This window comes from Parasteatoda tepidariorum, chromosome 10, assembly GCF_982258835.1.
Source record: "Parasteatoda tepidariorum strain Cologne lab strain chromosome 10, Ptep-v5.0, whole genome shotgun sequence".
Taxonomy (NCBI): Eukaryota; Metazoa; Arthropoda; class Arachnida; order Araneae; family Theridiidae; genus Parasteatoda; species Parasteatoda tepidariorum.
The window spans coordinates 36050768-36122856 of NC_141764.1; the positions used below are offsets into that span (position 1 = coordinate 36050768).

At 29.9% G+C, this 72089-nt stretch overlaps 3 protein-coding genes across 5 annotated transcripts in view; 1 reads left to right on the forward strand and 2 right to left on the reverse strand.

Annotated features, from left to right (window-relative positions):
* The window catches only part of LOC107449055 (pantetheinase-like), a 10804-nt gene extending 9060 nt beyond the window's left edge, over positions 1-1744 (reverse strand). The window contains exon 1 of the mRNA XM_087153578.1: positions 1587-1744. Coding sequence (XP_087009704.1) covers positions 1587-1611 — 25 coding nt within the window. The 5' untranslated portion in view covers positions 1612-1744. The remainder of the gene's footprint in view (positions 1-1586) is intronic.
* Positions 1745-9439: 7695 nt separating this feature from the next.
* On the reverse strand, positions 9440-26921 carry LOC110283127 (caspase-1-like). 2 transcript variants are annotated; one of them, XM_087153010.1, is made up of 9 exons: positions 26770-26921; positions 26525-26601; positions 24997-25073; positions 21341-21395; positions 19074-19212; positions 14814-14964; positions 12739-12926; positions 11268-11451; positions 9440-9787 (listed from the first exon to the last, which is right to left on the reverse strand). In XM_087153010.1, the coding sequence occupies exons 4-9, from the start codon at positions 21388-21390 to the stop codon at positions 9546-9548; spliced, it is 954 nt and encodes a 317-aa protein (XP_087009136.1). In that variant the 5' UTR covers positions 21391-21395; positions 24997-25073; positions 26525-26601; positions 26770-26921; the 3' UTR covers positions 9440-9545. The 2 variants fall into 2 exon arrangements, with proteins under 2 accessions (XP_087009136.1, XP_087009135.1); XM_087153009.1 differs by lacking the exons at positions 26525-26601; positions 26770-26921 and adding an exon at positions 25242-25516.
* A 4516-nt stretch (positions 26922-31437) lies between these two features.
* LOC107449060 (caspase drICE) lies at positions 31438-53402 on the forward strand. 2 transcript variants are annotated; one of them, XM_043040709.3, is made up of 8 exons: positions 31438-31550; positions 32046-32109; positions 43731-43845; positions 44804-44951; positions 47289-47464; positions 48300-48429; positions 50024-50271; positions 51092-53402. In XM_043040709.3, exons 1-7 carry the CDS (start codon positions 31547-31549, stop codon positions 50251-50253), a joined length of 867 nt encoding a protein of 288 aa, XP_042896643.1. In that variant the 5' UTR covers positions 31438-31546; the 3' UTR covers positions 50254-50271; positions 51092-53402. The 2 variants fall into 2 exon arrangements, with proteins under 2 accessions (XP_042896643.1, XP_042896644.1); XM_043040710.3 differs by having other exon boundaries at positions 31502-31593.
* The last annotated feature ends 18687 nt before the right edge of the window (positions 53403-72089 follow it).

Sequence of the window (72089 nt, forward strand, 5' to 3'; positions counted from 1 at the left end):
GGCATTCAGTAGAATGACATATAGATAAAATATGAAATACAACAAACTTTTTAAAAAGATATCTATGTATTATATATAGAATGCCGAACTTTTATACATTGCCAGTGACACTTATAATAGGCCTCCTTGCCATCAAGCTTTTATCATTTTTGAACAATAACGTTTCAATTTTTTAGTAATGAACGTCTTTTAGTAATAGTCTTATAATGACCTTTTATTCCTACTTAACTGCAAAAGCATTCGTCATCAATATAATGCCTTTATTTTATACTTTGCATTAATCAGAATAAAAGGCATTTGCTCAGTTATCAACTTTTACAAAATTTGAATAAGATTTTATTTTAATATTTAAAGCGGCAGAAAAAAAAAATTTCGATTTAATTCTCGGATTTATTAATTTAATTTAAAATGATTCACACCACCGCTACATGTAAATAAATTAACAATGTAGAGAAACGCATGGCTTTGATACAATGGTGTGCATGCTCTGGAAAAATAAAAAATAAAATATTTTTGCTTAGAATTGCAACTTAATTGTTACGTCCATACCAATTGGAGAAAAAATACCCTCGGATAAAGTCAAAGTTAGCAGGTACGCATTTGTTCTTCTATAAATTGCCGATATATTGTATATGTTACCGACAAAGTATGAAACGCCTGCAATGTATAGAATGCCTAGGCATGGTATATAATGCCGGATGTTTTTAGGCAAAGCATGAAATGTCAGAAGTATTACATACTTTCCCTAGGCATTGAGTAAAATACCTAGGCATTCTATAGAATGACAAATGCTATTTATGCAAAGTATGAAAAAAACATACTGATGGGGTTATTATGTAAATAATGTTCATTTCTCAAAAATAAAAATGTTATTCCGAAAAAATAATGAGAGTGCCATTGAAAAAAATTTATTCAAAATGCGTAAAGAAAAATGAAAGTTGTACAAAACATAATTTATGTCTTTCTTCACATTCAGTTTAGAAACAAATATTGCAGAAAATATCCATTTCATCACCTTTACTTACATGGCCACAGAAGATCTTATATTTTGCCTGTTTCTCATTTGGCATTCTAAGGAATGCCTAGGAAATGTGTGAAATATAAATAGTTTCGAACATTGCCGGCTAGTTTTAGCCATTCTATACAATGCCGGCTAGTTTTAGCCATTCTATACAATGCCGGCTAGTTTTAGCCATTCTATACAATGCCGGCGTTTCAAACTTTGCCGGTAACATATACACCGCCTAGGCAAAGGGAAGAATAATTTTCACATTTCATACTTTGCAATAAATATCAGGTATCCAATAGGATGCCAGTGTTTTATACATTAAAGGTAGGAAATATACTCTAATCCACACGTAAAATATTTTTATTCATATTTTTGATTCATATAATTTTTCCAATTCACTAAGTTTATAATTTTTTTTAGAGTTGAAAGACAATATAAGTATCTAATCACAAAATATACAGGCACGAAAATGGCAGAATTTTGTCCCACAAACTTAACTAATGCATTTTAATGTTTAATTTTTTTATCATATAATAATCATTTAAGTTTATTAAAAAGAAAATTCCCTTTTACTTACTTACTATCACGCATTTTGTCGACATTTTTACTTTTGCAACTAAATACGATTCACTATTTTATTTTTCCTAAAAATTGTCTTGTGAGAAAATGACGAAAAGAATAACCATAAACAATGCTTAAACTTGTCAGTCATTGTATATAGCAGCTCCATAAAAAGAACTAGTCAAGAAACCGCTTATTGTGTAAACGTTCGAACTTCGATGAGAAACGTTCTGGGGAAATTTAGACCTTGAGAAATAAATTACGACATTATTTTGAGTCCCTTTAAAAGATGACATTTGGTTGGAAGACGTATTTTATATTCGCTGAAAAGCTACAGTTTTGAAGTTGAGTGATAAAAATAGTGATGGATTTTTGCTTAATTCTTGATTAATGACAACTATGTCTTCTATTTTCTAATAAAATATTGATTGAACTGTTTATTATGATATATCTATTAAATATTTCCTTTCTGCGAGATTTCCAATACCTCTTTCAGTTACATTGTTATATAAAAATTTATCAGAATTGGTCTATTTAAAAAAATGTTGGCCACCAATCATTATATATATTTTTAAATTTCTTCAAATGAACGTAATAAAATGCACAGTGGGCAAAACACACAAAAAAAGAAGAAGAAAAAACGAATAACTTAATAATAACTTTTGGTCCAATAACTGGATTTCACGTAATGCCTAAAAGATTATCAATGACTGGCTTTCACATACTATCTATTGTAGGACTTAACTTTGGCTTGACAAATTAATGGTTCCATCTTTAACGGAATTTCGGCTAATTTGGATGGCTCAGGCGATAGAGTGTACTTCTCCCAATGAGGTGAACCGGGTTCAAATCCCGGCGATGACCGGTCAATACGAATTCCACACCCAGCTCACACAGACCACAGTGCTGCCGTAAAATATCTTCCGTGGTAGACGGATCATGAGTTAGAGTTCCCTTGCCGTCGAGCTGTCCGTGAGAGGTTTTCATGATTTTTTGCTTTATGCAACGCAAATAAAAGTTAGTTAAATCAAAAACAAACCACAAAGACAAATTTCTCCCGATGCTTGCTCCGTGAGTTCTCTTGTCTTCTGGATTGGGTTCAAAATCATAAGGCTATAGAGTTGAACATTGGTAGTCGTACACTCAAAATTGGGTCGGCTGTTCATCGACGGTTAAAAGATTAAACAAATTATTCATACCAGTTTTTATCGCTTAAGTACTGATTTTATCTCAAAGTGGTGTTATTAAACAACTAAAGTATTGAACAGAATTGAAACAGCTAAATGCACATTTTTAACATGAAACTAGTTTCAAATTTATCTGGAGTTGGAAAAAAGTTCGCAAATTTTGCGAATTGTCCATCCTTATGTTATTTCTTATGTACGCTTTGGTCTTCAAGCGATTTGGGCTAATAATGAGTTTTTAAAAATGTTCGAAAAATATTTCTAGACTTATATGGATATTTTCGAAAAGGATATGCTACACATTAATTGCAATTAATTCGAATGTAAACCGTGTTGCATGCTTCTGAAACTGGTACAGTTGCAAAAGTTTAAAAAAAAAATTCTTTGTGTATCTACCTTTACATTAACACTATATATAATCTGGATTTGCTTGAAAATATATCCCCCTTGTTTTAATATTAAACCAGTTTCCAATAAATCATGTGGTGCAAAGAATTACACAAAAATTTTAATGACAATATAAGAAATACGAAAGTCTAAAAATGTAAAATTAAAAAAAAAAAGAATTTTTTTTAAAGCGAAAAATTAAAACCTTTAAATGAAATCAATTCCCCTAATTTAACATTTATTTAATAAATGCTCTAAGAAACTCATACTTTGGGGAAAGCTAATAAAGAAGTATAGGTCAGAAGCGGAACTCGATCAGTGTTCCGCTATCATTCAATCAATTTCTTTCTGCACTATTCCTATTCGACGATTCTTATTGCTATCCCAATAGAAACGTATTTCTATTGGTTGAATCTGTAACTGTTTGATCATTGATGGATTTCCAGTGGTTTGGTAAATGATGTGATGTCTGCTTAGACATCTCTACTGATTTGTTTATTTTGAAATGTTGTTACCTTTTGCTTGAATAATTAATAGGTTAACATAGGCAAATTAATTTGGAAAAACTATTACTTTTGAAGGAACTTAAACTAATTGTAAACAGAAAACAGATTGAACAGCTTCAAATTTTCCATTTTTATAACCAGCAGATAAAATATCAGCTTAGCTTCTAATTTAGTAAGTTAACTTTTACCATAATCATATAAGTCTGATACTTTATTCATACAACTCGAATAGTTGCTTTATAAAACCGGCAATAAAAAGTCTAATTTAGATCATTTATGCTATACAGAAAAGATATTAGTGGTTAAAAAATATATTTTTGTTACATTTCAACGCTCCATATTCTCAAAATTAAATGGCTACTTCTAAATCAATTAGCAATAAAGTATCTGTATCATCTTCACCTATAAATGGCTTTAAACCAAAATTATTATCGCTAAATAATATTTCTCAAATAAAGCATATAAATCGTATTCGTAAATGTGCGAAAAACAATATTCAGAACCATCAAGATAACAATGTTAGGAATCGCTGTAACCAAAGTTGTTTAAAAGTATATGATCACTATCATCTAAGTAATTCGCCTGTAAATTTGGAAAAAGAAAACGTCACTAACAGAAAAAATGCAAACAGCGAATGTAAACATAAATTTCTCGAATGTGATCATGAAATAAAAAATTATCCATTGAAATCGTTAAAAACACAACGAAGCAGTTGTGGTAGTGATTGTAATCAAAATTCATCAATGAATCAACAAAGCATCAATAGCCAAGTCTTATATGATATTCCTCAAATGAAGCACATTAGTCGAATTCGATCTCTGTCGAATATACCAGTATCTTTTACTCTTTGTCGACGTAGAGCGTCAGAAACGGAGTACACAGAACTCGACGGCATTAATTTGGAAAGTGAAAAATGTCCCCGAATGCTACAGAGTGAAGAGAATTCTGAGAAACTAAGTACTCGTGAACAGAAAGTTCGTGAAAAAACTTCAAAACTTCTAGAAACTGAACACTCAAACTCAGAATACGATCTTGTTTGCCAAAGCCTAATCCATTCTAGTATAAATAGTCAAAGCAGTGCAAATAGTAGTAAAAACAATGTAAATAATTCTCTTTGCAAAGCAAATAGTAATCCAAGCAGTGTTGGCAATATCCACCATTTACAGAGAAATGAAAGAAATCAAATTAAAAGCATTGGCAAATCTGAATTCAAAGAAACAAATTCAGAAGGCACGAAGAAAGCTAATAGCGCTAAACAAAAGCATAATGGTAACCTAGTTTCAAATAATCCCAATGGTTACAGTTACAGAGAAAATACTGCTTCGAAACAGAGGAAGGGTACGAAAGCAAGACAAGATAACCCTCTAGATGACAAAGAGGAATGTATTATGACATTTTCAAAGAAAATTCGAGATAAAAATTCTGAAGAGTATGAACAAAACATGTTGTTCCCTTCTGAAAGTTTCAGAATATCTGTTAACGTTGTCAACAGCAATTTAAAGACTGAAGGCAAAATGAATTTGAACAAAGAAGATGATTTTCTCTACCTGAGTAGCGAAGATGACTTTGAGTCGAAAATACTGAGGTCTTCTACATCAACTCCTCAACTTTCTAAACAAGTTCTCAAAAAAAGAAAGACTTGGTTATAATCTATGCAGGTTAAGAACGAAACGGAAAAATATTTCAAAAAGTCCAACTTCGATCAAAGATAGCAGTACTCTGAAAAAAGAACCTCTACTCACAGTTTCTTTATTTGGCAAAAATTTAACTTCCAACCACTTACTGCAGTACTCTTGAAGAAAAATCCTTGTTCGAAATTTCTAAAATTAATAAAAATTCAACTTTAATCAAAGATAGAATTATTTAAAAAAAAAAGAATTGGTTGTATTTTTTAAATCTGGTAAAAAAAAAAAATCTAACTTCGACCAAAGGCAGCAGTAATGTAAAAGAAAAAACAATGGCTTGGAATTCATAATTTGGCGAAAATTTAACCAAGACAGCAGTACTCTGAAAAAGAACCTCTACGCACTGTTTCTAAATTTGTCGAAAATTTAACTTCAACCACCGACAGCAGTTCTCTATAAGAAAAATCTGTGCGCGCAATTTCTAAAATCAGAAAAAATTCTACTTTGATCAAATAAAGCAGTACTTAAAAAGAAAACCATTTGGATGAATTTTTTAAATATGCTGAATTTTTTTTTAACTACGGCCAAAGATAGTAGTGATTAAAAAGAAGAAGAATGTCTTCGATATCTGAATATGGGGGGGGGGGAATATATAAAAATGAATAAATGAATAATATGAATGAGGAATTTAAATACAATTTCGCTATTGGCAGTCCACCAAAAGAAGATTACTCCGAACAGAAACTAGTATTATAATTTTTAACGATTAAGATTATAGAACTTTATAAAAACTTCAATTCAGAGGACTTTTATTCGAAATCAAATCCAATGTGGCACATCTATTGAACTAATCATGAAGTCAAAATAAAATTAAAACTATACTGTTTCCTCTGTTTTTAAATCCGTATTATGAATTTAGGTTTATATGAGGTAATCGGGTAAAAATATGTGGCTATCTTTACTATTTTTTTCTGTTCATTTACATAGTTATAGGTTAAAACGTTGGGAAATTCTTCAGGGTTAATAGGATTGGTATTCCCCACTATAACCAGCTAAATATGAGTTTACCTTTCGTTTTTGATTTGTCTGTAACACATACGTCAATGCCATTAAATACATCCCTGGAATCGATGGAACTCATTAATTAGTGCTCTAATCATGCATGTGATATGGAGCAGCAATTTTTCGATGGTGGTTGTCCATACTGTATATTTTCATATCCAAAGCTCCACTCAGTTGAACATGCCTCAGCCCGAGTCAAAATTCCTGATGGTTCCATCAAAACATTTTGATGGTTTATCTTGGTTTCTGTGCAATTCATGATGGTCCAACATCATTTGATAGTCACCATCATTCAGCCTTTTCCATTGCGTATTCGTAGTTATTTTGATGGTTTATCTTGGTTTCAGTGCGATTCATGATGGTCCAACATCATTTGATAGTCACCATCATTCAGCCTTTTCCATTACTTGTTCGTAGTTTTTCATATGCCAATAAACTTCCCTCATTCCTTAATGGAAAATGCTACTTTAATACTATGGTTAATCATCGTGAGCAGTTTGACTCTCATGCACCAACAATCCATGATCATCCGTGATGGTTCCAACTATACATTTCCATGATGGTTTAATGGAAATTCCTGATGTTTCAACTAAACAAACCATCAAAACAATTTGCTATTCTTATGTTGGACCATCATAAATCAGTCCGAATTCCTACATTGAGGTGATGGTTACTTGTATTGGTTAAAATCAAAAAATATAATGGTTCATGATGGAATTATTGATGGTTTCCATCAAGTTTATGTTGGTTCATCAATGGAAAACCATCAAAACTTTTGACTTGGGTAGAAGCAATTCTCGAGTTGAAGCAAGGTCTTCAATTTCCTCGAAATAGGAGTAAGTTGAAAATAAGGATAATGGGCTAACATTTTCTTTTCTACATTAATGCACGCCTTAGAACTGCTACATAAAATGAATATTCTGCATATCACCCCTTCGCAAAACTTGCTCCGCCACAGCACTGTGATAAAATAAATAACAAGCGGTGAGTTGTTGCTGTTGTTTATCCTCTCTGTCTGACGGAGTCCGACAAGATCCACGAGTTCGTTGACTGAAAGGAAGTCGAAGACCAGAAGAGGATTGCTAAAGAGATCCTCCTTAGAGAGTACCATGCAATTCAAGAGGTGCTCAGGAGAAGCCTGATGAATTTGGCACTTGGTGCAGTAACGATGAATAAATCATGGGTTTAATTCTCATTGAAAACACCGGAGAGCTATTATGTTTTCTGATGCATGAAATTCTCTAACAGATATTTCGTATCACTGAGTTCTGATCTGCAATCGGTTTTTCTCTTCAAGCTACATTTTTTTAAATGACATTTTTAATTTATTCTTTGTCGTTTTAATTTATTATATATGACATTCTTAATTTATTATATATGACAAGTTGTCACTAGAAATGTTGTGGCAAACTTTAACAAACTTAAGAAACATCAACTAGATTAAAATTGCATAGAAACCCATGCCCAGAAATATCGTCTTACGCCACTAAGGGTACTTCCCATTTCTTCATGTGCTTCTGAACAGGTCATAATAGAGAAGCGCCCCTAACCTCTTACGATGACATTTCCGGGCATGTATTCTTATGCAATTTTTATCTTGATGATGTCCCCTAACTCCCTTAAAAATTTGTACCAACATTTGCGCAACACCTCGTTATATAAAACGTTTTTAACTTGTACATTTCGACAAATTCAGATTTGAAATTTCCACACCAGCATTAGGCAGGATCAAGCATTTGTAGAAATGCAACAAAAAATTTGTTACCCAGTTTAATAAGCTTACTTTGAAAGGCTTCTTTAATGTATTCTGAGTACGAATGTATACTTATTTGCCGAAATTTTCTAATCTCTGTAACTATCTGAACAAACCTCGCTTATATTTTTGTTTTAATTTTCTGATTTTGATAAATTAAAATAATAAATCAGTAGCTTTTATTGTTTTCATAAAATTATGTTTCAAGAAGGGAGTTTCATAAATGCATTTATAAAAATTGATTTCGCGTTATCAGTTGCAGAAATATGGCAAAATAAAAGAAATAAAAATCTAAACATTTCGTACTCTTAACAGCCCAAAATACTGCTGGGAGATACCGAATTTTAATATCCCAGATAATATCAATATCACACAGTATCACAATTTTCTTCCAATTGAAAAAAAAATAAAGTTATTTTTCAGTTTTATAAAATCACCGTCACCGAAATCAAATTTATAAACTCTCACGATAATATCGTTTCAGTGATTATCCTTATCGATAATACTAGCCATATTATCGTATTCCAGATTTATCGTTTTCAGTATCAGACATTGTTAGTATCATTATCGATCTTGTAAGAATATTAAATACTATTCAAAATATCGTTACATGATATTTTTAAAAAAATACATCGGTGCTTCACGATATCGCCTAGATGTAGCCCAAACTAACTACATATTTATTCTCTTAGCTAAACTACTTGCCACATTTTTCACATTGTGGTTACCCCGTTTTTTTTGGAGGATTCATCATTTAAAAAATAAATTTATTCAATGAAGTTTTATTTTGTGTGAGATTTAGTAACTTTATCAATAACAACTTTATTAACAAGTACGAGTAAAATATTTTATTTCTATATAAAATTCTAGATTGCAGCAGAGAAAGACTAATGGTTTACATGAAAAACTTTGGCAACATAACCACATTTAAGTTAATTTTTAATTAGCAGAAATATTATTAGAATATATATTAGAAAATATATTAGACAATATATTAGAAATATATAACATATAATATCAATATATATTAGAAAATTCATTAGTAGAGATATATAATTTTTGTTAATTACGATGGAGGTCTCTGTACGTTTTATTGAGTAATTTTCATATCTGTAAGCAACTTTAAAAACAAAATTATCGCATAAATACTTTTCACGATTACTATAATTGTTATCACGATTTTTAATAAAATATCGGAGCTTTACAATATATCGATATTTTCACATCTAGCTTAAAGTACTATTTCATCTCCTAGTACCTCAATTAAGACTCCTCAAATTAAATTCATGTTTACGGAATGAAAGTGTGCTGTCCGTAAAATTTACTAACTTTATCAATAACAACTTCAAAAACAAGTGTAAGTAATTTATTTCTATATAAATTGTAGATTGAATAGATTGTAGTCACATTTCATCTAATTTTTCTTTTTCTGAAATATAGATTGCAGCCACATTTCATCTAATTTTTCTTTGGCAGAAATTTCACCATTTTTGTCAAAGTTGAATACGTGGAAGGTACTTGTTTCTTGTTATCTGTCTCTGTACTACCTGTATCAAGACTTTCATATTCGTAAGCAACTTTCCGACAAACTACAGTTAGCATTGAAAGTAAATCCGAATCATCAGCTCTCTTTTCTAATACTTCACATAAGGATTGGATGAACCATGATCCTTTTCCATTTCGTTTCCAAGCTATGAATTCTGCAAAAAAGAAAAGCTCAGCTTATGGATTTTTCTTTTTATTATTTAACACACATCGCCAAAACATTCTACAAAACACCAAATTGCATATAGATAAATTTTTAAGCATTTACAAATAGCTTATGGCCATGGCATTTTAAAAAAAAAAATACATGACAACCGGCGAAATATGATATACATCAAGCGTCCTATAGAACACCAATTTACAAACCGGAAAAGTATACATTTAATACTTTACCATGGCACTCTATAGAATTTCGAATGACAGACTGGCAAAGTATAAAATGAGAGAATATTTACCATATTGCCTGGGTATTTTAGAAAAAGACAAACCGAATAACAAGCTTACTTTGAATAAAGGATATTTATAGCTTACATTTTTTTTCCTGAATAGCATCCATATTTTTAAGAAGGATTGCTTTATCAGTACCCTTTTTTTAAATAATTTTGCCTAAGAGTATTTGTCATTCTACAGATAGTCTAGGTATTATATACAATACTTAGGTAAAGTATATATATGAATTCTCAAAATGTTGTCAAACTTTCAAGCTATTCTATAAAAGCATCTAGATATTCTAGAGAATGCTCGTGTTTTAACTCCTTCCTTCTCGCTCCCTCGAAAATGACGGGGTGAGTTTTCGCTCGCTATTTCTCGCTCCCGTGATATTGACGGGCTGGAGTGTTCAGTAGTAATGCGCCAATAAGAATAAAACTAATTCATTTCTTTTGGCCGGAAAACATTTTATTTCTCATTTTACACACCATATAGCAGTACCAGGATATTTTTATGGTAATTGTAAATAGTTAGTTTATTTTAAACTAGATACTAGAACTTATCAAATACGTGCATTTGGCAAAGACACTTTTATGACCGTTTTCTTGAAAATTAATTAAATATTATCAAATATTATCAGTAACAGAGTAGCAGATATATAAGCAAACCTTCTTTAAATTTATCTCCAGAACTGATGTTTTTATATAAAATTCTTTAGTAGTATTATACTTAAATAGGTATTTTGCAGGTTTTCGGAACTTCTACTAGATAATAACACAATATACATAAACATTCAAGTGCTTACATTGGATTCATGATTTTTTTCCACCAAAAAAGTTATTAGTTATGAAGGTTTTTATTGTTTTCTTTTTTAAATCTTGCATAATACCATAAAATGACAATGTAATAAAGTTTAGGTGGTGAAATAATCTTCGTTAGGATCCTGACAATCTTCTTTTAGATAAAGATATCTAAAGTTTTCAGGGATGTGTTCTGAGTTCAATAGTTTAGCTTATTTTATGTATAGTTATTTAGAATAATTAAAAACAATCTCAGTGAGTAATTCATTCCGACATTAAAACCTTGATTTATACATTGTTGCAAAACTAATCATGAATTACAAAAATTAATTTTACTTTCTTTAAATATTTTAAATACTTTGATACCACCTTTACCCTATAAGTATGCAAAACAAATATTACTAACTTGGTGATGTCGAATAAGCAATTAAAAAGTCCGCTTTCACTGGGATTTTGAAAGACTGTACTGTTTCACGCATGTGCTGCAAGCTATTCCCCTGTGGCTGCGCCCATACCCTAGGAAACAAATCCGATGCCAAAATGTTGTAGAAAATGCTTATTCCTGGATCGTAATCATTTCCACGACAAGCCTGTAAAATCCAAAATAATAAGTGAAAAAGTCATCTAGGGTAAACCGACCAGTGAAGGAACACTACCCAGTGAAGGAACATTTCATATATATTGATTAAAAATAAGAATTTGAAAGTTTTTCTTTAGATTGATTGGTAACAATAGCTTACTGCCAAACAATAGGAAGTCATCTAGCAATGTTTTAGATTACCTGGTCAAATAGACTTCTCTGGAAAAAATTTTGAATTTGTTATTATCTCTGTAACACCTTGCTTCTTTGAAAGAATTATAAGGTGAGTGTTTGTATTTATATGTTTGAAGTGGAATTAATTGCATGTAATAGTCTTATTTTTCTCACTGTGAAAAAGAGAATTCAAAATATAGTTATTGAAGTTACGTTTTATTTTTTTAAGCATCATAGCAGCATAATAAAGTACTGAGATAAGGTGGTGTTTATTCACTGGATCACCAAACGATGAAAAACCAGTGAAGGAACAAGCGTTCCCTTACTGCTTTTTTTTTTTTTTAAGTTAATGAAAATAAAGGAAGAACTTCAATTTTCTTGTACCTTTAGTGATGTTCCGCATCAAAAGTATGTTAAAAATACGAAACACAACTTCTAACCAGTGAGGGAACAGACATGTTCCTTTACTGGGCATAGATTTCCCAGTGAATGAATAGTATGTGTTAATATGTTGACATTTTAATTTTCAATTCATGATTACAAAAAAAGTTAACATTTTCCAAGTATTTATATGTTAAAATTTCAGGAATAGGTTTGTTTTTAAATATTTGTATGGCTTATAAATTCATAAAGAGCATTAGAAAATAACCAAAATTAAGTGTTCATTCACTGGTAAGAGCTGTTCCTTCACTTGGTCTTCTTACTACTTGTTATTTGAACCTCCAAAACTTAAAAACAATATTATGTAAGTTCTCGACAGTTGTTTTACATAATTTGCAATTAGTAACAAATATGTTGACACTGTCATTTAACTAAAATTACGAATTTTGAAATTAATATGATTTTTTAAAAGGCAAGCGAAGCTTAAGTATTCCTTCACTGGTTTGTTTACCCTATATAGCTGTACTTCTACTCAACCAAACATAGAAAGTTATTATCAATATTCCTTACATTTCATTTCACGCAAGTTAGTATGAAAAAAAAATTTACTAATGGTTGTAAACCAAGAGGCAAATAGGGATACCAACAACATGATTACTTTGATTTTATGTAGACTTTTTATTAAAAGGCAGAACAAAACACGGAACATTTTAAGGAGGTATTGTAATAAGTACCATCTTACTTGAATAAAAAATATCTTTGGTTTTCCTGCTAGTGAATCACATTTGTCACCGTCGAATGGAGCAAATAGACTTTCTGTTGGATAGATAGTATCGTTAGCACACAAGTATTCTTCATTATGGTTAACTTCTCCATGAGTTAAAACACAGCATACAAAACAGCTTGCTTCTTTGTGGTATTCCTTCTCATCTAAAATAACACAGAACTAATTTATTTCCAAACACGATTGAACATTCTTAGACAAATTTTCTTCAATGGCAATCAGTTATCAGAAAATATGGCTATTTCAAATAAATAGACTTATTATGATTCTTCAGATGATGTTTATTCACACTTTACATTAATGGTTTCCATAGTTCGCATTGAGGTTTTTCCCAGCAGGAATGATAGGATACATTATAGAGTATTTCAGCCATAAAAATATGAAAAGGGCCACACAAATTAAGAGTTGTCCCATTCTTTATTTAGATATTCTGTAAGAGAATTGGTTGCAAGAAATTCTTTAACGTAATAGAACGCTTTCCAAAAAAAGAAAACTCAACCATCTCGATTCGTTTAAACAGGAGATGCCATATAGACTGCAGGGAATTTTTAGGATTTTCTTAATGAGTATATTTCCAAACACTCAAGCACCAAGAACCAACCCATTAACTTTAGAAAGTAATCTTTCAATTGGAATATTGACTTTTTATGACTTGATATATATATATATATATATATATATATATATATATATATATATATATATATATATATATATATATATATATATATATATATATATATATATATATATATATATATATATATATATATATATATATATATATATATATATATATTATTATGAATTGATTATATGAATTGATATATGAATATATATATATATGAATTGATATATATATATATATATATATATATATATATATACAATCGGGCCTCTATTCAATGAAGTCGCTAAATCACGATAATAAGTTTGTTATGTAGAAAATTAGTTAAATAGAAAATCACCTTTTGAAATACCTAAACGACACAAAACAGGTTTTAAATTCATAAACACTAGACACAATTAAAATAGCAATTAATACACCTTTATCTTGCAAAATAGTATCTACTATTTATTTTATAAATCTTAACCATAAAAGATATCAGCATGGAAAGCAAGAATGGAGCAAAACATAATCCAGTGTTACACTATCATGCTACATACATTTTCAACTAAAAGCAGCTAAATTTATGCATAAAATTACATATGCATTTATTTCAAAAGTAACGTTAAACATGCATTACCATATGCGTTCTTAAGTTTAATTGCTACTGATAAAATCCGTTAATTTTGTTTGAGTTTTTCGTTTGAAATGCAAACAAAAAGGGAAAGAGATTTTACTGTTTTCTCTAAAAATTAAGTGGTTTCAAAAATCAATTCAAGGGCATTTACCCCATTAAATGCTTTAACAAGTTTAAAATGTTCTGAAATATTTTTGGGAAATAGGAAAAGCGGATCTTAAAGAAAAGTTCGCTAAATTGAAAATTTACTTCCCTATTTGGAAGTTATTTTACGAAGAAATTTCTAAAATGTCTAGACAGCCGTCTTGTATAACCGTGAAAAAAGGATTTTTTTTCTCTCCTTATTGTTATATTCCTTATTGTTTCCCTTTTGTTTCTTTATTGTAAATTGTGTTATGTATAACATTGCATGATAAATTCACCCGAAAATTCTTCTGATGATAAATAAATTTTCCCCGATGTTTGTCCCGAGAGTTTCCTTGCAATCTTTCTTGTATACAAACTTCAAAAGTTGCGGATTTGAATATTCCCTGTTCAACGCTGTAGATATTATAAAATAACTATTTTATGACACCACCTTTCGTCTAAGTTTGATTCAATAATATAAGATATTGGAAGTAAACGTTTACTGTATCAAACCTATAACTGGGTTAAGACCTTTGGCGACGATAAATTAAAATAGAACAATATTTGTAAATTTTTTACACAATAATTTTGAGTGAAACTAAGTGAGTGAGTGCTGAAAATAGGAAACATTATTTAAAGATTTGTCAAAGTACCAATACTTACTCTTGGTTTCATTTTCGAGTATGGTTTTTATCTGCGAAGCTCTTTTATCAGGATATACTGTTACATCAAAGCCACGACTCCTGAAGAAGCCTTTTAAAGCGATTGCATCCAGTTCGGAATAGGGTCTATCTTCAGGTCCAAAAGTAAATGTCTTTGAAGTAATGTGCAATAATCAATTGAGTTGTATATTTTAAATTGTTTCTATAACACATTAATATAAATACGAAGTTTAACCCTTTAACTCTCAAACATATCGACAAAATTGTAAAGATTTCATCTCGTTGGAGTTTTAGAATTGAGTACAGTCTGAAAATAGTTTGTAAGATTGAAAATACAGTGATCTCACCTACAAATTGAATTAGGAGGTCAAACTTTATTCGTAGTTAACAGCTAAAGGGTTAAAGCATAAAAATTAAAAACATGAATTAAGCATCAAATAAAATGTTCATTAGTGTTCGTAAATATTTACAAAATCGGTCAATTTCTTTTCACTAACATCTCAATCATTAACTCATTTTTTTTCCAGATTTATCAAGAAATACACAAATAATAAATTCTCACATGAAATCGCCAAACTTGCCAAGAAATAATTTTACCCTTTTCTTACGATCAATGTTTGATGCAAAAACAAAGGTAGTAAACAATAGTTACTTGAATATTTTATTGACATTCATAACTTGTTTACTTTTGATGGAAAATTGAAAACACGGACGTGTATTGAAATTATGGAATTCTACAAAACATTTCATTTATTTAAACCTGTAAAATGATTGAAAAGTAGAGAAGTAAGAAAATATCTGTAGAAAGGCGAGTTATATATATATAGTGATACCTCGAGATACGAGTTTAATTTGTTCCGTAACCTTGCTCGTATGTCAATTTGCTCGTATCTCAAAGCAATTTTCCCCATTGAAATTAATTGAAATGCCATTAATCCGTTCCAGCCCCAAAAATGCTACCCCCAATTGTTTTTGTTACGTGTTTTTGAATAAGAAAAATGTATTTATAAATGACAAATATTGTATAAAAACATAATAAAAGAAAATGTAAAGCAAAAAAAAACTGGTTTTATAAAGTGTACATACATATTTGTATTTTGGTCACTTAAATGCAACTTGCACACATCTTAAATGCTACTGTATGCTTAATTTTAGTCACTGCTTTTCTCTTCACCGGTCTTTGCTTTTTTAGCTGGATTAAAAAAAAACTGTCCAAGGAGGTTTGTTTCTTCCTCCTTCTCAGAATGCTGCAGAAATGAGTTAGGCGAGTGTCATGAAATAGTTCCGATGCACAACCAGATGCAGCTTTTTCGGGATGTTTCCTTGCACGAACTGTGAAATTCTTGCCCACATTCCCAAGAACACTTTTATCTCACTTGTAGAGATAACCTCCTCCACCTCTGGCTCTTCCTCGAAACCAATTTCTTGCAGAACCCCCGAATGCTGCTGCGACGGTAACTCTTGTAATTCCTCTGTCGTCAGTTCCTGAGAGTACTCCTCGATGAGCTCGTTCACGTCTCTCTCACCCATTACCAGGTCCATGGATTTTCCCAGAGGCCCAATATCCTCCTCCACTGGCACTTTGGGTTTGAATCCTTCGAAGCTATAGACTCAGGCCACTGCACAATTTTCGGCTACAGACTCACTCTGGCCACAGCTTCTTCCATGCAGAGGTCAAGATCCTCGTTGCAACGCTCAGCCAGGCCTGATCAATAATTCTGAGGCATATCACGATGTTGAAGGGGTCCTCCCAGTACTCTCGAAGGGTGAGGTTTCTGTTTTCTGTCACCTCAAAGCAGCGCCGGAACAGGTGCTTAGTGTACAGCTTTTTAAAATTAGAAATCACCTGCTGATCCATGGGCTGCAGGATAGGAGTCGTGGTAGATCGAGAACCTTAATAAACTTGAACTCTTTGAGGATGTCATGTTCGAGGTTCGGTGGGTGAGCAGGAGCATTGTCGAGGATGAGAAGGGCTTGCCTGGCCGTTCCTCGTATCTCAAATGTCACTCGTATCTCAAAACAAAACTTCGCTCGCTTGACAGCTCGTATCTCAAATAACTCGTATGTTAGGGCACTCGTATCTCGAGGTATATAAAGAGAGAGAGATTTATGTATATCATCAGAAATATATAAACTTACTTCAAAATATCGTATGAGAACTCTTATTTTTATTAAAATTTCAGATTCTCCAAAAAAAGTACCAAAGTTTGGCATTACAGGTTTTTTTATTTTGGTTCACAGATGGTGCTGTAATTGCGAAATGAAAAGGGAGTATCGATTGTTTTGAATGAATATATCTTGAGAAATGCATATCAGATACGGGGAAAAATAAAAATAAACGTGTTAAATATTTAGAAAAAATCTCTTTAATGCTATTAGCCTCAACCCTCTCCTAACACCTAATGGTGGAGGCCCATATACTATTAACTCTAAAAAATACAATAGCTTCTTGACATGATAAAAATTAAGATTTTTACCTAAATCGTATTTTTAATTGCTTTAGCTTTTCAGCGAATATAATTAATTTAATGCATTGTCAACCAACTATTGGATTTTGTGCCACTTACACTCATTTCGAAAAATTAAGAATAATTTAAAATCACAGGAAATTGAACCCCAAAGTAAAAATTTCACCTGCAGAATTATCACGGAAATCTTACAGAATAATATGCAAATTACAGTACGTCACAATGACGAGAGTGTAATAGTGGGGTATATAAAAAATGGTGACAAAGAAGTAAGATTGGCTTACAAGCGTTCTGTAAGCCGCTCAGTGCCATAACCAAATACTTATGACACAGTCGATGATTTTTTAAGTGGTTGTCCAAAGTGCAATCTTTAGACTTTGACAACGATTCCGAGATGATTGAAATGTCAATAGATGTTACAGTACAGGTCATCCCCGAGTTACAACACCGTATGAAGACTAGTATTTGGAAGTAACTGTCAAAAAAGAAGCAGGCGGGTCACATCCAAGACTGCACAGCGTTCGATCTGTCTCGTCAGCTATCTGCAACTACGACTACCACAGTTTCAAGACAAACCGCGTACAGAAGCTTAGAAAATAAAATATTGGTCTAAATACTGGCAGGGCTGTCAGATGTGCTCTACTCTCGGCAACTTACTGTCGTCAGCGATTAGCCTGGAGTAGAGAGCATGCCATGTGGTCATCATCATGGTTAGCTTGTGTGATGTTTTCCGACGAGTCCAGGTTTAGTTGGTAGTATGATTTACGTCGGACTTCAATCATCTCAAATGACGTCGGTGCAGTCTGATTCGCGTCATGTGGAGAACGCCACAGATACTCGTTACCACGAAACAACATCATTGAGCGTCGCGGGGGTGCAAGATTAATTGTTTGGTGTCGAATTATACTAGGTTCCAGAACAAATCGGTATGTTCATATCGGAAACATCACAAGCCAAATTTATCGAGACATCATTCTTGAACAACAGGTATATTTGTTTAGAAGTGCCATGAGCACAGAAGTTATGCTTATGGATGACAACGCTTGTCCTCACCAAACATCATAAGCGAATGCCTTTATTCTGAGGATTTCAAATCTATGAAATGGTCAGCATTCTCACCTGACTCTAATCAGATAGTATGTGTGGGACATGCTTGGTCGACGAGTTTCAAACAGCCAACTTCCTCTTACATGTGTACCGGAAGTTCGGAGAGTATTGCTTGCTAAGTGGAGTAATCTTCCCCAAGTCCAGGTCGATAATTTGATACTCAGCATGCTTTGGATTTGTATGAACTGTATTTCATCGCGTGAGAGGCATACAATGTATTAACCATCATACAAAACATGTAATATTTAGCTTTTGTAAAAGATATTTTTTTATTATTGCTCCAGGGAGCAAGATCATAGTCTTTATGAATAGAAACATACATACATTATCTTTTTTGTTCTTTATCTTTTGCTTAATAAATGGACATTATGAATGAGTCACGTTTGTTTTGATTCAGAACCTTTATTTGACGCACGGTACATTATCCTTAATTTATGGACAAGAGCGCAGCTTAACTCTCATCATTGTTAACTGTATCACTAATTTATGTGTCAACTCTTAAGCGGAACTAGTTTGAGATACTGGTTTCATTCAATTCTGAATCTATTCTTTAACCTAATTTTTTTACAAAATAGGTACAAGACTTTCTAATAAAATTGAACAATTCAGATTTAGGTTTTTTATTTTAAAATATTTAATACTCTTATGCTTAATGCATTTCATAATTTTCATTTTAAAATACATACCATATGATTGAAGATAAAGCATTTTCCTATTATTTTGTCTGAATTCTGCATTGAATAAACTTCATCATCATAAGCTCCTGATAAAATACTTTTAGAACTTTTTGCTTTAATTTCAGTCTTTGATTTCCTTTTTAATTCTCTGAAAAACAAATGTTATTTTATGAATATTTTTTTTAGCTAACTGAAAAGGTGAGTATAACAAGTTATAGTTTTATTTATTTTTCAATAATCTTAAAATTTTTAAACTAAATGAGGGGTGGCAAGAATAACATGATATAATTTTATTAAGCTTCAGCAATCATTAGGGAGATTTCGCAATTTTACATATCTTTTCGTATGTTTCCGCAGATAAGATTTGAAGTAACTGCCCATACGCACCTATAGTTTCCTTTTGACAACCAACATGAACGAAAAAAAAAAGATTTTGTAGAGAGTTAAAATCACTAACGTAACGAAAAACAAGAAATCACCGAATGAACGGTACTTTACTATGAATTTATTATACGAATGGGAATATTACGAACTAATTATTTCTAAAGCTGAACGATTTTATGACAAGTTCGTTTAATTACTTGGGAGAATTCTGAAACGTTATTCCACTAACCTCACTAACATAATCTAATATATATAATTCTCTTACGTGGCTCCCAAATTTTGGCTGTATTTTTTTTCCGCCGTTGGCAAAGTTTGCTTTGTTTTGTTTACGTTACTATTTCTCTTACACGGCGAATCGACCAATGATTGCCGCTAAAAATGTCACATGCCATGCTGAGGTGGCTCAACATATAGCGCTTTTAAAAACGGAAACTGAAATAACCAGAGAGCATCAGCTGCGGCAATCTCATACTATTAAGCTAGGCAGAAGTGAGTGATCTTTGTCGATAGATCTCTATTTTAGTATTTTGTCGAAAGCGCGTTTTTTCACGAATTTATATATTACGAATTTATTTGACGATTTTTGATTTATATTACGAATTATACTATAGCACATTTCTAATAGGTTTAACGAATTACATGTCATTTATTTGAATTCAAATTTATTTTAATGACTCAGTATTTACTAAAAAGATGTAATTTAAAAAAAAAAAAAAAAAAAAAAAGTTTTTATATGGATTTGAATGACTGTTTTCAATTCTTAGAACTTTGTACATTTCCAATGTACCTAAGTTAGTAGCGAGCGAAGCGAGCTTGGTTTGCGAAGCAAACCATATAAGATTGCGTAGCAATTTTCAGGGTTTGGCGAGCGTCAGCGAGCAGGTGGCGCAGCCCACTAGTATAATTTTATTACCCTTCGGTGTAATATATTTTAATGAATATTAAGAAGTATACAAACTGGCTGATAATGATCTAATCCAAAAATATTAATTGCATATTTTTACAGACTGTGTTGTTGACTATATTCATTTGCATTGTGTAAACATCCTTTTTAACCTAATATTTATACTCTGCATTCTATATCATCATGTTTTTATATTCTATATCCTGAATCTGACTTACCTTTTTCGATACTATGTTTATACTCCTTGAAGATAACGTGAACTTTACTGGAGACTTAGATCGGTGTGTAAATAGAATAAGATAAATATGTGTAAATATAGAATATTCTATTCGGGAAGACAGTTATATTCTTGATAAATGTTTATTAACAAGAACTTCTGTCAAAAGTGAAGGAAATGTATATATTAGGAATCGCAAATTAAAATTTAAGAAAAAAAAAAACTCCAACGAAATCTCAAAGTCACTACTGAGGAAATCGGGAATAAAATTATCAATACTTGATTGATTAATAAAATTGTCAATACCTGATTGATGGAAATAAAATTATCAATACCTGATTGATTTTCGAGGAAAATAAATAGGAGTGAAATGGTAATTATTGGCATATACCCCTCCCTTTGCATTGATAATTCCATAAATGTCAATAACTTCTTTGTTTCTTATTTTCCGCCTTATGTATAGTTTTTTGTTATTGTGCTTACTTTATTTATTTCATTTTTGATTCTGAAAATATATATTTAATTGCAGTGATTCTGGAATACCCTGATAAAACAGATTTTTATTTTTTCATGTATATCTTTTCCCATTATACATTCATTAAAATATCAAAAAATTTAAAAATATCCATTACGTCTGTATCTTAATAGTTTTACTTTATACCCTATAAATAAATAAACATGAATCACAATTGTAAAAGATTATTGAAATCACTATATATCGACAAAAACTTTAAATTAAGGAAATATATGAACAAAATATTTTATAGATACTCTTTTTCTCTGCGCCCAAAACCTACGTCTTCTTCGTCTCCGCCTTGCATATTTCCTACAAATTCATTTAAACAATATCATTTCAGATTATCATAATAATAAATACTGCAAAAATATATAAATAATAATATTAAAAATTATAATATTATAAATAATAATAATATAAATTATAATATTATAGATTATAATATTTTAAATTATAATATAATAATGATAATAATGCGAAATGCATTGCATTTTTACAATTGTTTACAAAAATAAATTTCCACCTAGATTAGCGTTGCCGAGGCTGGCAACAATATGCGGCATTCGTCAGTGGACTGATCGTTAAGACACGGTTCCCAGCAGATCACCGAAGTCAAGCATCACTGGCCGCGGTCAGTGTGCGGATGGGTGACCACTTGGATCAGTCTGCGTAGGGACCGAGGGTGTGCGGTATTTGTCCTCGTTAAACTGTGCTACCGTAAAGTGCTCGACTTTGCGTGCAGGTCGTTGGGCTAGCGAAGCGGGGGTGCCATCCCCTCTGCTGAGGATCAAAATTGTGATGGCATGTCTTCGGATCATCCTCAGGGATGCTTCCCAGACCGTCGCCAATAGCCCATTGTGCAGCTCTAGTGCGACGTAAATGAACTACAACTACAACAATATGCGGCATTCAATTTATTTTTATCTGCTGTTGCGGTCTTTGTTGTTTGCTTTATTGGAAAAATAGTTTAATCATTCAGAAAAAAAACTCATTTACGCTTCTAACTGCTTTAAGTCTTTCAATAATACTACTTTTGGCCGAGATAGCCTGGTTGGTGGGGCACTGGACCCATGTCCAAGAGGTCGTGAGTTCGATCCTCGCCGGCCGAAGACTCCGCGTGTAGTAAATGGTGACTGATGGACGGCAAATCTGACGAGTCGCAAAGTCCTCCATGACAAATCAAAACCTCTGGGGGTACTGATCACGGAGTTTCTTTGTCTTCTGGATTGGTTCAAAATTACAAGGCCTCGGAGTTGAACATTAGTAGTCGTAAGCCGAAAATTGGGTCAGCTGTTCAACGAAGAATATAAGAAAAATAATAATAATAGTACTTTTACAAAAAAATTTATTACTTTAGCAGCACCTTGCTCCTCAAGTCTTAGAGTCATGTGGTTGTGTCATAAGACTTATTTACTGATTTTTTTTAAATTTTAATGAACATTTTCGTGTGAAATATGTAATTCGTTTACATTTTAGAACGCAACTGAACTGTTCATTCCTAAACTAAAGTTTAGTTGGCTTTCGGGTTACTAGAGATTGGATCTCTACGTAATCAGTAGCCTCTCTTAACGGGTAAGCATTTTATTTCTTGTTTTTATGGATTCTTATAATATAACTATTCTTACAATATAATTATGAATAAAAGTAATGGCTAAAATATCTGATAATAAATATTTGATAATTGAAAATATAATTATTGCTAAACCATTTATAAATTAACAAAATGTCATCTTCTAAAATGCATATAGAATGGCAAATATTAAATTTTTACAAAAACCAATTAGCACCTAAGGGGTCGGTCACATATGCTCAAAGTCAATCTGACAAAATTATTTTTTAAAGGTTTCAAAATTTAAAAATTTGAAAACTAATAACTTAAAAATATGAAAAATTAAGGATTTTTATGGTATTGATTTTTTAAAAAATAACTTGAGGCATTTTAACAATTATGTCTCTTTTCTAGATATAGCACTTAGGTTAAATCCATCGTTAGCTACGCTTTTAAGCAACTGCACGCTCGTCTCTCACTAACCATGAAAGCCAGAACTATAGTTTTTAACAATTATTCCTCTTCTCTGGATATGGCATTCACCCTCGAGCCATCTTTAACTACGCTGCTACGCATCTGCACTCACTTCCCTCATTGACCATGAGAGAAAGTTAACAATTTTGCCTCTTCTCTGGATATGGCATTCACCCTCGAGCCATCCTTAACTACGCGGCTAAAGGCCTGGTTTCTTAGGACAGGACGCCGTCAGCTGGAAATCAGCGCTAACCTCTGATTGGTCCATTTGTGAGTTTGATAGTATACGTCATCGTACGCTCATCTTGGACTACAATTACCGTCCAACTCAACTGCAGTTGGATTACAACGTGACGTTAACCACAGAATCAATGGCGGACAACATCCAACTGCACATTGAAATCAGCCAAGATTTTGATTTTGACATTAAACATAGCTTCTTCATTAAACATAGCACTCTTGATTTAGCTCAGCTATAATGTGTTTTTTCTTGGACAAAGTCATTATTTGTTCTCTAAAACACTGGTCGACAATAACAAAATCAGTACAAATTCAAAATAAATATTTGTTTACGTTATTAACGCATGCGCAATGAGAGATAATGTCTGCGTTGGACCGACTGCTCATGCTGAGCTAACAAAAAGTATTTTTTTGGCGTCAGATTTACGTCAACTTTCCGCTGATGCCCAGATAAGGCGCTAGTTCTAAGAAACCAAGCCTTGAGCTAACAAACCAGTATTTTGTTGGCGTCAGCGTGACGTTGACGTCCCGCTGACGCCCAGATAAGGCGCTTGTCCTAAGAAACCAGACCTTAAGCATCTGCACTCACTTCCCTCATTGACCATGAGAGAAAGTTAACAATTATGCCTCTTCTCTAGATATGGCATTCACCCTCGAGCCATCTTTAACTACGCGGCTAAGCATCTGCACTCACTTCCCTCATTGACCATGAGAGAAAGTTAACAATTATGCCTCTTCTCTAGATATGGCATTCACCCTCGAGCCATCTTTAACTACGCGGCTAAGCATCTGCACTCACTTCCCTCATTGACCATGAGAGAAAGTTAACAATTATGCCTCTTCTCTGGATATGGCATTCACCCTCGAGCCATCTTTAACTACGCGGCTAAGCATCTGCACTCACTTCCCTCATTGACCATGAGAGAAAGTTAACAATTATGCCTCTTCTCTAGATATGGCATTCACCCTCGAGCCATCTTTAACTACGCGGCTAAGCATCTGCACTCACTTCCCTCATTGACCATGAGAGAAAGTTAACAATTATGCCTCTTCTCTAGATATGGCATTCACCCTCGAGCCATCTTTAACTACGCGGCTAAGCATCTGCACTCACTTCCCTCATTGACCATGAGAGAAAGTTAACAATTATGCCTCTTCTCTGGATATGGCATTCACCCTCGAGCCATCTTTAACTACGCGGCTAAGCATCTGCACTCACTTCCCTCATTGGCCATCAGAGCCGTAATTTAGTTAACAATTATTCATCTTTTCTAGACATGGTATTCAGCCTAAATCCACCATTAGTTAGCGTTTACACCACTACACGAACTTCCTTCAATGACCATGAAAGCCAGAATTAAAATAGTAAACAATTACACTTCTTCTCTCGCTATAATAGTATTTAGGCCAAATTCACCTTTAGTTACGCCTTTGCGCCACTACACACAAGTCTTCCTCTGACCACGAAAACCAGAATCATTATAGTTATCAATTTTATGCCTCTTCTCTGAATACAGCATTCACTTTAAAAATCACCTTTAGCAACACGGCTACGTCGCTGCGCACACTTCTCCCACTGACCACATGAGAACAAAATCATAGTAATCGAACATTATTATTTTAAAAAAAGAAAAATGCAGTACTCACCTTAATTCACAATGAAAACGCTGATTTCAAATTGACAAAACACGATTTAAAAAATGACACGATTTGCTGTACCACACCTGAAAAATATAATCAAGCATGTTATCTGAGGTAAATTACATTTTAAAAACAATCCATTTTAGTGACTTGCGACTTCATCTTTATATTGCATTGTTTTATATTTTAATTTAATTTATTTGCATTTTATTTAATTATTTAAAGGATAAAAAAAATAATACTGTAGTCACCTCAATCTGTAAAGAAGCACACGTAGAAATCTATGTAAAATTAACACCTGAGAAATTTAATCGAGCTTGTTGGTACGATGAACTACATTTTAGTTTCACTTTCAGTTTCAGACAATCTACAAACCTGATCATACTTCAACATGAATAATCACTACTTTTTTTTCGAAATTTACTGGAATCTTTTGCAACATTCGATAATAAAAAAATTATAAAGAAAACAATATGAAAGATATGCTGTATTAGTCACTCAAAAAGAAAAATTGCGCTAATCAGTCAAAAAAAATCGATAAAATGTGAAATTGATAATGAACGTTTCGTTTATTTTTATTTTTTAAAGCAGCCTAATTTTTTATAACCGTAATTTTAAGATTTTTGTTTATTTTTTCCCTACAATGTTTTTTAATTTAGGATATTTTGAATCTTACATTGTTAGACACAAAAAAAGAGATCTCTCATGACAAAAATAAATAAATAAAGAGACAGAAATTATAAAAAAATTAATAAATAAAATAAAAAATAAAAAAACCTGAAACGCTTATTTAGATCGAGATTCACACTTCTTGAAATAGCTGCTTAGAATAAATCTAAAACGTTAACAGAAGTAGCATAACTGTTTTTTTTTCTTTTTCGAATTAATGAAAGTGATACAAGAAATTCCCATTTACTACTTTGTAATAACAGTTTAAAAGTCTATGTTTGTATTTTATATCTACAGTAATTTATTTTTAATTATTTCAAACAAAACAGATATGATATATCATATAACGGTCGCAACGTAAACATATGATGTAACGGTCGCTTCCCAATCTGTAGATTGCGACGCAAATGTGTCACAAAATATTTCGAATAAGTCGCCAAAGATACAAAGCCTTCTGAACATAGAAATGAAGTCGATAATATTTTACTGAAATTATTTACTAATTAAATCATTAATGCTGGTCTTATTGGAAAATACACATGTCGTTATTTGTTTATTTTTCATGCGAAAGAGGAATCTGTTGGTTCAGTTTATCAATCCTATTTCGATAGATGTAAATGTTTTCTTTTAGTATTGACAGTGATAACAGATTATTTAATAGATGTCAATGAATATTTACAAAATAATAATTTAGAAATAGAGCCTAAGTGTTTGGTGATCGAGATTCAAATCCAAAGTATGTCTGACGGCATAGGCGTCGCAGAGGTCCAATTTTTGAGGGTCCCGAAATTAAAATGCACAGTCACAATAGCTTTCTAAATTTCACAAATAAGAAGGGAAGAAAAAAGAAAAATGCAGTACTCACCTTAATTCACAATGAAAACGCTGATTTCAAATTGACAAAACACGATTTAAAAAATGACACGATTTGCTGTACCACACCTGAAAAATATAATCAAGCATGTTATCTGAGGTAAATTACATTTTAAAAACAATCCATTTTAGTGACTTGCGACTTCATCTTTATATTGCATTGTTTTATATTTTAACTTAATTTATTTGCATTTTATTTAATTATTTAAAGGATAAAAAAAATAATACTGTAGTCACCTCAATCTGTAAAGAAGCACACGTAGAAATCTATGTAAAATTAACACCTGAGAAATTTAATCGAGCTTGTTGGTACGATGAACTACATTTTAGTTTCACTTTCAGTTTCAGACAATCTACAAACCTGATCATACTTCAACATGAATAATCACTACTTTTTTTTCGAAATTTACTGGAATCTTTTGCAACATTCGATAATAAAAAAATTATAAAGAAAACAATATGAAAGATATGCTGTATTAGTCACTCAAAAAGAAAAATTGCGCTAATCAGTCAAAAAAAATCGATAAAATGTGAAATTGATAATGAACGTTTCGTTTATTTTTATTTTTTAAAGCAGCCTAATTTTTTATCGTCATATATATCAGCTAAATCTTTGCAAAAAGATTAATTATTCTCTCATTTTTTTACTTTGATAAATTTTAATCGATGACTATTCAAAAATCATTCTTTATTTGTCGGAAATATTGAGGGAGACTTTTAGAGATTTTTAATTATTGAGAAGGAGATAAACCCACTACCCTCCCACCTTCGCCAACGACTCCTGTGTCTGATGGGTTAGTTCATCATGTTCTCTCCAACCAGACTGACCACTCTTGACTTGTTCTGTCATGAACTATCACCTATTATACTGCGTGCTTAGTTGTTAGCTATGGTGGCTTCAGAGCCGGATTAAGCGTACGCTAGGCCCTAAACTAAAACTCAGTGGCGCGACAGCCCTAGAGGGCCGAGGCCTACTATGCCCATCTCAGTTTTCTTGACCTTGGGCTCTGGGGTGCAGAAGCAGATGTTCCGGTCAGGTGATCAGCCGAACGCGGAACCCCCAGTGTTTAGTTCCCAAGCATGCTTGATACTCATTTATCGACCCACTGAAGGGATGAAAGGCTGAGTCAACTTTGCCCGGCCCGAGGATCGAACCAGGGACCTGTAGCACGCTCAGCCACCGGGCGTCATACGCTAGGCCCTAGGTCATTCGAATTTTTGGAGCCCTTAGATTAAATTTTTTTTCTCGTATATTTTATATTTATTCAAATATAAAAGTATTTATGTATCATTTCATCTAAGAAAGCATATTTAAAATTAAAATAGATAATAATAAATTAAATTTTACTTTATTTTGTTAAATTAGAACTAAAAAATAATCATAACATTTTGAAAAAATTTTAAATTTATTAACGCTTTACAAAATCAACGAAACTATAAAATTGGTATTCAAAAATCCTTTTTTCTGCTCTTCCGATCAATAAACTCATCTATAATGTTATCAAATTTAATTTCACGGAGAACATCTTAATTTTTTAAAATGTGTTTTAAAAAAATCCATTTTAAAGGGGCCGTAATCTTTGGGGGCCCCAGGCCATGCCTAGTCTGGCCTAATGGGTAATCCAGCACTGGGCGGCCTAAAATATTTCTAAGGGCAATCAGCTGACCTCCAGCACTCAGTTGATGCCAACGCTAGTGTTGAATACGAAGTGTTGCCATAGATAAAGAGTTCTACTATAGGGTAAACCAACCAGTGAAAGAATACTACCCAGTGAAGGAACATTTCATATATATTGATTAATAAGAATTTGAAAGTTTTTCTTTAGATTGATTGGTAGTAATAGCTTACTGCCAAACAATAGGAAGTCATCTAGCAATGTTTTAGATTACCTGGTCAAATAGACTTCTCTGGGAAAAAAATTTGAATTCGTTATTATCTCTGTAACACCTTGCTTCTTTGAAAAAATTATAAGGTGAGTGTTTGTATTTATATGTTTGAAGTGGAATTAATCGCATGTAATAGTTTTATTTTTCTCACTGTGAAAAAGAGAATTCAAATACAGTTTTTGAATTTACGTTTTATTTTTTTTAAGCATCTTAGCATAACAAAGTACTGAGATAAGGGGGTGTTTATTCACTGGATCACCAAACGATGAAAAAGCAGTGAAGGAACAAGTGTTCCTTTGCTGTTTTTTCTTTTTTTTTTTCTAAGTTAATGAAAATAAAAGATAAACTTTAATTTTCTTGTACCTTTAGTGATGTTTGGAATCAAAAGTATGTTAAAAATACGAAAAACAACTTCTAACCAGTGAGGAAACAGGCATGTTCCTTTACTGCAGATTTCTCAGTGAATGAACAGTATGTGTTAATATGTTGACACTTTAATTTTCAATTCATGATTACAAAAAAAAGTTAACATTTTCCAAGTATTTATATGTTATAATTTCAGGAATAGGCTTATTTTTAAATATTTGTATGGCTTATAAATTCATAAAGAGCATTAAGAAATAACCAAAATGAAGTGTTTCTTTACTGGGTGTTCATTCACTGGTAAGAGCTGTTCCTTCACTTGGTCTTCTTACTACTTGTTATTTGAACCTCCAAAACTTGGAAACAATATTATGTAAGTTGAAGTTCTCTACAATTTTTTACATAATTTGCAATTAGTAACAAATTTGCTGACACTGTCATAAAATTATGAATTTCGAAATTAATATGATTTTTTAAAAGGTTAGCGAAGCTTAAGTGTTCCTTCACTGGTTAGTTTACCCTACATCATCTGTAGTAAAATTTGATCTCCAAAATAATAATAGCCTTTTTTTATTAATAATAACCGAATAAAATTGGATAATAACAAAGGGAGTAATGTGTGCGATATTGTCGGTTTTTAACTTGTTCTGTATTCCCTTCACTTTTTTTTTCTTTCCTCCAAGCCCTGAGCATGTACCTAGGTTATGAAAACCCTTAACCATATAGCCCAGGACTTGGCCGCTGGTCCAGCTCCACTCCAGCCTAAATAACATAATATTTAAAAAAAATTGTATTCCCTACACTGATGTTTTCTAAGGTAAGAGGCCATTGCTTGGCATTCCGACCTACATTTGCCCTTGAGTTACCATTAAGGTTAACCCTTTTAAAGGCCGTGGTAAGTATACTTACCACCACGTTTTACCACTTTTAATTTAGGTTTCCATTTTTCAATAACTTCAGCTTTCTTGAAATGAGTTTGAATAAAATTGGTAACTATTTGTCACTTTTAAAAAACGTATAAAAGCTATAAAATACATAATGCCTACTGAAGTTTGTAGCATTTAAGGAATTTATTTTATAAATAAAGAAAAATAAAAGTCAGTAAGTTCCTAATAGGTCATGTTATATATATTTACCACCAAACTAAATGAGTTTTTTTTTTATATATCAATTACTGTTCTTAAAACAATTTCAATTCCAAAAATACTTTAATTTACCTTTACTAGAAATAAAAGGCCAGTTAAAGGGTTAACGGTGCCAAAACTCTTAGCTGCCATATTCACTCGGGTAGACTTTCTAAAATGTATAGTGCTCAAAATAAAATAAGATATCATCTTAAATAACTTTTCTTCATATGATCGAATTTTCGCAAACTGAGCACCAATTATATTGATTTAAAGAAATGGCGTCAAATATGCTAATTAATGAGTGTTAACTTTTAATAAAGGTACAGAATCAGACCTCAAAACATATTTTCTTTAAATATACACACTTTTTTTTTTGCAATCAGCTAGTATTTATGTATTGATGCATATTAATCTATATCAATATATTAATGTAATAAAATTATTGAATATATTTATATATTGGGAAGCAGTATATTGTTTTTAAGTAACCTTTTTGCCTATAATATATTATTTTAAATATTCCTTTTACGTATGTATTAACATAAGAAATAACAAGTTGCTTAATAATTCTGGTAGTTTCCTAAATCTTATTAAATATATTTCATTGTTTAAAATAAATTCCATTATTTATCGAATATTGAAATGATTGTGCTTTTTTATCTTTTTTTTCTTTGCCCATATGATGTAACTACCTCACTGTTCCACAGAGGACTGATCAGTTCCCTGTATATCATTGAAGTAAAACACCACTGGCTACGTTCAGTGCAATGGTGGGTGACAATTTTGATCAGTCTGCAAAGAGACCGAGGATGTGCAGTATCAGTCCTCGTTAAACTGTTCTACCGTAAAAGACTCGACTTCTTGCGCAAAGGCGTCGGCTACCAAAAGCGTAGGAGCCAGCCATCCCCTCTGCAGATGATCAAAACTGTGATGACATGATTGACATGTCTTCGAATGCTTCCTAAGCCGTGACTGCTGTTGTTGTTGTTGCTCATTTACGTCGCACTAGAGCAGTGCGATGGGCTATTGGCGACTGTCTGGGAAACTTCCCTGAGCATGATCCGAAGACATGCCATCACAATTTTGATTCTCTGCAGAGAGGAGGGCAACTCCGCTTCGGTAGCCCGACGACCAGCACGCGAAGTCGAGCACTTCAAGGTCGAACAGCTCGAGGACCAATACCGCACATCTTCGGTTCCTACGTAGACAGATCCAATTGGTCACCCACCAGCACACTGACTGCAGCCAGTGGTGCTTGACTTCGGTGATCTGCTGGGAACCGTGCCTTAACAGTCCACTGCGGGACTCCTAAACCGTGGCGAATAGCCCGCTGTGCAGGACCAGTGCGACGTAAATAAAATACTACTACATTTGAACAACTTCATATTCAAAGTTAACAATAGTAGAAAAATTTAAAGCTGTTGATACATCTACCTGTTAGCTCTAAACAGGAGAATATCATTTTTGAGGGGGGGAAATGAGAAAAGAAAAAAAAAGCATCAAAAATTTGTTGTCATTTTTCTCGTTACCATGGAGCGTCAGTGGCAAAACCACCACACGTTTCTTGCACTGATCTCATCGGTGAGTAATGAAATGAGCGCCTAATCGTTTCATTGTTTGTAAACAAGAAGAGAACAATGGGTATTTTATTCCGTACATAAAACTCATAAGCAAAACTAACTTTGTAATTATTATTTAAACAGCATTTTAATATTTGCTAGATTTTTGTGTTTTTTTTCTTCTCTTTTTAGATATTTTAAATAAATGTCATGCTGTCGCAAATCTGTTATTAAATCGTACAGTGAAATTATAGCAACTTATCTTCTATACTTCATTTCTTTTGTCATAACTTTTTTTAGCATATCTTATCGCATTTAATAAAACGCAGTTTATGTTTGTGATAAAATGTGTTCTCATTAAAACAACAGCCATCGTACGTTGTCAAGTGAAACATTTTTATCACAATGACATCATACGATTAAACATAAGTCATATAATAGCTGCTTTAATTACGAACTGTCATTTTTTATTTGTATCCCAAAAATTTTATTTGTTTTCAATATTTTTTTCTGGGAATAAAATATTATTTGTACGTGCATTTTAAAGAAGTAAGGTTGTCATAATTTCTTTTTTCAGGTGAAATTTATGAAAAAATGGAATCAGTGAAATCCGACGAACCAGATGCTAGAGGATTGTTTGAGTAAGTATTTTACATGAATTAAACTGTTGCATCAAAAGCCGTAGCCATTTACTTATGGATAATTCCACCAATTATATCTGCCATACCTCAAGACTTTAAAAGTTTATAATTCAGTTTTAAAAATAATCAATCATTTGTAATACTTATTGTTAAAATAAGTCTTGGTGTCATTTGCACTTACTCCATTTTTTAGTGACTTTCAATCATTTAAAAAGTCTTTTTTTTTTAAATTACAAATTGAGTGTTGGCAGATGTAACGCAATGTGTTACATTCTTAACGGCTAGTTTTTTAGAAAATATTTAACTATTTAAAGTCACCGAAAAGTGGATTAAGTGTAAATGACACCAAAACTTATTTTCACAATATTAAATGTTTTCCCATTATATTAAATATTCACCCATGTTATAATAGGTTTATGAAAAATGAAACAATTAAAAGACCTATAACTGCATTTGCTGAATATGGCAATTATAAGTAATTCTAAAAAGTCATATAATAGTTATTATATTTACTTTAATCAGTTTGATTGCTACTTTTAATTTCTTATTTTAGAATTAATAAGCCTTGTTAATACGGTTAACATAAATGATGGTGCGTTACATTCTTAAAATATCTTTGCACCATTGTTGTTTTTCTAGTTGCAACAGAAATCTGATTGTGTAAATTATGTTACATATTTCAATTACATTGCTATGACATTATTCCTTTATCCCCCTTTTCAACAAAAAATATATATACAGTACAGAACCCGTTATCCGGAAATCAAAAAACCGGAACGAAATTCGATAAATTTCCCCGCCATTTTTTAAAAAAAAAAATTATGTTTTCCTCATAAAATTTTAGGATTTTCTTTCCTTTTTGAAAGATGTTTACCTTACCATCATTTTGGAAATAATCATTAGTGTAATACTTCAACCTTTTTTCTTCTTTTTAAGATTATTTCTAAATATAATTTTTTTAAGTTGGGTTTAACAATAAAAAAAAAGGCTTTTTGTAGCGATTCAGAAATCTGGAAAAATCAGTTATATCCGGAATAGTGATGGTCCCGATCTCTCTGGATAATCGGTTCCCTACTGTATATATATATATATATTTTTTTTTTTAATTATCCCTCCCAACCTTTTTCATATGTCTATAATTTACCTTTGTTTTATCTTCATTTTGAACTTATCTAATGAGCTCTGTTTACTTGCAACTTATGCGCAATAAATGAAACTTATTGTTTTATTTTGTTATATATATATATGTAATAACAGGGCTCCAACCCTGTTATTGTCAGACTATGGATTTCAATGAACAAGGTTCGAGTAAGAGTCAGAGATCACAAGTTCGAAAAACCTTTGAAAGAGGGAGTTTGAACATTTAAAAATAATTCAAAGACAGAATTTGCATAGTATTAATTTTGAGTGTGTAAGTACCTTCATTATGCAAGTGTTACTTTGTATATATATATAACAAATCAAGATTGGATTTGGGAGTTTTTGTTTCTTTTGATTTTCAAGACTGTATGTATTGAATTCATGTTATGGAGAGGATTGTTTTCCTTTATGATGTTTAAGTTAAGTTATGATTTTACTTGCTTAATAAAATTTATGATTAGTTAAAAGATGACTTTTTCATTATGCTTGCTGGGCATTTTCCACAACGCACTAAACTCTGCCAGCAAGGTTATGGGCCATGCCTGCCCAGCTTAGTTAAGCTTTTGTCGTCTTTAGAAGCAAGTTTATTATAACGCTACTGGGACCGTTTAGATAGATTGGAGATGGCCGAAAATGACAGCAGCTCCATATTGGGAATTACAAAGCTAAACAGTTTCAATTACAGTAGTTGGAAAATAAATATGAAAGTATTACTCATCGATAAAGGATCTTGGAAATTTATTGGTGGCATAGAGAAGCCTTTACCAACTGATGCAACAGACAGAGACTTACGCTCTTATGAAATGCGAAAAGCTAGAAGTTACTCTACTATATTCCAAGGAATTGATGAGCAGTTTCAACCGCTGATAGCCGACACAGAGGACGGAAAGACAGCGTGGACTATTTTAAAAGAAAACTTTGAACCTACCTCCCGAGCACGGTTAGCTGGACTTATTGATGAATTCTTTGAATTGAAGTTTGATCCGGAGAAGGAGACTATTGGCATTTTCTGCAAGTTAGTAAATGAAAAAAGGAAACAGATTCATGAGGCAGGTTTTGTAATGCCAGAAAAGCTCACATGTTTCCAATTAATTAGAAGATTGCCAGCAGATTATGACAACTTAATTCAAATGCTTTATCGACTAGAAGATAAAGATTTTTCGATTTCTAATGTTGAAAAGCAGCTCCTAATCGAATCTGGAAGGATACAACAAAAGCAGAAAGACAGAGGAGAGGACATAGTCGCCGATGCTTATACTACTTCATCTACTAGAAAGCAAGCCTATCGGAAGTTGAATGGAAATAAAAGCAGTGGTCGCGTCCTGGGCAATGATACAACAACAACAATTATGTGTTCCTACTGCAATAAGAAAGGACATGGTGCGGAAAGATGTTTCCTGAAGAAGAAAACCACGAAACGGAATTCTAAAACTCGAGATTCCAAGGAAACTTTTTACAGTGATTTGACTACGATAAGAGATGCTGAAATTCGCCAAAGGAAAGACAAGCAGTTTGTTGAATTCCTGATCGACACTGCCAGCACAGCTCACTTCTGTACACAAAGAGACTACTTTAGTAACTTCAAGACTTTGAATCCTAGTCAAGTACTTGTTGGAGATAAAAATAGTAAGTCTGATATTTTTGGTATTGGTGATATACATTTTAATGTTAAAGATAGAGATAAATTTGTTCCCATAAAATTAGAAAATGTATATTTTGCACCCAATATGCGTAGAAATTTAATAAGCGGTTCGAATATGGATTTAGCAGGGATTACTGTAAAATGGGGCAACAACAAAATGACTGTACTTGGTAAAAACCATAATTATTTATTTACTGTACCTAGAATTGATAAGTTGTATATACTTAAAGGCTATGTTGAAAAAGTGGTAGTAACTAAAGAATTAGCATTTAGTACAGGTCTAGATAATGAATTGGTTCATAGACGATTTTGCCACTTAAATATTGGAATGTTAAATCATATGACTCAAAACAATGTTGTGAATGGTTTAGATAATTTGTGTGGTAAATTTGATACTTGTAATACTTGTAAAATAACTAAATCGACTAGAACTAGTTTTAAAGTAAATCACGGTATAATGACTAAAAGTGTATTAGAGAAAGTACATATGGATGTTTGGGGTAAAAGTCCAGTAAATTCAGTTGGTGGAGCTGAATATTTTGTATCAGTAATAGATGATTTTTCTCGTTATGTTGAAATTTTTACTATAAAACATAAACATGAAGTTTTTAATTGCTTTAAACTGTATTTAGCAAAATATGAAAGGCAGTTAAAAACTAAACTTAAATCTGTAAGGTGTGATAACGGCATGGAATTTTGTAATGTAAAATTTCAAAATTTTCTTAATGAATTAGGTATACGCATGGAGAGAACTTCAGTATACACTCCAGAGCAAAATGGGATAGCCGAATCTTATAACAGAGTAGCTGGAGAGGGAATACGCTCAATGTTAGCCGATAGTGGTTTAAAAGGTAGAATTTGGGCAGAAGCACTGCATTGTTTTGTTCACGTAAAGAATCGTAGTGAACACAAACTACTGGAAGGTAAAACACCGTTTGAAATTTTCTATGGTTATAAACCGTCAGTTAAACATTTCAAAGTATTTGGATCTTTAGCATATGCTCATATCCCTAAAGTTCAGAGAAACAAATTACAACCAAATGCAAAGGTAGGAATTGTAACTGGATATGCAGTCAATACTAAAGGTTATAGAATTTACTTGCCTAAAGATAGGAAAACTATAGAAACTATACACGTAAAAATTGATGAAAGTAAAAACGGAGTTAAAACACTATTTGGTAAACCTAGTAATGAAAACTTTTTATTCATAAATCTGAATTCAGACATCAATTTCGATGATAACAATGAAAATGAAATAGATAAGGTTCATGCTAAATCTCCAGATTTAAAATTAAAACCTTTAAAAATAACAGAATGGACTAGAGTTGAGAGACCGCGTAATAAAAGTAGCAGAATAGATGTTTACTATTACTCTCCAGGCGATAAAACTAGATTAAGATCAAACAACCAAGCTAAAGAATATTGTGATAAAAATCAAATTGAGTATGATCATTCTAAATTTAACTTTAAAGCTTTAAGCAAAACTCAAAATTTAACTTCTTCCCATAGTGACACTGATAGCGAAAGTGAAGATTCGCCATCTAATTCTTTTGTAGATAATCAGATAAGTGATATATTTGAAGGTGAGGTATATAATGCAGAAATACCGAAAAACTTTTCCGATGCACAAAAACTACCAGAAAGAAATCAGTGGAATAAGGCAATGGAAAAAGAGTTAAATATTATGAACGAAAGAAAGGTATGGGAAATAGTTGATAAACCTCCCAATGCTAAAGTAATAGGAAATAGGTGGGTTTATGCAGTAAAAAGAGATAAAAACAATAATGTTAAACAATACAAAGCTAGACTTGTAGCACAAGGTTTTAGACAACAGCATGGTGTTGACTTTCTTGATGTATTTTCACCATTTGAGAATTTTTCAGTTATTAGATTACTATTTATTATTCTTGTGTCTATGTTATGTTGGAAATATGCACAGCTAGATGTGAAAGCTGCATATTGGTATGGAAATCTTAGTGAGGTAATTTATATGAAGCAATCTCCAGGGTTTGAAATTGAAGGTGAAATGAATAAAATATGTTTACTTAAAAAGTCGATATATGGACTTAAACAATCAGGTAGAGAATGGAATGCTGAGTTAGATACTATATTAAAATCGATTGGTTTCGAAAAATTCAAATGTTGTAATTGTGTGTATAAAATGAATAACATTATTTTATTAGTATACGTTGATGACATGGTGTTATTTTGTAAGACTAAAACTATTTTAGATGAAACTATTGAATTGATTAAGAGTAAACTTGATATTCAAAATTTAGGAAAAGTCAAATATTTGTTAGGTGTTAACTTTGAGAACAAAAACGGTAATTTGTATTTACATCAAAAAACTTATATTGAAAAATTATGTAAACGATTTAATGAATTACCTAAAACTCATGTTACGTTACCAATTAAAGTAGGTTTTAAATTGCCAAATAAAGTAAATGAAATTGTTGAAAATAAAATAATGAAGAAATTTCCTTATCGTACATTGATAGGGTGCTTATCTTTTATAGCAAATCGTAGCAGACCAGATATTTCATATGCTGTGAACGTTATGTCACAATTTTCGAATTGCTATAATTACCAACATTGGACTGTAGTTGTAGATTTAATGAATTATGTAATAAATACTAAAGAACATAAACTTTGTTTATCAAATCTTAATAATTCTTCTTTGATAGCTTATTCAGATGCAAATTGGGGTTGTCATTTAACAAACAGATTTTCTACATCAGGTTATTTGATATGCTTAGCAGGTATTCCTTTTAGTTGGAAATGTAGCAAACAAAAATGTATTGCATTAAGTAGCATGGAATCAGAATTTATAGCATTAACCGATACGGTTAAAGAACTTTTATGGTTCACAAACATATGTAATGAGTTAAACATAATATCAAAATTTGAAAAACCTGTTTTGTATTGTGACAATCAATCTGCAATTTATTATTGTAAAAATAATGTTGAAAATTTAAAGACGAAGCATATTGATATTAGATTTCATTTTGTGAGAAATTTGCTTAATGAGGGAAAATTTGAAATTAAGTATATTAAAAGTAAAAGTAATTTGGCTGTTTTTTTGACTAAGGCTTTAACTAAGACTGAATTAAATAAAATTAAAGGAATTTATTTTGAAATGTTCGATGGGGCCGCATGTCAGACTATGGATTTCAATGAACAAGGTTCGAGTAAGAGTCAGAGATCACAAGTTCGAAAAACCTCTGAAAGAGGGAGTTTGAACATTTAAAAATAATTCAAAGACAGAATTTGCATAGTATTAATTTTGAGTGTGTAAGTACCTTCATTATGCAAGTGTTACTTTGTATATATATATAACAAATCAAGATTGGATTTGGGAGTTTTTGTTTCTTTTGATTTTCAAGACTGTATGTATTGAATTCATGTTATGGAGAGGATTGTTTTCCTTTATGATGTTTAAGTTAAGTTATGATTTTACTTGCTTAATAAAATTTATGATTAGTTAAAAGATGACTTTTTCATTATGCTTGCTGGGCATTTTCCACAACGCACTAAACTCTGCCAGCAGTTATCAGTGTTGTATTTAGCTTGAAATAATTGCAGTCTTAAGCCATCAGACGTTCTAAACAGGTTTATTAAATGTTGGCTGGTATCGATAACAGTTGTCGTCCACTCTCCCTACGGGAGGGGAATGGACAAGACTCCGGACAATTCCGGCACAGCTTATATGGATCACATCATGATGAAAAGGACACGCAAAACTATGCGCTCTTACGTTTTATACCAACATAGATTTGAAGTAAAAAGGCACATTCGTACATTCCTTGTATCCTTACGCATTAAGGAAAATCATTTCTGCTTCCTTATATGGAATTGAAAAAGGGAACGATTCTAAAAATAACTCTTCCCTTGAAATATAAATCTATTTATATTTCAATGGTATGTTTTTAGCCTTGAATTCCCAAAATAGAATCTCTCGACGTTTATTCTTTAACAAAGACATTTTATGAAAACGAAAGAGATTTAATTCTTTTATTAATACAAAAGTATTTACTTTTTGTATTACATCCCCCCCCCCAAAAAAACATTTTGGTATGCCAAAATAAAAAAATTTAGAAAACTTTTAAATTTAATTTTTTTTTTTTTTAGGTTGGTACGATTGTTCCTTTTTCCCTACTACAAACAACATTTTTTCAATTATGTAAAGAAGAAAAAAAAAAAATTTTTTTTTACAATGACAAAAATATGAAAAACATGATTATGCAATTTATCTATTTAGTAACTAAACAGAAAGAAAAATTAAACATCTAATTAAACAACTAATCTACTAAAATTTTCAAAAATTTTTCACACAAAAATATACAAAATTTTTATGGAAACGAACTGGACAACAAGTGTCATTTTTTCAGAATTTAAGATTCTGTGTGGTTAAATGATTATTTACTTGATGAAATACAACTATTCAACTAAATTTTTCAACAAAAAAAATTTTCACACAAAAATATACAAAATTTTTATGCAAATGAACTGGACAACAATTGTCATTTATTCAGAATTTAAGATTCTGTGTGGTTAAAAATACTTCCTAAGCTTTGATACATGTACTTTTTCAAAATTTTGTTTACTTAAATTTCTGTTTATTTATTTTGTAATCAGTTTCTTGGTCATTCCTTCTTTTTCTTATTTTTCCTTTTATTTTTTGTTTTTGTTACCCTTTACATATTTTTTCGTCGATATTAACCTGATAATGAACGCATCCATTACCTAGATCTATCTTCGAATCATTTGAACTTTTTGGACATTCTTTCTTTCTATTTTTTTTGATGTTTACTTTTACTGAAACATCCTTACCATTCATTTTTTCGATGCTTACTTTTTTTAAGCATCATTCTTTTCTTTTTTCGATGTTTACTTTTTTTGAAACTTCTTTTTCACCATTTTTAACCTTAACATTTTGAGAATTCTGCTGTTTAATGTGCAAAGATAAGTTGTCACTTTTAGAATTAGCAGAGATGATCAGTCTCTTACCAAATAGAATAACAACTGGCCCGACACAATCAATAAACAAACAAAAATCCCTGCAAGTCTACAACCCTACTAAAGCATATGGTAAATCAGTATCAAATATAAAAACTTAGCTGATTTAAAAATTTAGCCTATCGTAATAAGGGAGTCTCACAAATTTTGTTAAGTGTTAACTGTCCGTTTGTTTGGGTTTCACATTTTTTAAAATAGGAATATTTAGTTTTGACCAAGTCCGAAAAAGTAAAAGAAGTATTACACTTTCTTTAAGTTTATTTGAAAACTCTTCATTTTTAAGTTCAAAAGAAAGTTCTGAACAATTTAATTTTTAATGTGGTTAGATCTAGAAAAATCATTAGAAAACAAAAGTTTAAACAATGACTTAATTTTGTTTGCCGCCACTAATTTAATTGACGTTTGAACCATATTTTTTTTCCAAAAAAAAACAATTTAAATGCACTAAAGAACAAAATTATATCAATATTATATATATAAAAAATATATAAACACAAGAAATGCAATCTAATCATAATAATACTCTATTCCATTATTCAAAATAAAATATTTAGATTACTACTCATATCTAATATTACTAAAATTTTTAATCACAACATTGAGAACGAAAAAGTAATGAGAGAAAAAAAAATATATATCTACAGTAAATCCTTTCCATTTGCCCTTGACCTTCCTCGTTGAAGAAGAAAAAATATATCACTTTTTTTTTTTTTCTTTCGCGCACTTGAATCGTAGCAATTCATGAATATCCATGATTAAGATTCGCGCACATTCTTTTTTGTTTCACAACTTGAGTAGTAAGAATTGTAGGATCACTCGGTGTCGAATCACTACTTTGGATGATGTTTCTTCCAACTTATAGGCACAATGGAACTGTAGGGTCATCGGATGGGATACTTTCACTGGTTTCAGGGGACAATCTCCAACTAACGTCCTTCCATCCTTCCATCTTAGAGGCGCGACGAGGTACAAGTAGTACGGGTGGAAAATTGCCATCCTTCCTTCCTTCCTTCAACGTTTTTTTCACTGCCGATTTTTTTCTCCTCCGGGGGTGATGGAAAATTTCAACGTAGCAGTCACAGCCGGTCAAAGATTTCCTCAGCAAGCAACTATGCTGCCGACTTGTAATAACAGGGCTCCAACCCTGTTATCAGTGTTGTATTTAGCTTGAAATAATTGCAGTCTTAAGCCATCAGACGTTCTAAACAGGTTTATTAAATGTTGGCTGGTATCGATAACAGTTGACGTCCACTCTCCCTACGGGAGGGGAATGGACAAGACTCCGGACAATTCCGGCACAGCTTATGTGGATCACATCATGATGAAAAGGACACGCAAAACTATGCGCTCTTACGTTTTATACCAACATAGATTTGAAATAAAAAGGCACATTCGTACATTCCTTATATCCTTACGCATTAAGGAAAATCATTTCTGCTTCCTTATATGGAATTGAAAAAGGGAACGATTCTAAAAATAACTCTTCCCTTGAAATATAAATCTATTTATATTTCAATGGTATGTTTTTAGCCTTGAATTCCCAAAATAGAATCTCTCGACGTTTATTCTTTAACAAAGACATTTTATGAAAACGAAAGAGATTTAATTCTTTTATTAATACAAAAGTATTTACTTTTTGTATTACATATATATATTACTTTAATCAGTTTTAGTTCCAGATTATTGGGAATTTAAAAAGCATCAAATTTGAATTTTATTATTTATTTCTTTAATTATTCTACCCCTTCCAACAACTTACATTAAAAATGTGAAAAGCTCTGAAATCTGACTTGTAGTCTTTGTATGCTAGTTTGCATTTTTACTTGATTCCCTGTCAAAGTATTCCTTCCAGTTACAGTCGACTCGTGTTATAACGACCCTATGATAGAGCGACCAACATGATATAACGACCCTGTGAAGGAGTCCCAATTCACATCCATAAAAGATAACGTTATTTTACTCTTGCTATAACGACCGTAAAAAAGGTCAACTCTTAATATAACGACCCTCTCTGAATTTGAACACAGCTCTTTTCTAACTTCCTATTGGAAACTGGGGTTGAATGGTTGACCTTGAACAAGCACAACTCCGTTCAGTCCCGTTAACGTGTAACTTCTGCAAATTAATGTCTTCGTCTAATGAAGCCTCGTTTATGTTCCTCGGTTTACTCTTCTTTATAATACTGCAGATTATGTACATAAAAAAAATTCGTTATATATACCGCAAATTATGTACATCAAAAAACTATTTCATTAGAAACTAGATTTTTCTTGTCATACTATGTTTTTTAATATGTACTTTAAAATAAAATTCTTAATTGTTAACAGTTGTAATTCAATTGTTAGAATGTCATTATGTTTTATTAATGTACACCCTTGTGCAAATTAATTGAAACAAACTCAATAAATTCAGAAAACTAAGAGAAAATGCTATTTTATTTAAATTTATACAAATTCAAAAATTTTTAGTACATAATATGATCTCCGCGACACTTTATTAACATTTGGACACGATTCGGCATGAATTCCACTAATTTTTTACAGTCATTTATAATATTTGTGTCCTTGTACCGCACATGAATTAACGCTGTGATTAGCTTCTCCATAGTTATACAGTCCATATTTAATAGGCGATTCTTGCATATGGCCCAGAGATTCTCAATTGGGTTGATATCCGGAGAGTTCCCTGGCCATTCCAGTGTCTCAATTTGATTCTCAGACATGAATTTCTTGACAATTTTGGACGTATGGCAAGGAGCTAAATCCTGTTGAAAAATCCCTGTTCCATCAGGGTATCGTTTCTTCAACTCTGGAACAACTTTTTTACCCAGAATAGTAATGTACTGCTTAGAACGCATCATACCGTCAATAGACTGCAAAGGTCCAACCCCATTGTAACCGAAACAACCCCAAAACATCTTCTTTAAAAAACACGAAAAAAAAAGTTTGTTTCAATTAATTTGCACAAGGGTGTATGCATCTTATCCTTTTTTTGGTTTATAACATGTATACCACAAATAGTTGTACCACATGTATACCACAATAGTGACGTTTAAAACCATCATGTGACCGATTTTCAAAGGAAATTTGCTCATTTTAATATAGCGACCATTTGATATGACGACCAGATTGGGGCAGTCCCGATGGGGTCGTTATAACGCGAGTCAACTGTATTAATTTTATATTTGTTAACCCAGTTATATTGCTAAAGATGCTTTATTGTGATTTATCTCTTATTTGAGTGTATGCTTTTATTTTTAAGACTTCTTGTCTAGTATATTGTGTATCTATTCGTCTCAAAAAAATAATATGGTTCATTCTAAGCATTTTTCACAAAAGCCATTATATATAGTTTTATATATATATATATATATATATATATATATATATATATATATATATATATATATATATAAATAAATATTTGACACATAGGAACTATAAACAATTATTTTCCAATATTCATAATTATGCAAAGATATATCCCACTGTTTTTAAAACATAGCTCTGAAGCAAAAAGACATAAATAAAATCTTCTGGCAGACCTTAAATCTGTGTCGAGTTTTTTAGAGCTGATTTTAGCAGCTGCTCTTTTTTTTTCTTTTTTTTTGTAATAGAATTTATATTCCTTACAATTTTGAAAAATTATTAAAACAATTGTTGAATGAAATATATAAAATATGCTTTCATTATCACTTACAGAAATGAAATATTGAATACTTGTATGTAACTTCATACTATATTATTATATCTGAATTAAAAATTATTGTAAGGGAACATTTAAAAAAAAAATTCTTAAGGAATTAAAATGTGTTAATTTTTAGTGCCTTGAGAATCTCTGATGCTCCTCCTACTACTGTTATATCTGGTTCTGCTAAAGATAAAGTTTATTCTCTGAATTATCCTAAACGAGGAAGATGCTTGATTTTTAATCATAAAGTTAGTGTTCTCTACTTTAATAATTGTTTTGTTTTTAAATTCTTTATGTTATATTTTGATTAGTATATCTTGCTTTTCATAGTTTTGATAGTATATTTTGCTTTAAGTTTTTCTCATTTTTGTATTGTCATTTATTGTCTAAAAATAATATGGCATACTTTAAATTTTTTTCTGCATATCTTACCTTTTGCTGCAAATCTTATCCTCATTCGAATTTAAAACTTATTCTGCTTGATCTGAGCCTTCTCCTTCTACTTTGAATCTTATTTTACTATTGATGCATTTTTGTGATTTTACACTATAATTTCTGTAACATGGTGACTGTTTTATAATGTGAAACTATCAAAATTAGGTAAATTAAAAACACAAATAAGTTAAACGAAACTTCTTCTTACTTTATATTTAAATTATTACACCTAGCTCCAAAAAGCAACCGCTGAAAAAAAAATTTTACATTTAATATTAATTGTAAATGTATTAGTATTTTATTTTATTTATTTTTAGGACAATATAAGAAATTCTGTTTGTTTAAACTGATGAATATGATTGAACTCTTCAATTTATTAAAATATATAAAAGAAATATATTTTCATTCAAAGTGAATGAAGTAATCAAAAGAAATTTTTTAGGATTATGAATTATTTTTTAAAAATATTTACAATATCAACCTACTAATGACATATATATATATGATAAAATATTATCTTTTTGATTGTGTTCAAGTATTGATGCTAAACCCGTTGAAAGAAAATAGTATTTGCCTTCAGATTATTATTTTTTTCTAAAATTTTCTAGGAGTTAGACTATTTAAGGTGCAAATTCGAAAAAAAGAATTCTGGAACAACTAATAAATCATTTCTTGAACCAATATGATTTTCTTTTATATTTAATTGCTTCAAAATTTAAACTAGCTTAAAACTGCTTGGTTAAAATCTATTTTTTTGGAAATATTTTGTAGGAATTTAAAAAGCACACTGGTTTAAATACAAGAAATGGAACTGATGCAGATGCAGCTAGGTTATACTGCAAGTTCAGAGAACTTCAATTTGATGTGTCATTGTTTACAGATTTGAAAGTGGAAGAAGTTAAGAAAGAAATTAAAAAGGGTATTTTTATTTGTTATTTTTCATTTTACTTATTTGCAAACGTATGGAATTATAAGTAATTCTCATATTTTGAATTTGAAATGTTTTTATCAATTTATTTATTAACACTTAATGAATGAAACTTTACAAAAAGTTTTTGATGTATTAATAAAAATGCGATTCTGAGCATCTTTCTTTAATTAAATTGCGTATATTGAACTCAAAAATTTCATTCAATATAATTTTTTTTTTAAAGTAGTCCATCTTATTTTTATTAATATTTTTATTAAAAAGTACTTATAAAAATAAGTTTATATAGTTTAAAAAATCTTATCATATCTTAATCTAATTTTTTAGAAATTTAAAAAAATAGTCTATCTTATTTTTATTAATATTTTTATAAAAAAATGCTTATAAAAATAAGTCTATCTTATAGTTTAAAAAATCTTATCATATCTTAATCTAATTTTTTAGAAATTTAAAAAAATAGTCTATGGAAAAAAAACATCTTTTTTTTCTTCTTAAATTTATTTAGATGGTTTGTTTAATTTTTGTTAAATAATTATTTTCTTATACCTTTTTTATAGATTGATTTTATTTTACTTTGCATTTCATCCGTTTTAACTTGAAATTATTATTTAAGTTGTTTAATATTTTTCCTAAGCGTTTTTTATTGTAATGTAATGATTTCTTTTTAATTTACATAGTTTTTTTTTTAATTGATTCCTTCCTTCCACAATTCATTAACATGTAGTGAATATAAAAATCATTAATATATATTGAAATTGTTTAAATTTATTTTTCATTTAGGAAGAAAAATGTTATATTTAAACATAATTTTATTTCTATATTAATATTTTTTTTTTCCTTCCCCAAACTGTCAACATAACTCTGCTCTATTTTCAGATATAACTTAAAAATATGATCATTTAAAAACGTTGTGATTTATAAAAGACATGGTAGTTAAAACTATTAGGCATATCAGCTCTTAATTTTATTTAATTTATTAAGTTATAGTAAAATATTTTTAATCTCATAGCATATTAGTTATTCTAAAAAATATTTATATATTATATTATTTATATTTAGCACCAGAGCCCAAAGGTCAAGAAAACTGAGATGGGCACAGTAGACCCTGGCCCTCTATGGAATATTGCGCCGCTGAGTTTAGTTTAGTTTAGTTTTATTACTTATATTTCATTGTTTTAAGTTTATTAGTAAATTTATTGCTTGTTCCAAATTAGTATTGTAAATTCAACTTGTAGTGAACTTTATGAAATAGTTTAGCATTTCTGAAAAATATTTTTCATGAAAGTAGTTGGATCATTATAGAACTATTTATTTAGTTTTAATATTCAAAAATAAAGTATAAAAATTTTATTGATACTATTAAATATAATATGTATTATTTTATAGGTGCTTTTTTCCTCCACATTCTGTTAAACATGAAGGTTTCTATGGACTATAAAATTTTGTCCTGATTCATTAGATTTTACTGTAACTTACATATGTTTTATTTCATTAAATTCATTTTTTTCTTTAGTAGATTTTTCTAAGAAATAATAATAATCTATTTTCTCCAAAGCAATTATCATAGAAAATTAATATTCATTTTTAACATTCAAAATACAAATATTTGCTTAGAATAATTTCATTAAATATTTAAAATGTTCAATTTCAATTATATACACTCATATTTGTGAACATTGCAGCACTGAAAGAATTATGCCAATTGAACCAAATGTAAAGTGAGGTAAGACATTCAAATGATTAGCATCACAAAGCAAATTATAGGTGTACCACTATTTCACATGCATATTTTTACGGCTATCAGTAATATGTGAATTAAATTTTTATCAATTTCTGATGTTTCCCTTGAAGTGTTGCAATTTTCACATACATTAGTGTAAATAGTTTTTTCCACTTGGAAAAAACATTAAAAAAATTTCAGAAAGCAAAACTTTTTTCTTCTTTCAAGTTTGAATATAATAGAACTTTATAGCTGAATATATTCTCATGAACACTAAAGCACAATTAATGAAGTTATACTATTTTGTATTTAAATTTCGTTCTAATACGAAATTTTCTAGTATATCTAGATCAAAGATATGATGCGAATAATAAATTTAGAAAAACTAATCTTTTTTTTAATGTGAATATCTATAAACAGCAAAATACAAAATTATTATAGGTGCTAACTCACAAAATTTTAGTTAAACCTTGCAACTTATACTTAACTATGCTTCTTTGCTGTATGATATGTCATAACACTTTTGTTTAGAAAAAAATTACTATTTAAAATGTTTGATTTGAGCTTTAGAACAACTAAGTGCTGAAACTTTTTATGTTCTTTTTTAGCCAGTAAAGAAGAACATGGAGAGAACAGTGCCTTTGTTTGTTGTATATTAAGCCATGGTGAGCAGGGAGTTTTATATGCTGCAGATGGAAAGTACACTACTGATACTGTCTTTACTCCTTTCCGGGGTGATAATTGCCCTTCATTAGCTGGCAAACCGAAGATATTTTTCATACAAGTAATTTTTTCAAATTAAAACATTTTTATATCCTAATTTATGATTTTAAAAAATCATATAAAGAGTTTTCTGTATTACTCTTTATAATATTTAAATTTTGTTGTTACATCATTTTGTTTTATTTATGCAATTAAAATGTTTGCATAGCATACAAAAAATGAAATGTTGGCTGTTTTAATGTTGAATATGAATTTAGAACACTTTTTCCGTGTTTAAAGGTTTTAATGAATTTGCATATATGATAAATGTTTTCTCAAAATATAATTTTTTCATGCACAATAATTTATTTAATGTTCCTCCAGTTTCATTCTTAATAATGTTCATTGTTCATAAGCTTTTTTTCTTTTGTTATAGTTTTTTATTGTTTAATTAAACAACTATAACTTTTTGCATAATATTGGTTCTATGCACTGCCATTTTGTTTACAGATCATTGTTTTAAAAATTGCTTGCTTGCAGCGATTGCTTACACAGGTTATTACAATTTTAAATAAATTGAAAAGTTGATAGAGTTATCAAACTCACTGTAAGCAAATATCTTAAGAGAAAAATTTTAGTCACTTACCCTATATGCAGTTAATTGTGTAGAATTTATTTTGTAAACTATTTTAAATTGAATAAGAATCATAAATCCATGCCTGTATTTTTATTTATTAAACATACAGTCAATAAATTTACTTAAAAAAAAAAAACAAATATTTATTTTAAAAAGATTGCAGGTCAACCTTTATAATATTGCTCTTTGGCCTTGATAATAAAACCAATCTTATCATTCTTTAAACTAGTAACCCTTTTTTTATTATTAACCCCTTTTTTAAGTTTATCTCCTTTTTCAGGCTTGCCAAGGTGATCAGCTTGATTGTGGGGTAACAGTTGAATGTCGTGAAACTACTGATTCTAATGATAGTAAAGAATTAAAAATTCCTGTTTGTGCAGATTTTTTGATAGTTTACTCAACTGTTCCAGGTAAATTTTATACTCTTATCTACATGATTCTTTCTTGTTTATATTTAATGCACTTAGAAAGAAAGTAAAGGACAGCTACTTTTGAAATGGGAATGAAAAAAGTAAAATAATAATAAAATCATGTCCTCAGGTTTTATCTTACACCAACAAGCACTTATTACATAAACTATGTATCTTACTTTTTTGAAAGAAAGTAAAGGACAGCTACTTTTGAAATGGGAATGAAAAAAGTGAAATAATAATAAAATCATGTCCTCAGGTTTTATCTTACACCAACAAGCACTTATTACATAAATTGTGTATCTTACTTTTTTGAAATGAAGCATTTATTCATTCAGTTTGAATTTCTTTTCTTAATTTAAAATTACCATTATGTAATAAAATAAAACAACTATAAACATGAGTTGATTATGCACTATACATATACTTTTGATTCCAGATTGCATTTGTTGTGTAAACAAGGTGAAGTAATGATCTTTCTATGCATTAACCTAGAATATTTTATTCTCTTTGACTAAAATTAATCTTGCAACACCTTGTAGTCTACACATGGAAAATCGTTGTTACATTTATGGAGCTCACATAGACTAATACATCTCCAAAAAGCAACTGTTCCAAAATAAATTCTTAGCATTTTGTAGTATAGTATCACTTTAAAATTCTAAATGACGTTTTAAGGAATGTTTTTTAGCCAATGACACCTGAAGCGACATTTTCAAATTGTTCAGGAGAACATTCATGGTAAGAAATCACCAAAAATTTTTTATAGGTAATGTGTAATTGGCAATATATTATGCAGTTATTTAATGAAAATTCTCAAAACTTAAAAAGTTCTTATCTGGAAACTAAACTAAGGAATAGTTTAATGTGAAAATGTCACCTTAAAAAATTTTGTGGTTTCTCTTTATATTATACCAAACCCTTCAGTCATTTTAAAGTTTGCTATTAGTTAGAGACAAAAACCAAATAGCTTACATCTTTTAAAAAATATTCCAACAGTTGCTTCTTGATTTATTTACATAAAAATTTTATTTTTAGAATAAAAAAGAGCTGTTATGATTGAGCCATTATGATTTATGATGCAATTTTGATCTTACACCAGCTATAAAATAACAGTTAAAAAAAAATCTTTCGCAGTAGAAAATACTTTAGTTGTATTTTCTACAAGTTTTTTCTAGTAGAAGGAAATACTTTAAAATAAAATTAAAATAAATATTACTACTAATAATTATTCTAATGTTTGCTAGTGAAATATATATTGATTTATAAGAAACAACAATGTTCTTGTATTGTTCAATGGTTCAGTTTTTGTTTTATGTGCTCCAATCTCATGCATCTTCGATGCATGATGTAATGCCAAGAGCCAATGATGTAAAGTCAAGTGCTTTTGCAATAAAAATAAAAAAATAAACAACAAAGGTGAATTTGTACAAAACAAATATGTTGTACTGCCTTAAAATTAATTGCTAATAAATAACCATATCTTCTTTATGCTTTTCTTAGGTTTTTGTTTATATTTTACAATTAAATAAAATCTGATGACTGATTAAGTTTTGATATGATTTTTTTATAGTAATGCATTTGTATATTATAGGATTCTACTCATGGAGGAATACTACCCATGGATCTTGGTTTATACAAGCATTATGTGAAGCCATTCAAGAAAACATTAAGGACTTAGATTTGTTGTCGATTTTAACCATAGTAAACTATAAAGTAGCTTTTAGTTATGAAAGTTACACTCCACATGAACCTAGTATGCATCTGAAAAAGCAAATACCCTCCGTTAATTCTACTCTGACTCGAATGATAAAGTTCTTTTAAATTTCATCAAAGTGCCTAGTAAGTTTTTATTCTTAATATTTCCTTTTTGGTATAATTTTAAGACAATTTTAAAGTAATAAATACATGTATGAGTGGTGATAAGGTTACTTTTTTAAAAAAATAATTACTTACTGTAATTTTCTGTGCTTAATTTCAATGAAAATGCTGTAAAAGAGTCAACTTCTAGATTCTGAATTTATTGCTATTTTGCATTTATTTTCAATTTAAAGTTTTTTTTTTTTTATTAAATTATTTCATGCTCAAACTTTAAAAAGATAATGTTTTGTAAAATTTGACCAAGTTTTTTTTTTTAATTAAATTCTAGCATCAGTTTTTGTTGAAATATATTATGGAAACTTTTTTTTTTCTTTTTCTGAATATTAGATTAATCGTTGTATTGGAACATTATGTAATTTAAGTATCTAATTTGATTAAATTATGTTAGTAATCTTCCAAGCATTGAAGGATTAATAAAAATTACTCATCTTTCAATTTATAAATCAGATCTATTAAATTATCTTGAAAATTTTTATTCATAAATTTTAAAAGTTATATATCAAAAAGTTTTAAGTTCAATTAACAAACCATTTTGTAAAAGTTAAAATTGATTTTAGATTATAGTACTTAAAAGTTTTATTTAAGTTTTATACCTATTTAAATATTTTGTTTCTATTTGAAACTTGTAAAACTTAAAGCATCTCAATAGTTTTATTTTATCCAGTTGTTATATCTTTTCGTGTACATTTATGTTTTAAAGCTTTAAATATCAGCATAAATAAAAATAAAGCATAACCTGTTAAAAATTATATTTTTATTAAAATTTTGTTTTCTTTTACAGGTGCTTATGCTACACTATGTCATGTCCATCTACTATGTTATTTGTAGTTGTACTTTATGTTATTATATTTTCATCATACTGTCACTGTAAACATATGATTTTTTTTCTCATTTTTATCAGAAAATTAGTATTATTTTGTGAATTGATTATAAAGTTATAATCATAAAATTTACTTTATCGAAAAACTATTTTTCTATATTATGATTTTTATACTTTAGTTATTTTAAATAATTGTCAAGTTATCTTATCTTCTCATTTGCTTTTGAAGCAATTGATTCTATGGTTGATGAATAATTTTGAGTACAAAATTTATCGAAACAACCATTTTGTTTAATATATTTTATTCTGCAGTCTTATTTTTTCAATTTTATTTATATTTGTTTTATATTAGTACGAAAGATGTATACCTTGTTTGCTATGATCTTCATTTTTGGTATGTTTTTTGTTTTCGTTTGTATTATACTTAACATTAGAGCAATAAATATGTTAAACTGAATACTCTCAATTTCACAACAACAATTTAAAGCAAAAATTATATCAAAACCCAGAGAGTTTAACAGAATCATTTTCCTAACAAACATAGTTTTATTTAATAAAACTGTGTACAAGATTGCCATGAGGTTAAATAAAATAATCAAAGTATAAAGCAATACTGAAAAAAATCATTGCAATACTTAAGGAAAGTTTTCTCTCTTATGCTGTAATTTTTCTTATATTCTTTTATGTTGTACAAGGCCAACTTATGCTGTATAAGACCATTATTATTATTTATAAATTTGGAATTAAAATCTAGGAAAAAGTTAATAAGTTTATCTATTAGTTTGTATTTTATTAAATTTTAGCACCTTGATTTATGTAGTTTTTATCTGAACTTTAATATGAAAAAAATAAACTGTTTTGTTCGATCAAATCATTCTGATTTTCTAGAAATAAATCATTATAAAGATAGTATCACTCATTAATTTTATTACACTCCTTGCTTTTTTTGTAAGTTTAAAAAATACATAATTAATGCTCACTTGATACTGTCAAACCTACCAATTTCCCACATTTTTAAATTGTTCAAGTTGCATGCAAAAATGAATAAAAGCACTTTTCAAACCATGCTTTTGATGTAAAACTACAAATACAGAAGTGTACTTAAATTAATGAGTGATTGGCTAATTATATGTAATAATCTGCTCAGTTTTCTTCAAGTTTTTCTTATTAATTAAACCAGATTTTAGAAACTAATTCCTGAAATAAAATATCTATAAATGTTTCCTTCGTACTTTGTTTAATAAATCTTTAAACCTGAAATTCAAAGATATATCTTTAAACTGTATTTATCATTATTTATTTTTTGTTGCAAGCCTTTTGTCAGATTTTTAAATAAATAAATGTTCCATCATACTAGAATCCTAATGTTTCTGGGTATTTTGTTTTATATTGCTACTAAATTTAATACAAAATTATTTTAAATGAATCAAAATTTGGAAGAAAATGTTGATAAAGCTAATTTTAATTTATTATAAAATGTTTATAAACTATAGACATTGTTGGTATGTTGACAGCAAATATGTGCCTTTTTTAATAGTTAAAAACCCCAAATATTTCTGATAAATAAAAAAAAATTTCATGAATTATTATTAGATTAAATTGAACTAAATTAAAAGCAATTGAAGTAATAAAATAATTTCATAGATGTTTAGCAAAAAAAAAAACTTTTTCCCCAATTATTATTTTTATTTTTTTTATAAAATTTGGCAAATTACTATAGTTTTACACTTTAATGTCAATCCTAACTTTTCCAACAAGAAAAATGACCCTCTAGAGTTTCAAAATTAACATTTAATTTTGAAGCCTTCATGATATTTAAACAAATTTACTATATCTACTCTTCTTTTTTTACTGTTGTATGTTAAATAATTTCTTCACAATCAAGAAATTGCTCAGTATTGCATTAGCTTTCTACAAGTTTTATAGTCTGGTTTAGTGTACAGAATATATTTTTATAAAATGGCTTTCTACTTCATAAACTTTTGTATACTTCTGCCTTATATTAAAAATGCCATTTATAACTTATACATTTGATAGGTAATGAGAATGTATAGATTATTTCTAAGGATCTCTATTTTGAATGCAGTTGTAAAAAGTATGTTTTTACAACTGAAAAGTACTGTATGAAAAGTACTGAAGTTGGAATAAATATGTCTTTTATACTGATATTGTAAGTGTAAAGTACAGAGTTAGAAATCAATATGTTTTTTATACTGATATTGTAATGGTTCTATGGAGTTTAAAATAAAATATTGAAACACTTTGAGTCTGATATTTGTTATTTATTATTGCTTAATAAATTTCTTGATATTTTCAGTTGCATGCTATAGATTATTACAAAACAAATATGAAATAAAAGTCAACACAATAATTATTCTCTTAAATTTCTACTCTTGGATATTTTCTTATTATAAAAGATCATTATTAAATTTTAAAAAGATTATCATCATCTTATTATTCATCAAATATTCCTCTTATTTAATAAGGAAAAGAAAAGCTGATGTGATAATTTGAAATATGCCTTTTATACTTAGATTGTAATGATTCTATAGAGTTTGAAATAAACATATTGATACACATTGAGCCTGATATTTGTTATTTATTAGTGATTAATAAATTTCTTGACATTTTTAGTTGCATGCTATATATAATTACTAACCTAATATGAAATAAATGTCGGCATAATAATTATTCTCTTAATTTTCTACTCTTGGGTATTATTTTATTATTAAATTTTAAGTAGATCATTATTAAGTTTCAAAAAGATAATCACCACCTAATTATTGATCAAATATTCCTCTTATTTAATAGGAAAAAGAGAAGCTGGTGTGATAATTTACAATGATGCCTACATAATAGTTTAAAATTTAAATACAGACTAATACTAGGCATTGTTACGTTTTTAATATCACAATATATCAATAAGAAATTATATTTTTCAATGAAACTCAAATGAAATTTATCAACACTCATGATTAAACTGTTTTCGATAATCACTGTTATCCATAATACTCATCTCATTATCATATTCGATATTTATCGTAGAAATTTATTTTACTAAATTTGCAACATTAATTTTTTAGACTTAAATGTTTTCTACAAAATTAAATAGTTCTGCAAATATTGTTTTTGTTGCATACCATAGAATAAAATTTTCTGGCATTAACATTCAATTCTCAAGTATGTTTATGAATCAAGTATGGCTACATGTATTTGTCAAGTATGGCTACATGTTTAAAGTTACAATGGACTTTTCAGAAATTAATTTCTGTGAAAGTTACATTTTGTTGATAGTAATAGCTACTATAAATGTCATTCTTTCTTTCTTTATTTTTTTTAAAAAAAAAGAGCTTTATATTGTTTCTCAAAACATTATTATTTTATTAATGTTTTCAAACTTTTAACGTCGAAACTGAAATTTTTATTGAAAATATAGCTAGTTTGACTTTACAAAGGGGTAGTTTAGAAGTTCGTTTTACAAACCTGCAACTCAAGAAGTTTCAGGTGCGAATTTGTAGAGGCTGCCTTGTCTTCTAAACTGTCTGTCTTGGCTTTAAAATTTGCTAGATTTCAAAAGAGGATTTTCAATTTGTTTGCCATTTACAGAAATAAAATGAATTCAAATTTGAAGCTTCCTAGAATAACTATTCCCATTCAGAAAATGTATGTATCGAAATAAACCAGCTTTTGCAATGAGTATAATTTCTCTTGCTTAGATTTTTTATCTCGTGAAAATGAAACATTCATCTTGTATATTTTTAGAAACATCCACTAAAATTAAGATTATGAGAAATGTGCATGCTTTTGAGCATAACTTTTGTATAATAAATATCATTTATGACTCTTTTTCTTTAAAAAGAACATCAATGTGAGGAATGCCTGGCAATTGTCCTTAACTTTAAGAAAATCTCTGTGTAGGGAATAGCATAAAGCCCACAGATCACTGCTGAGTTATTATCTCAGTTAATGTGGTTATTATTAATGTCGATTACTAAAAATTGTCGCCTTTCTTAAAGAAAAAATAAATTCAAAAGCTACATGTAGCACAAAAAATTACTTTCAACCTACACTAATGATTTATAATCATATTCATACTTATTATTTCATACTTCGGCATTATATACTATAGACAATGAGTGAAATGCTTAATCACGTCATATTTAGCCAGTTGATTTTCGGCATTGTCTATACTGCCCGATTTCCCACTTAGCTGATAACAATTCCTATAAAATGCTTTGTATTCCTACTAATTCTCTGAAGATAGATAAAAACGTGTTTTTTTCTGTTGAATGAGAACCAAGCGTAAGTGCAAATTGTATTTTTCGATTGAAAAAAGAACGATTGCTATATTGCAAATGGAAGTTTTTTGTAAACATATTGGTGATTTTATTGTTATTATTTTGAGAAATTCAAATGATCTTTAAAGTATTATACACACATAAATTAGTAAAAGAAATTAATTTCTCCAGAAATATAACTTGCAAAAACTCTTTTTTTTTCTCTCTTCATAAAAGTCTTCTAGTGTTTCTATTGACAACTCAATTTACTGTACATTGGTTAAAACAAAAATCTGTGAATAAAGCAATTATGAAGTATAAAACCTTTTGTTCCTAAGTAGAATTCTGATATTATAAGATGCTAATTAATATTGATCAAGATTATGAACGCCGAAGGATATCGACGGTATTTGTGACATCCTGATTACAATATTGTACGACATCTATCCATGATGCAATTTTATAAGAAGTTATCAATTTATTAAGAGCTAATTTTAATAAACAGCTAATTTAGGGATAAAATTCAAAAAAAAAATATTCCACTAACAAATTTTTGTCGAGATCCATTTTTTTATAAATATTGTTTATAAAGTTTATTTCATAGACGTGTTTATAATAAATGGCTTTTTGCTGGCAAAAAGACGGTGGAATCGAGCGTATGTACAAGGCACAGACCCAGGTAGAATGTACTCACCGTAATAAGTGAATGCAAAATAGTTATGAAAATGCATCTATTAGCCAATTTTGAAAAAAAAAAAAAATATGTCGTGTCAGCAAAATGAGTTGTCAGAAGGCACTAAAGAGTTTCATAAAACATGAAGATTCAATCATTAAATCAAAGGTTATCCAGGGTGGTCCATTTATTTTTTTGAATTTTTTTCTTGGCTCTTGGCACACTATATATCATTTCATCAATTTCTTTGCTGGATAATGTATTCAGTGAATACGTTCGCATTCTTTCTCGAAGGCGATAGAAGGTGCGTTTACCGGTAAAAATTCGGGGCACGAACCCAAGGCTTTGTTCTTGTGAAGGGGAACAGCTCCACCTCAAATTATATACGAAAAATAAATATTTATAATTTCTTTTTTTAAAAAAATCTAACTTGGTCTTTAACTTGTAAGGGTCCCCAAATTTTCTTTAATATAATGTCAACATTCATGCAAAAAGAGTGAAATGAACAACAACAACAGCAACATTTAATGTGAGTAGTTTAATACATCTTATTTGAGTATTATTTCCTAAAATTATTATTACCTTAAAAATAAAATTTATTTTAAAATTTTATTTAGCAAGATTTATTTAGCAAGACTTTTCTTTAGATGGCAATCAAAAGAGCGTAAATCACATAAAGTGTGAACGGCCCCCAATAAGAAAATGAATATGAGCTGGTATTCAAAAACAAAGGTTACAAGGGAAAAAGTGCAAGACTTAATTTTAATAAAAATTATTTATTTTTGAAGTACAAATGAAATACTACAGGTGGCGCCACTATATTTTCTAAATGAGAAGTCAAATGTTTCTCCCACATAAGTTTAACAACAAACATTGAATTTCCTTCCTTGACCGAATCGCCAGTTTGTTTTGACAGCGGTCCGCGTTGTGGTGGTTTGGCATTTCGTCAAAAGTTCACCCGTTGTATTTAACCTTAATAGATGCTGAAATAAAAGGGAAAATAACCTAATATAACGAATTATACTGACAATTAAAACCTACAAATGACTAATAAAGAGGGTGTGGTCGATGCCGGTTCTAAAACCGAAATCGAAGCGAAAATTCATACTGAGGTAAAGCTTTATTTTGTTTGTTTTGTTCAACTATTTACATTCACCGCTACAAGAAATTTTTTCATTTTATACTCTTTGCTCATTTGTATCACTTTTCCTTTTTCCTATGTCAATAGTTTTGTTTTTTCCTCTTATTTTGTGAACATTTGGTCTCTGTTTGATGCAATGTTTACAGCTGATGTTTTGTTGTTTATGAGATTTATTCATATTGAAAGGTCTAAGTTCAAAATGTTTACTGTGATGCTTTTAAATTTAACCGAGGAATCTATGTCTCTTTAACTTGAGGAACAACTACTACTTAGCGCGGAATTAAAATAATTTAATATTTATTAAATGATATAGTCTATAAATTGTCTATTTTTACTCCCATGTTAAATTAATATAGAGTCATGTTTACTTAAAGTTGAAGTTCTAGTATTTAGTAGTTATATTAAAATTTTAGTTTCATAATAAATTACCGAAGTTTCGAAAAATGTTTCATTATTTTCATCAAAGTTTGACATTGTTGCTTCTGCTTGCATTCATTTTGTCCATCAGAAGGATGTTATATTTAAAGTTGAACTTATTTATGTAATAAATCCCTAAATTTTTAACTTTTATGAAATTATATCAATGATTAAAACGAATTGATTCACACATTTTTGTAGGAATATGTGATAGCTTAATATTTTATGTTTTGTACTTTCTTTTTTTATGCTTTTTACTTCAATAACTCTATTATAGTATTCTTTATACGTAAAGTATTATGTATATTGAATATAACAAATGTTATTTAGGGTAGGTAAATATATATATAATTAAATTTAATTTTATTTAATTATTTTGAAAAACAATTGGCAGTAAATTAACTAAACCTTGTAAAAGATTTATTTTTGTAAATTTTTTGTGCCTAACTAACACAATTGATTACTATTAATTTTTTTAATTGTTGGTTATTTTTTACACATTTGATTATTTTTTAATAACATATCAGGATTTTAGTATTACTGGAGCTTTAGTTTGCAGAATTGTTCGTGATACATTTTACTAAGAGTTTTTTTTCTTTCATATTTTCACCTGTGAAAAATGTTTAATTTCTTTAGGTTTTATTTTTTAATAGTAAATATCCAATTTTATTAACCCTAACTTTGTTTTAAATATCAATGTCCAATAAATTATATCTGCGCTATTTAAAATTGATAAGAATGTGATATTAAGAATTTGTGTATTTATCAATTAAATGATTATATCAATAGAAATAAAGCATATTACCTCTGCACATCCTAATGCAAAGGTATACGAACTCATCACCTGTGTTGCTCTCCCTTGTGTGGCTGGCTTGTTCTCTTAGTGTGTGGCCTGCTTTTGAGGGGTGCGAAGTTTATGAAAAATACTTGAAAATAAATTCCAGAATAAACTTTTTCTTGTTTAAATATCACCAGTTTCATTATATTCATTCATAAATTGAACAGGATGTATATTACTATCATTGCAGTTTGATTTACTCATTTTTAAAAAAGATATTTATAACAAATTAGCAAGATATTGAATTAAAAATGCCCTTAGAATAAATACGTTATTATACAATAAAACATAGTAAGCACTTTCAAAAACATCTAAATGAAGTGGAATCGGAACTACATTAGTAACATACACTGTTTATTTGACCAGTAGACTACTGGATTTCGCCTGGTCTACTGGTATAATAAAAATTCTTCTGGTTTTCGTACAGTTTAGAAAATTGAATAAATTCACTAAAATTGAGTTTCCTAAAAAATTCCCTAATAAAAAAAGTTTTTTTTTGTATAGATTATTGCTTGCTTGAATATTTAAATAAAAATTACTAATATATCGTGAAGCAAGCCTTATTTATAGAATTCAGTTAAAAACTATTTCTGTTCTAAAAAGTTCAGTTTATTTTCATTCAGAACTTTTTAACTTTCATTCAGAACCTTTTTAACTTAATTAAAAAATATTTTTACTAATGATGAATTAAATATCTATTAATTATGTACTATTCAAAATTATGAGTAAACATAATGCGTAACCCTTCACAAAATATCTTTTCATAAAAACTGACCCTTCACAAGATATTTTAACTTAAAACGGACCCTTCACAAAATAATTTATCTTTTAGTCGGACCCTTCACAAATTTGTTTATATTCATTATTGTTTTATTAATCGAATAAACTCTTTCCAGGAAGGGGGGAAGAAAGACAGGTGTAACCGAACTGAATTTTGTTTTTGACAGATGCTTCTTCCTTTATTCATCCGAAATGAATATTCTGTGTTCAGCAGTATAGGCTAATACCAAATATTTGTATGTTGCATCGCTAATTTAGTAGCTGCGATCACTGTTTAATTTTTTAAATTTTATTTTTTTAATTATAATTTTACAGTGTTGAGCATAATCTTGTATGTCTTTACAATTTAAAAACTCCTCGAAAAAGTTTTTTGCAATAACGGACTCTATTTACACAAATTCACAAAAGCGGACCCTGGTTGAAAGAATGTGATTAACGCTTATTTTATATTCACAAATTACGAGTTTTTTCTTCACAATTTTACAAAAAATGACCTTTCACAAAATGTCTGGACGACCCCTGATAAGATTTCAAGCATATTTAATGACAATGATAATTAGAAGAAATTAGTTTTTCTATTTTGATGACTATAAAAATCTCTAAAATTCTTATGTGTAAAATATGTAGTACATAATGCAACAATTGTAATGAAATTTATGTTTCTTAAGATCTACTGGATTTTTTCCTATCCATGTTGGCAGCTATGCTGTTTTATATCCATCGAACGACATTCTATTGTTTTATGTTACTACCAAAGGGGATGGCAAGTTTCTCCCACTGTGTAAAAAACTGGTTAAGAAGAAGTAGATTCTTTTCAACTCAAGTGGAAAAAATGAAAGAAACTCTTTTTCAAAAAGAAATATCAAACGTTAAAACACTTTTTAAACAGTTCATAATTACAATCTAGTTTAAATAATTTTATTTTTAAATCAATTTATTACATTGTTTTTAAGTAAAGGAAAACTAAAAAAGAACAATTTCAGGGAAGAGTAAATTTTTTAAATTATCGCAACTTTAGGAAAAGTGTCCTGAAAGAAGGTTTCTTCTGAACGAAATCTCAATGATAATCTAGTGTGAGAATTAGCACTAATATTAGCACATATTCTTGTGCAGAATATGGGCTATCACAGAATGTTGGCCAAGTCAAATTGACTCACGTGTGAAATTTTGGCAAATGAAAAATCACAGCCTATTATCATTTAATCTTAAACATAATATATAGCTCTTATTAAAAGATATAGTTCTTATTAAAATGTGTCAACTATACCACTTAAGTGAGCAGCCTAGATTTATACCACTTAAAAGGAATTGTTTTGGCATAAATCTGCCTGATAAAGTTGATTTTGTTTTGTCTCTCTTTTTGTGGTCAAGCGATCTCAGGTAAAAACCAAATTTTGTGATCATGGCCTTTGGTCAGAAAGTAATAATTTAAAAATTTCTACCAACACTTTGTAAAGCAATAGAAAATTGTTTTTTAGGGCCAAGAAGAAATTCTGTGGAAGGAAAAAAAAAAAAATGCAGAGTTTGTCTCATTTCTATTGTTGAAAAAAATACAAATATTTTTTAATCATTAAATTAAAGCAGCAATTTTAAATTTTTTTTTTCGAACAGCATTACTCCCTTCTAAGGCATGTATATTTAATTTTTAAACACATTGAAGAAAGCTAAAGACGAGCAATGTTTATTTATACCTCATCATTAAAAATCCTCCTCTGTTTTTTACCTATAATTAAATATTATGAATCAATCGCTGATCACAGCTTTTATTTTGATTGTTAAGTTTAAGTGTAAATGTCATGGCTAAAATTTTATTACATGAAAAAAAAATTTTTACGAAATGTTTTGATTAAAAATATTTCATATTTTTTTTCTCTAACCATTTTGACGTTAGAAAAAAAATCAGATTGGAATCTATATATTTTTTAAATACATATTTATAAAAAGAAACCTTTTTGAAATAAAATTATTGAAATATTTAATTTTATACAGGAATGTGCTTTGATTCTTTTTGTTAATATTTTTTCTTTTATCGTTTTTATATTTCTGAATGACGAACTTTAAATATTGCCATTATTCGTAGGCTTAAAAAAGCTCTCTGTGACATTTAACACCATTTAATTGGGTATACTACAGCCTACGTCACAGGTTGTGTTATTCCTACTAAATTTAACCCATGAACGGCATTTTCTGCGAGCCTAACTTCAAGCCACAAATAAACAGACGAAGTGTTAGATCGTTTAAATAGCTGCTCGCCAGATTTTATTGCATTATAAAGAAAAGTAATTGATATTCGATTTTTGATTAATAATTGATTTATGTGGATAGTGGCATAGAATTTAGAATTGCGTCATGGTAAATGTTATTCCTACTAAGTGGAAGTAGTTGTGTTTTTTTTATATTATACCCAATTAGTAGAGTTAATATGAAATCGTTATCGTTTTCAATATGAATGTGAATGTTTGTGTTCTTCCAAAAGAAAAAAAAAATATTATTTCGTTTTACTTTTCTGATTTATATTAATAAATAACATTCTCAATATACCGGCGTCTACCTATGCCAAAGGAAGTTGTAGTAATGTCCTCCGAATATAGTATGTCATTCTTTTAAGTAGCCAGCCTGAATTTATTATTCACTCTTTTATTTGTCCAAGGTCGCCGACGTCTTTTCAAATTTCCGCAATGGAATAGCGACTGAATCGTAAGCCGTAACGACTCAATTCGCGAGCAGCGGGTGCCGATCGTCGCTGAGTAAACAACAATTATTTCATCTTATGTTGCGTAATGAGTATCTATTTGTATTGTTTGTCAATGATAATAACACAGATTCAAATAAATCATGTCTTAAATTCTCGGCATATTACTTCGATTCCATATATTCTAAGCGCCTTGGAATTTCATTCAAACCAAGGTATTCTTGAATGAGAAGGATTTATTGCAACTTAATACCATTGGTTTTGTTTTATGTGAAAGTTTCAAAATTTTTATGCAATTGTCATAAATTGTATTAAATATACTCTTAAGTTTCATTCCTCTAGTTTCGTAAATGTTTTATAATGGATTCATGGGTGCAAGTCTTCCGTCCCCAGGACGGGTTTCCGTCTTTCGAAAGTGTCCGCGGACGGAAGTAAGACGGAAACAAGACTGACTCGAAGACGGAAATAGGAAATTTTTTTTTCTGTCCTTAAAAATATTTTTTAGGTCTACGTTATTGGTCTACTTTCTTTGTTGTTATTTTACAGGGATGAAAGACTTCCGCGGAAATCCGCTTTTTTCTCCCAATTTTTAAACTTTCCGACCATGTTCCAAAAACTAAAATTTTTGGAGAGTTCAATTAAAGAACCCAAGCCGCCCGAACGATAGTTGGATTACCGCGACTTCCGCTATAGAGTGGAAAGGAGTCTAAGCGTTTCGTTTCTGACCACCATTATTTGATTTCTTTTGTTTGGCTGATTTTCCGAATTTTAAATGTTAGGAACTGCGCCGGAAACGCTAAAATCGCGATTTTTAATCAGACGATTTTAATATCAATCATCGATTTTCGTATTTAACTGATTTAAAAGTTACGTGCTGCGATTTTTTTTTACGCTATTTAAAACTCGTACTAGCAATTCCTATTCACTCAATTTAAATATCCAATATCGCGATTTGTGTTTAAGCGTTTTTAAAACCCAATATCGCGATTTGTATTCTCGCGAGTTTAAAATCCAACGTCACAATTCGTATTCACGCATTTTTGAATCCAATATTTCGATTCATTATCACACAGTTGTATCGTTTTTCGTATTTGTACGCTATTTAAAAATTACTCATTGCGATTCGTATTCACGTGATCTAAAAATTCTGCATCGTGATTCCTAATTACATGATTTAAAAATTCAATGCCGCAATTTGTACTTTCGTGTTTGTAAAATCCAACAGCGCGATTCATATTCACGTGATTTTAAAATCCAAAATCGCGATTCTTATTCGCGCAATTATAACATTCAATATCGCGATTCATGTTCACGCTATTTTAAAATCCAACCTCAGAATTCATATTCAAGTGATTTTATAATCCAAAATCGCGATTCATACTCACGCGATTCTATAATCATAAATCGCGATTCATATTCACGCGATTTTATAATCCAAAATCGCGATTCATAATCACGCGATTTTAAAATCCAATATCGTGATTTGTATTTTCGTGTTTTTAAAAATCCAACAGCTTGATTCATATTTACGCGATTTTAAAATCCAAACGCACGATTCATATTCACGCGATTTTAAAATCCAAAATCGCGATTCATATTCAAACGAATTTAAAATCCAATATCGCGATTCATATTCACGCGATTTTAAAATCCAATATCGCGACTCATATTCACGCGATTTTAAAATCCAGTATCGCGATTCTTCAAAGAAGTAGAAGTAAGTTTTTTCTTGAATTAGTTACTGCAAAGATGTGGTATATTTTTCATTAGTAAGCAATTTAATAGTTGTGCCTTCCTATAATTGCTTAATTTTTTTTGATATGGTAGTCAAAATTTTAAAATTCTATTTCGGAAAAATTTGAAGTTAACTGTCTAAATGCTTCTGCCACTTTAAATATTAAATAAGAATCTCCCAGCATAGTTAAAAGTTGCTTTTATAATTCTCAGTATCATATAGAGCACCCCTCCCCCCCCCCAGTGACCTGCTTTGTTCAGCTTTTTTTATTTTTGTCCACTTTCATGCCTGTATTTTATATAAGACAGATGAATAAATATTTTTTGTACGGTATTTAAACTTGATGTATTATGGTAAAGCTTTCTTAGATAGTTTGCATATGTCGAGGGGGTATTGTGTATGTTAGGTATTTTAGTCAAAAAATTTTCAGTCTTGGCCTTTTTTCCAACTTGCACCCATGAATGGATTTTCTATCAAATGTTTTGCTTAGAGGGGGGGGGGGGACAAGATTTGTGCCATCACACAATCTGGTAAAAATTTTTTTTCCTTTTTCTTTCCTTTCCTATCTTTTTTTCTCATTCTAATGTTTTTTTTTTTTTTTTTTTTTTTTTTTGCCTTTTCTAATGATTCTGTTTCGTATTTTTTTTTTTTTAAAGTGAAATATAATCAAATTCTATTATAGGTTTTACAAATTTTTTTCCCCATTTGCTCCTTTTTTGTTAAGATTTAATTTAAATTAATTATGATCCTTGTTATAATTATAAATTTTCATCCAAGATTACAAGATTTGTGCCATCACACAATCTGGTAAAAAAAAAAATTTCGACTTCAAACATATTTCTCAGTGAAAAATTGCTTCCCCCCCCTTTTCTAATAATTCTGTTCCGTATTTTTTTTTTTTTTTTTTAAAGTGAAATATAATCAAATTCTATTATAAGTCTTACAAAAAATTTTTCCCACTCGCTGCTTTTTTGATAAGATTTAAATAATTTATAATCTTTGTTATAATTATAAATTTTCATCCAAGATTACAAGATTTGTGCCATCACACAATCTGGTAAAAAAAAAAATCTCAACTTCAAACATATTTCTCAGTGAAAAATTGCTTCCCCCCCCTCCTTTTCTAATAATTATGTTTCGTATTTTTTTTTAAAGTGAAATATAATCAAATTCTATTAAAAAATTTTCCCATTTGCTCCTTTTTTGTTAATATTTAATTATTATTGTAAATCAATTATAATCTTCGTTATAATTATAAACTTTCATCTACAAAATAAATACAAATGCTAATTAACATTACAATTTTGCTCACGAATGTCATTAAATGAAGCAGTTAAAGTTTAAAAATAAAATTGAACTAAGAACTTCAGAACGCAGCTCTATATATCTGAATTACAAGTAATATAGCGTGACATATGACTAGAAGGGAGGAGTGTGTGGTGAAGTGAAAGTTCTTTGTGCCTAGGAGGAACATGGGTTAAAAACATAAAAAAAAAAAAAGTGTAGCATTATTTATGAACAGCTATTGAGGGGCCGTTCCAATATTATGTAAGCACGCTTTAGTCACTTTTAGATCCTTTTTGCTCTCTTGTTAACAAAAACAAATAAATCACGAAACTCCTCCGTTACTTAAGAAACTCACACTTTTTTTTCCTAGTCTTTTTTGTTTCTTTTTAAAAAAAAGATGAAATTCTGGCAATTTTGTGTTTTACGTAAGCATTGCTCTTACCCTCTTGTCAGCCAAAATAAGTAACTTTCCCCCCTCCCTACCATATTTGAGCGACCCCTGACAATATTTCTTCTTTATATACAGGGTGTAATGATTGCCCTTAAAAGGTATTTATAGATTTTTTGTCGAAAATTAAGTAAAAAAGTGTGCTTATAAAATATCGCTAATTATTATTTAAATTTAGGTGAATAAAACTGAATATTTAAGTGAGCAAGCACGCTATTGAAACCTGTAGTGAGGTAATTAACACCAAAACCAGTTTGATTGCCTGGAGTAGCTTGGTGGTGTTTCTAACAATCATTTTCCAATTCTTCTCTGTTTTATCCGACATACTGGTTTTGATATTTTCATTCCTAACTTTCTTCGTTGGATTTCGATAACGCTTTTGTTTTTTTCCTCGCTTTAAATTAATTAGCGCTCCTAATGTCTTACTTCAATTTTATCATAGATACTTAAAATATTGATTGAGATTGAAGATTATGCAATTGTATAACAATTTTATTCAAAATAGTCCATAAATGTTTTGTAAAAAAAATTTCTTTTACTATTATTTCAAAACTACAACCTCTCATTTTTTCTTCTTTTTTTTAAAAAAAAAACAGTGGAGGTATTTTTCTTAAGTTATTGCTTATTCGACTGAAAAAAATGTATTGAAGAAATCTATTAAAAGTATATGAAAGCTTATTTCATTTATACACCCGTTATTACAGTCAAATAATGTAAAAATAATAAAATCGATTTCTTCGAAATTTCTAAGTTCCCTTTATCCATTTTATTTTAAGAGACGTAAAGCGTTTTATTTAATTCTTAATCCTAAATAATGTTCTTGGCGAAGAATTCGTTTGATGCATTTGTATAAAGAACTCTTAAACGAGACGTTTTTATCTAAGAAGGCGAAGGCATCAATTTATCCTTTCAAATTCCTCTGAGAAAGAGTTTTCGTTCTCATTTCTGTTCGTTTTTCAAATATTTCATATCCATCGTAAAAATGAATAATACGATTTTCTTTTCTTGTGAATGTTCTTTTTCAAAAAAAAAAAAAAAAAAAAAAAAAAATTGCGTCGTACATGTTAAATGGTTTGTAGGAAAATGAAATAAGATAACAGAATTCGGAAAAAAAAAAACAACGACCAAATTTGCATAAATAAGGTGCTTACTTAAATAAAAAGGTATTTCATTCTGCTTTTGGCAACTATTCAAAGAGTCTCCATGGAATTTAATTTTTTATTATCGTATCGTTACTTATTTTGTATACATAAAAATGTTCTAATATTTATGAATGATCATAATGAAAAGAAAACATATTTCCATCATGTGGTTCAAAAAGTTCATTTATAGTACATATACAGTTCATTGGATTCATTTATTGTCATATGAATTTTAAATATGGGCATGTATCCTTTTGTTCAGACAACTTAGAACTTCTCTTTGTTTGAATATATTACAACTTTTGGTGATAAATAAATAATGTATACTTATTTTTTTTAAAATACTTATTCAAAATTTAAGTGTATATATGGGTCATTCTCACAAAAACAGTCATTTTCATGTCCCCAGTATATTTTATGTTTGTTTTACAGCTTACGAAAAAAAAATTCAGGGAAAGTGTCCTTCAGAATGCAAGCTAACAAAAGAATAAGAATAAAATTATCAATTTTTATTTTTTATTTATTTTAGGTAATTAAAATATACCAATATGTCATTCCCTCACTTGTCCCCACTGCTGATAAAAAAAAAAAAGAAATTGTTTCGGAAATAATTTTTTTTTTTTTACAAATTCCTGTTTTTTTTTCAGAATACTGAAATATAGAATTCAGAAAATCAATTTTAAATTTAATTTCTGATAAAAATATTAACACAGCACTATTTTAAACTTTGTCCCCAGTGCTTCGCGTCATTCCCTCACAACAATGTTCTTTGCAATCTTCTTAGAATAAAAATATTTTAATAAAAACTTCAAAAGTTAACAACTGGCATCATAGAACAGAATTGCAGTATGTTTCCATTTTCAAATTAAAGAAGCTTTGCTGTGGAATAAATTTGAATGAATCAAACTAGGTAAAATTTTTTACATTTGTCATTCCCTCATGTCATTTTTTAGAGTAAAATAAAATACAACTTCATCGAGAAAGTGGATAATTATATGTTGCTTTCTTGTATAAATATAATTGTATGTGATTGACTTCAGAAATTAATTAGGCCTAATTGTTATTTTTAAATTTTATTGAATTCGTCATTCCCTCACTAGTGTATAAAGTGAGGGAATGACGCTGAAGTGAGGGAATGATTCAAGATGTGTACAAATTTTTTTTTGTTCAATCGTGCCAGCCAATTTTATTTCCCAAACCTGTAAAAACTATTAAATATATAAGACTAAATTATAATAAATATTAGATATACTTAGTATGTTATCATTTTCAAACTTTAGGTAGATGTAACTTAGATAACAACATGTATTAAAATAAAATATCATTCCCTCACTATTAGTGTCATTCCCTCACTTTTTAAATAGTGAAAATAATTAATTTACTTATTAATTAATTTGAAAAATAAATTAAAAAATTAATAAATTAATTTATTAATTATTCATTATTATAAATTAATTAATTATAAATTAATTATTTAAAAAAATTAATTAATTTAAATATTAAGTATAATTTATAGGATGTATACTTTCTTTATAATGCCATTACGTATTTCTATTAATATAAAAAGTTTCAGAGCTTTTTATTCTCTTTACTTTTTTGGGATTTTATGAACTGAAAAATGACAGTTTTCGTGAGAATGACCCATATATTTATTTGTGTAACTCATTTTTTTAAAAATTCTTTTTTAAGAAAGAAATTAGATTTAAGTTCTGGATTTATTTTTTTCAATTGGGTACTTGCTAAAGAAGTAAAGTTATTATGTCTAAGCATTTATTTGAATCAAATTTAATTGGATACTTGTCAGCGACGTCACGCTTGTGTCTCGAACCTGATTGGCTTCCGAATCGACAAATGCCATGATTTACTTACGACGACGTCACTTGCAGGTATCCAATTGCGACATTAGTTCAAATTTCTAAAGTGAACTAATAAGTTAGATAAAACTAATAAGTTAAGTTTTTATATGTATATATATATGTATATATATTTTATTTTCATCTTTGTTTGAGTTATAAATTGAATGGTAGTATGCATATTAGCTAGTTATTACCACGTATCCGTCCCACTTATTTTGTAATATATAGCACGAATATGATGAGGTTCATTAAATTTATACTAGGAGGCTTCGCCCCCTGCTCGCTGGCGCTCTTCAACCCCCGGAACTGCTTTCCCAGTTCATTTCGGATTGCTTCGCAATCCGATGCTCGCTTTGCTCGCTCATTGGATACGTTCTTAACGTCTAGCTTTTGTATACTTTTTTGAACACTGAAGTTCCGAAAACTTTTCACTGTAGAAAATTCTAAACCTGAGCATTTCAATATTAATTTTAAATTGCAAACAGTTCACATATTTTTCTTAATCACACTATTCTAAATTTCAGTTGTTGAGAAAAGTAACTGTTGTAAGTTGTTTTAAAGTCTTTCCCACCACAGAGCTAAAACCATATGTTGTAAAACAATATGAAATAGTACTGAAAGCCGGATGTAAAGCATCGGCTTCGATGAAGATAATTTTGTGATAATTTTTTTGATAATTCGGTGAGAATTCACCCGATTAGCCATATGATGCTCACTACATGCTCTTGCGCACCGAAGCCTATCAATTAAAAATGAAAACTGTTGCCAACGCGAGAAAAGAAATATCATCGGTTTTATTGATACATACGTATTAGCGTTTTATATAATATAGATTATTATTACTCAAAATCTTATATCAAACCTACCATTTTCAATATAACAAATAACGAGTAAAGGAACTAACTAGTTTGGTTAGTAACTATATTTATTCCTAATTGGGTACTTTCATTTCAAGAAGATCATCACGGATACCCTCACATGTGACCTACGACGTCAGCAAAATGGCGTGTTAAAGTTGAGCTAAGTTTCTCCTCATAAGTTAGAATGTTTATTAACGTGAAGTTAATTAAATATAGCGACGTATCGCACATCGAATGTGTTGAAATAGAATTCTTTCTCGTCTGCGTCTTTTACTTTACTTTGATTTATTATTTCTTTATTTTATTGTAACTGGTGTATTTTTGTTTTATGTACCTGGCAACTTCCAATGCTTTATTAGTTTATTCTACATGGCTTCTTGCCTGTCTTTGCGTTAAGTAAGAAATATATAGCCAGGGATCTGTTTAGAAGAAATTTAGGTCCGTTAACGTTCCTGCACAAAATATCTTTTCATAAAAACGGACCCTTCACAAAATATTTTAACTTAAAAACGGACTCTTCACAAAATTATTTTTCTTTTAATCGGACCCTTCACAAATTTGTGTATCTTATTGTTTTGTTAATCGAATAAACCCTTCCCAGGAGGTGGGGAGAAAGAAAGACAGATGTAAACGAACTAAGTTTTCTCTTCGGCAGACGCTTCTTCCTTTATTCGCCCGAAATGAATATTCTGCGTTCAGCAGTATAGGCTAAATACCAAATATTTGCATGTTGCATCTCTAATTTAGAAGCAGCAATTGCTGTTTATTTTTGAAAATTTAATTTTTTTACTATAATTTTACAGTTCCGAGCATAATCTTGTATCTATTTAGAATTTAAAAACTCCTTGATAAAGTTTTTTGCAATAACCGGACCCTATTTGCACAAATTCACAAAAGCGAACCCTGCTTGAAAGAACGTGAGTGATTTTTTCACAATTTCACGAAAAACGGACCTTTCACAAAATGTCTGGGCAGCCCCTGATAGCGAAAGAATTGAAAACTTTGTGAAGAAATCCTCGTGTAAGAAAATATATTGTGTCACTTAATAGATGATGGGATACTTGATGGGCTTGGCTTACCCAAAATAGAATGGAAGGAACAATTGCTAACGTTAACAAATGCCACGTTTCAACGACGAATCAGGATTGAGATACCCACACTACTGTTATATAGCATAGTCACTTGCAAGTATCTCATTAAATGTAGAGTAACTTATAAAAAGGTTGAGGGTCACACGTTTGAGTAATAACTTGCTGTGATATGCCAGATTCCTAAAAAAATATAATTTACTCTTATGTTGGAAAAGATTACCAACCTCTGATTATGTGGGCGTATTAAATGCGCAAGCCCAATTTAAATATTACGTTGCTTTGTACCGCAATCGAAGTCGATTGGATACAGTCTGGATTATAAAAATCTCCGTAACGAGAATAGACACGTTTTCGGGTTGATGACAAGGAACCTTGTGTAAATTGCCAGTCAGCAGAAAAGCTGCCAATCTTCATGCGTTCGGTTCCGATTCCCCGTCTTTCCGAAATAAAAAGTTTATTGTTTTGAGCTAATTGAGTTAAAATATTTTCAGTTCGTTGCACCTTTGCAGATCAGTATTTAAAACAAATAAAAATTAGGTTTCAACTAGATTTTCGGACGCTTTTATAAATAGGATAGAATGGGAGCTTTTGTTTCTATCTAACTTACGAGTTGAATTAATTTTATTTTTCTTCTGTTCAAATAGATTGTAATTTTTTTTTATTAAACTGATGATGTTCGTTAACCATTTTTAGATATCAGGGGTCTGGCCAGACATTTTGTGAAAGATCCGGTTTTCGCGAAATTGTGAAAAAAATTACTCAGTCTTTCAACCAGGGTCCGCTTTTATGAATTTGTGCAAATAGGGTCCGGTTATTGCAAAAAACTTTTTCAAGGAGTTTTTAAACTGTAAATAGATACAAGATTATGCTCGGAACTGTAAAAATATGATTAAAAAAATTAAATTTTAAAAAATAAACAACAGTTGCTGCTTCTAAATTAGAGATGCAACATACAAATATTTGGTATTTAGCCTATACTGCTGAACGCAGAATATTCATTTTGGACGAATAAAGGAAGAAGCATCTGCCGAAGACAAAACTTACTTCGTTTACATCTGTCTTTCTTTACCCCCTATTTGATTAACAAAACAATAATGAAGATAAACAAATTTCTGAAGGGTCCGATTAAAAGAAAAATTATTTTGTGCAGGGTCTGTTTTTAAGTTAAAATAATTTGTGAAGGGTCCATTTTTATGAAAAGATATTTTGTGTTAACGGACCCAAATTTCTTCTAAGCAGACCCCTGGATATGAAGATATAATTAAGAATTTCACTGTTGAAGTTTTTATTATATTATGTTCCACTATTTTCCAATCGCTTGACATTAATGACAACATGCTTACCTTCATAAGTTTATGAAGAATTGTCACGTTGTCCGGGATTTAATGCCTCTAATCCAGAGTTTCTTAACCTGTGGTTCATGGACCCCTTAGGGTTCCGTGGGTCATATTTCGGGAGGGCACAGACTACTCCTAATTTTTAAAACGTTTGGATCAATAATATTTAAATAACATTGATCTTTTTTTTTTCTCTAAAAGATGAAAATACATACATATTTGAAACTAGGTGATTTGTGAGCGTCAAGCTACCCCGTGATCTAGATACCCAAATTCCGCTCGAAAAAGAGGATTTTACATATAAATTGGCTTACCTGGCAGATATTTTTAATCACATGAACGATATAAGTCTTTCAAATCAAGGGCCTGATATCACCATTATGAA

Bases quoted from the DNA above. Each gene is read 5' to 3' on its own strand.
- LOC110283127 (XM_087153010.1), bottom strand. From the start codon at position 21,390: ATGCAAGGCGGAGACGAAGAAGACGTAGGTTTTGGGCGCAGAGAAAAA. The intron at 19,213-21,340 runs GTATCTATAAAA...TTTGTTTTTCAG, and splicing joins TTTGGGCGCAGAGAAAAAGA to AGAATTAAAAAGGAAATCAA. The intron at 9,788-11,267 runs GTTAGTAATATT...TCTTTTTTGCAG, and splicing joins TGCTTATTCGACATCACCAA to AATTCATAGCTTGGAAACGA.
- LOC107449060 (XM_043040709.3), top strand. The intron at 47,465-48,299 runs GTAATTTTTTCA...CTCCTTTTTCAG, and splicing joins CGAAGATATTTTTCATACAA to GCTTGCCAAGGTGATCAGCT. The intron at 48,430-50,023 runs GTAAATTTTATA...TGTATATTATAG, and splicing joins AGTTTACTCAACTGTTCCAG to GATTCTACTCATGGAGGAAT.